A 72,089-nucleotide genomic window follows, 5' to 3' on the forward strand; every position below is an offset into this window, starting at 1 on the left:
TCTTACTTTTCTGCAAAACTAGAAAAGATTAGGGGGTTGAAAAAAATCTATATGAACATTAGCTCAGACACTTCATAAAGGCACATGAATAGGTAAAGTCTTTTGTCAGCCTTCTCTCTGATGTAAACTTGATTCACCTTTCTTAATAGAAAGCTTCACAGATCTACTACCAGAAGATGATGACAAGAACGGTGCTCCCAAATAGGAAAATTATGTATGTCTATACTTTATAGATAGCACTCACAAGTGATATAAACAACAACAACAACAAAAACTATAAATACTGAAAACAACATATTTGGTTGCAGAGCAAAAAGGGTTTGTAAAAAGTCCAAAGGGTCTGAAGAACAACAAACATATTATCTATTTGATAATTTTCAAACAAGCTACTCAAAAACACCATTGTATTTATAGTATCTTTGCTGCTTATCCCCAAGCCTTTGATTCAGTTTCATATTCATGGTTTATTCAAACTCCATATACATACATACATCATACATACATACATATATGCAACAAACACACACACAAACATGTGTATATACTTACATACATGGTACCTTTATATACAAACAGCACATACAGGTAAATAGGTAGGTAGGTAGATAGATGGATAGATATAGGCAGACAGATAGAGAAAGGGAGAGAGGGAGAGAGAGAGAGAAAGAGAGAGAGAGAGAGATTGAAAGATAGAGATAGTAGAGTAAGAAAGCTAGAGTTTTTGATGTCCTCACAGAAAACCATTCCTGATTTATAGCACAACACCCCCAAAATGTCAAATACAATCAATATAAAATGTGACAGTTCTCAGGGAGATTGTTAAAGCCCATTATTATTCTGTGTTGTTTTAGATATACTATTGTCTCTTTTAAATAGAACTGTGACTTTCAAATTAAAGAGAGGTGAGCCAAAAAAAAAAAAAACTTACTAATAACTTGAAGCAAATGGAAATGAAAAGTATAAAATTCAAGAAGTATAGCATGTGCCAAGGAAAGTAAAAGACTGATGGATTCATGCTTGAATACCCAAGTCACACTGAAACAATAATTATCAACTGTACCTACAAATACCTTTATCTCCTCTGGGAAAAACACATCAAGCATAAAGCTATCAAAGAGGTCATATTTAAATATGCTAAGAGACTTAATGGCAACCTTAAATAAAAGCTGAACACATTTAAAAGAATTTACACATTCAATTCCAGCAACATTTAGTCTTAATTACACTTGCAAAATTATAAAATGAACCATAACAGCTTTATAAAATAATCTAACAAAAACCCATGCAATAAAAATGTAAGGCCCATCTCCCTAAGGTAACTATAGAAAGGTTAACAATACCTTCCCATAAAAGAGGAAGAGGAGTAATAGATATTCCTAGAACACATGATAATCAGAGCAAAAATCTATAGCAATTCTTAGGGAACAAACAGACATCACTATTGCTCAATAAAGGTCACCTTTAAGAATCATATGGCTATATATTCATTTGGCAAGGAAGTGGTGGAAACCATGCTACATCTCATAGCAGGATACAAAAAATTAATACCTACTCAATACCTAGATAGAAAGAATCATCATCAAAATTATACACCAGAAGCTCACCATTCTTCAGCAACTAATAGATGACAAATCTAGTAATGATATATAGAATAAAAACTTATATTCTTTATTGTTTCAAAAGAAATAGACTATAGTGGAAATGCAGCATCATCACAGTCAAAACTTGCCCACAATGACCTGAATATAATCTGACTTGTCAATATGTGGCCTGAAAAATTTAAGAATATTTTTAACAGATGTTACTATTTCAAATGCTATTGAGCTACCCTATATGCAATAAAATAAATTTCAAATTATAAAAACCTAGCAGAAGAAATCCAAGCCATGTGGGAGTAGGATGAAATCCATATCATCCCTTTTGTTCTGTCTGATACTGTAATGATCTCCAAGATACTTTCAGTGAGTTTCCTAAGATGAAGTTACATACCAATAATTTTATTCAATTCCAAAATTCAATCTTTTTGGCTACAATATTACATCAGACATTAAGTACAAGAGCATAGAGTCATATATTTAAAGTTGGAAGCATCCTCCATGACCATTTGGTCCAACCTCTTTATTTTACAGATGAGGAAGGTAGATTTAGTGACTTATCAAAGGTCATATAATAAAGCGTCGGAGGAAGAATTTGAACCTTGTGTCTCTGATTCCACACAAGAGAACAATGTTAGGATAGCGAATATATGTTAGGATCATTTCTATTTCAATTCCATTGAATATAAAATTGATGATGATGATGATGATGACGACGATGATGACAACGATGATGATGATGATGATGATGATGATGATGATGATGATGATGATGATGATGATGATGATGATGATGATGGAGATGACAAATAACAGTAGCTGAGATTTGGGTAACCCTTTAAGTTATAGAAGGTATCAGGTTGACTGTGTCATTTGATCTCCACAATAACCCTATGAGCAAGTAATATAGGCAATGCTGATTCAATTTCAGAAATGAGGAAATGGAAGCTCATAGTCAATAAATAACTTGCCCAATACCACACAGTTAGTAAATACTGAAAGCATAATTTGAATTTAGCTCACTTCTGATTCCAAGCTCAACATTCAAAAGTTATCAAGTCATCCCACTTCATAATATCTTTCACATCTATCTCCTCCTTTTCATTCACCCTGCGACCATGATATTTCAAGTTCTCATTACCTTTGCCCTTCATTTCTGAAATTGTTAGATGAATTCTTGAGTTTTGGCTTTTCTTATTCCAATACATGGAACAAGACAAGGCTGATTTTCCTAATACCTAAGTTTGACTACATCACCCCATAATTTGAAACTATTAACTGATCCCTCATTGCTTAATAAATAAAGTCCAGCCACAGGAGTCAATGTGGTATACTGAAAAGAGGGTTAGCTCCCTATGTGGGGTCAAATTCCATCTTTGATATAAACTGCCTATGTGAACTTGAGCAATTCACTTAGCCTCTTAAAGTCTCTACTTCTTAACATGTAAATGAGGGCACAGGACTAGAAAGTTTTTGAAATTCCTTTCAGCTCTATATTCTTGACTTGACATTCAAATCTTTCTACACCTCAAATACAATCTATTTCAGTCATATTGTCCTAGTCTCTATCTTTCCACAAATATTAAATGACACTATTTGCTATTTCCCAAATATACCCATTCCTGGCTCAGCTCTGCTTATTCCAATCCATCCTCCATTCAGATGCCAAAGTGATTTTCCTAAAGCACAGGTCCAACCAAGTCACACACACACACACACACACACACACACACACACACACACACACACTCAATAAGCACCAGTTGCTCTCTATCATCCCTGAGACAAAGTAGAAAGTCCTCTGTCTGGCATTCAAAGACCTTCATAACCTACCACCCTGACCATGAACATTTCTAATCTCCTCAAACCTTACTCCTTGTCACATCTAGTGATGCTGATCCCTTCCCTATACCCCAAACAAGACTCCATCCCAGATTCAGGCATTTGTTCTGGTTGTCCCCATGGCTGAAATATTCTCCTTCCTCACCTCCACCTACTGGCTTCCCTGGCTTCCTTTAAGTACCAGCTTACATCTTATCTTCTTGGGAATCTTTTCCCAATTCCTCAGTTCTAAAAGAGTTTCCTCTTTTAATTATTTCCTACTATGACCTTGTTTGTGCATATCTGTTTGCTTTTTGTCTCCTCCATTGGATCATGAGTTCCTTGAGGGCAGAAACTGTCTTTTGCCTCTCTTTGTATCCCCATGGTTTAGTATAATTCTTGGCACACAGTAGATGTTTACAACTGTGTTAACTGAATGACTTTTGCCTCTGGCCTCTACTTTATGAAGCACCTATTTCTGTGTCAATTTTTATGTATTATAATTCAACTTATTCTTCAAGTTCTGCTTCAAGTAGCAGCTCCTCGATGAAGATTTTTTTAGGTAAGAGCTTAAGAATAAGAATGTTTTAAGATTTACAAAGTCCTTACATGTTATCTCCTGTAATCTTTTCTTTGCTCTCAATTTCTAACCATTTCTTCTCTGAGGCCTTAGTTCACTTAGTACTAGAGCTGAATGATCCCAGCACATTTCATCCATCTTCACTTCTCATATTCTGTTTTATATTCATGTACACTTACATGGCTTATCTCTATGGGCAAATTGTAAGGTTACTAGATCAAGGACCATGTATTATTCACTTCTGTATCCCCCTCAGGAACTAGCACAATGCCATACCAAATAAATATTTTTTAAATTAATGAATAAAAGAATTTATTTTAGAGTGCTAGAGAACTATAAGATACATTGCTAACTAGAAATAAAATGGCAGCCCTATATACAAAACTATCTTGTTTTTCTGGGTTGAAATTCAAGTTAAACCATAATTTTATTGAAGCTACATATATCCAATCTATGCACATATACTAGTGCTTTAGAAATAGAACTGGAACTACATGAAACACTATTGAAATTATTTTTCAAATTTAAACTTTTCCAGTTCACTAAATGTAAAGAGCATCTATTCAGCCACTCAGTTACCCTCCAATAAACCTGGAGTGAGGAGTATATGGTGGACTGAGTACTAAGAGGCAGCAAATAAAGAAGCAAGAGGCATTTAAATGTAGACGCAAGAAGCAACACCAAACTCAGTCCAGTAATAGCTTTTTCATAGTGCGTGACAGTGGAAACTGTCTTATATATGAAGTCTACCGGGAATTAATATGGCCTGGTATGGTCTTAAGATATTAGAAAATCAGGATACTGGGCTCTCTTCTTCTGTTCATTAAACAGGCAAATAACCTCACTGATCCCTGCCTTAGTTGCCTTCTTAAGTTAATGAATAAACTTACATTTCCTCTACCTGCCTGATAAAGAAGTGATGGGATTTAATTGGATTTTTGAACTCCATATTGAAAAAGAGTAGCAAAAAGATTTCACTAAATCATAAAAAAAAAAAAAAAAATGATTCTAACTATTCTCTGGCTCCATGACAAAAATTTCAAATATAATAAGGATTAAAGGAATTTTTGCCTACGTCTTTTTATATCTTATTTCTATCCCTTGTGATCTAACTTCCTGAGTTAAAAGAATTTCTTTTGAACATTCAGTACTATTTACTACAAATGGTCTTTATTGGAGACAGTATTCAACCAGGGGCAGAATGAAAGCTCTCCTCCAGTGTGTTTGGGCAGTTTTACCAAGATGTCAAGGTCAAGAGGACAGGCTTGGAGATGAATTGTGCATGAGCTATTTAAGGACCAATTCAGTCAAATTGAGAAAGGCTCATCACCAGAAAACTGACCAGCATTAGATTATCTGAGTTTAGGTTTTTTGTTTGTTTGTGTCTTTAGTTGGTTTTGTTTGGTTGTTTTGTTGTCAGAGCAGCTTGCAAGGATATTCTACTAAGATGTAGAAGACAGAGAAAATAAGCATTAGTAAAATCACAGATTTTTTGAAGAATTTGTCTAAAATATAACAACTGAAATATTCCCAGTACTTACATTTCCATTCTTCTGTTCTTTAGTCCCATAAAACTTAACCTTCTATACAATTCAGATAAACCAAAAACAAAAACAAAGGTTTCTCATTTAGCTTTGATCCATAAAGCCATTCTAGCTTTAAATACACTAAGTCTCATTCTTCACTCTTTTAAAAAGAACTAGGTCATCAAGAATTCAAAGTTAAAAGAACCAATAAATCATCAAAAGATATGAATAAAATAGTTCCTTTTATTTTTTTATTTTTAATTTATGGAATAAAGCTTTTCCATAGCATAGTATAATAAAAGAGATGATTGCACATGAAACTGACAATCTATCGTATACGTGTATATGTGTGTATATAGCTTTCTAATCTTTTTAGATATATAATAAAGTTATGATATAAATTTATTTTGTTTCCTTTTTTCCTTTTTTTCTTCCCTCCTCCCACCCTGCCCTAGAGAGATGGCTACCCTTAGACACAAATAGGTGTATATATGTATATGTATATGAGTGTGTATGTGTTATACATATACCATATATACAACATATATACATACACATATGTATACACACATACATATATACATACATACATACAGCCAAAATGACTTTGTTACTCAAAAGCTGTTCTTAAAACAATATTTCTGTTACTATATGTAGTGCTCTCTTGATTCTGCTCACTTCATCCTTCATTATTTTGTGCAAGTCTTTCCAGGTCTTTTTAAGATCATTGAGCTCATAATTGCATATATCACAGTAGGATAACATCACAACTATACACCAAGATTCGTTCAGCCTTTCTTCATCATACACAACTCAACCCCAATCTTTCTTTCAAACTACCTTAGTAATGAAGACAGTTTTAAGAATGCCAATAGCATTTTCATATATATAATAAGTAAACAGTTTGACCTTAATGAGTGCTTTGTAATTAATCTTCAAAGTTTTCCTTATATATCTTCTGGATCTTTTATATACAATATAGTTTATATACAATGATAAACATAATAAGCAGTTCTTAAAACAAAAATAAAATCTCAAACCATCAACAAGATTCCTCTAAATCACTATCCACAAGAGAAATGCAAATGAAAATGTTTGAGATTTCATTTTTTGATTGGAAAAGAAAACAAAAGATAGAAATTAGAAATAAAAATAAAAGATATATAATCAATGCTGGAATGACTGCAGGAAGAAAAGAACATTAATATACTTTTTATAGGGCTGGGAATTGATCCAATCATTCTAGAAAACAGTTTGAAATTATTTTGAGAAAAGTCACCAAGCTGTTTGTGTATTTCAATTCAGAATTCCACTTAATGGGAATATTCCCCACAGAAGTCAAAGACAAAAAAAGCAAAGTCTCATATAATAATACATACATACATATATATATATATATATATATATATATATATATATATATATATATATATATATATATATATACACGCACACACACATAACCTTACTACCACTTTGTGGTGGTAAAAAAATAAAAACTAGAAACTGAATGACTGCTCATCAACTAGGGAATGTTAGAGGAAAACAATACCTTGTAATTGTATGGTAAGGAATAACAAAAATGAGGATTTCAAAGAAATATGGGAAAACTCATGTGAATGGAAAGAAAATAATCAGAACCAGGAAAATAATACTTATAATGAATTTCATAATGTAAATTTTTAAAAGTACAAAATAAAGCCAAATGCTATGAAATTATGATAATCAATCTTGGTCATGAAAAAGGATAGATAAGAAAATGGGAATGGACTTCTCTCCTGTCCTTGCATAAATAGAAGACTACGGGAGAACAACATTACCTATACAGTTAGATGGGGTTGATTTGCCAGGTTTTTTGTTTGTTTGTTTTATTCAGATTTTGTTTGACTCTTTTTTAAGACATTTTAGTAAATGTATGAGGCTGGACTTGAATTTAGGTCTTCCTGACTCCAAGCCCAAGGTTCTACATGCATTTCACCACCTAGCTGAACCTGGATATTTGCCACTTAATACTTGTATAACTGTGGACAAGTCACACCTCTCTAGATTGCAGTTGCCTCGTTTGTAAAATGAAGAGATTCGGATAAGAATATCTCTAAGGTCCCTTTCTAGCTCCAAAGGGGTCTACAGAGGCTGCTGGGTGACACTATAGATAAGGTGGTAGACCTGGAGACTGGAAAACCTGAGATCTCATCCAGCCTTGGATACTTACTTGCTGGGCAAGTCACTTAACTTCTGCCTCCCTTCCTCTAAATTTGAAGTGGAAAAGAGGCAACATATTATAGAGAAAACTGACTTTGCAGTCAAAGGACCTGAATTGGAATCTGGACTCTATTACTTGCCACCTGTATGATTGGGCAATGTATGTGAACAATTTTCTTACACCAGCTTTGCTTTCTTTGTTTTAAATTGAGTGAGATAGGACTAGATGACTGCCAACTTCCTTTCCATTTCTATTTCTATGATCCTAAGTTCCTATAACCTTTGACTCAAATCAAGTCAATAAACATTAATTAAGTACGTATAGTATGCCAAGAACTATATTAAGCTCTAGGGATACCAAAAAATCAAAGTTCCTGCAAAAATCAGTTCCTGCTTTCTAATAACTCATAAGATAATAGGGGAGACAACATGCCAATGAATGTACAAACAAGATATGTATATATACAGGATAAATTGAAGATAATCACAGGAGGAAGGCATTAGTATTAATAGGAACCAGGAAAGGTTTTTTGCAGCAATTCCATACTTAATGTAGCAATTACTTCCTTTTTTAGCAGCTTAGCTAATTCCCATCTCCTAGGGCCTCTAATTTCCCTAAAGAAAACTTGCCTCTTTCCACTTCTTTTACCACATAAAATCTTCTGCTCTCTTCTGCACAACTCCAAGCACATAGTTGCAGATTGCCTCACTTACAAACTACCAAAGAGAAAAAAAACTGCAAGCTGAATGGGCAACATACCCTACCAACCTTCAAATGACCAGAAGTATGGCTGAGGTCCATGTATGCCACATCAGAAACCTGAAGCCAATTTGTTCAGGGTCAAAGACATGGAACAAACCATAGATAGCAGAGATAATGATACAGATTGGTTGCCTAAGCATCCTTCTTGGTGCATTTAATCATATCTTCACTAAGGATCAGATCCTGTTTGTAAGAATAACTCCTATTATATAAAGAATAAGGTCTTTAATATTAGAATCCACAGAGAATGTTACTATCCCATTTGATATTCCAACAAACAAGAATTTAATCACCAAAAAATCATGATTCTAACTTTTATACTCATTTTCTCCATAAAGTCAAACCTTTCTACTTCCCACGACTTCAAGGGCTCTTTATTAATAGTGACTATCAGGCCTTATTCCTGGAAGCTTGCCCATGCCTCATAATAGATAAATGACGATCACTTCACCTGCTAAAGAAATGAACAGTGTCTTTAAGATAGAAAATGATATAAAAAACTTCTACCATCAGTGTGCACTGGGCCATCATTCTGCCTCAAAAATAAGGTACAAATAAGAGCAAAATGCTCTCCCATGGCCTACAGAGAGGAGAAGTTTACAATAATATATAGTCCTTTCAAGAAAACCATGACAAAAGCTAGGAATTCAAGTGACATTTCTTTTTCTTTTCACAATAATAATATCTAACATTTATAGTGTTTTAAAATGTGCAACATACTTTACAAATGTTATCTCATATTATCTTAACAACCGTGGAAGGTAAATGTTATTATTATGTCCATTTTATAGATGAGGAAACTGAAATAGAGTGGTCAAATGACATACCCAGTCACATAGCTAGTATGTGTCTGAAGCTGGATTTGAATCCAGGTCTTCCTGACTCCAAATCTACCACTCTATTCACTAGAATACCTGGATGCTTCAGCTTTCACTAAAGAGTGAACTCAGACCCTAGAGAAATATGTCTTCATTCTCCAGGAAAACTGGAGCACAAATCATGTCTCTAAAATATACTTACTGTGTGATCTTGGGCAAGTTACAAACTTGCAGCTCTCTAAGTCAGCACAAACTCCAAATCCGCAATCAATTGAATAAAATATATTTGGGGAATTTTGACAAAATAGATAAAAACACAATATAAATAATGTCAGTTTGTCGTCAATATGTGACCTGCAGGGATTTTTTTTTCTATTTGAGACTGATACGACTTCTCGAGGCAACTCTGTGATTCTGTGTTTCCAAGAAGGTATGACCTGAATTGGAAGGACTTCATATACTAATAAAATCATAGTCCTTACCCCTATTGCCCCCAAACTGTATAGTTAGCTGTAGTAATGTGCCTTGTAGTTTAATTTCTGTTGCATGATAGTTATAGAAATGAAATCATTTCCTCTGACCTTTAGTGTTCACCCCAATTGCTTTCCAAGGGGACCTACATGGACACATGCATTTATTACTGATCTGCTTTCAGATTCAGAAATTAAAACATAGAAATAAGCATGAGAACTTATCAGAGTTATCTCAGAAAGAAGAAGTACTTATTTTAATTCAGTCATTAACCAAGGATAATCCTTAGTTTCAATCCAGGAAGAAATCACAAATAAGAGATGTTAATATTTTTTTTTCAAATTTAATTTACTTTTGTTACATTTTAAGTTCCAAACTGTCTCCCTCCCTCGCTCCCCATCCCACAATAGAAAAGGTCACCATGTCTCAGCAGTCATTCTAAACCAGATTGTGAGTAACCAATGGGCCTTAAATTTGTTGATGAGGGGGTCTTCTATCCCAAGAAGTTGAAGACAACTGGTGGAATAAGCAGATGTAAACATTATTTTATTTCAATGGACCATGAAGATAGTGGAAACATGTGCTGTGGAACACTTCAAAGAAGCCAAGATCATCCACTGCATCTCACGCCATTGTTCGTCATCTTGACTTTTGTCTTATCACTAGGCTCCAATGATTCTGGAAGAGAAAGTAAGACTGAAGACTTTGTGCAACTCAGGCTCACTTAAATCAGTTAATGTGGGGAGCCCAAAACAGAATAATCTGATTCTTAACGGACTTTACATTCCAATAGCAAGCTTTAGAGCAGGCCTGCACAAAATACCACCCTCATGATGTCATTTTGATCCTCCTCAAGCAAAAATGACAACATATACCTATATGTGTGTACTGACATGCATGGGTATGTATGAATGCCAATATAATAATGCACACATATATATTTAACAGCCAGGTAATGTGGTGGATAGAGTGCTAAACCTGGAGTTAGGAAGACCTGAGTCTGAATCTGGTCTCAGATACTTACTAGCTGTGTGACCCTGAGCAAGTCACTTAACCCATGCCTGCTACATCATCCTCATCCATAAAATAGACATGTAGTACTTCATTCTCATGATTGTAATGGTAAAATTAGATAATATTTGTAAAATGTTTCACAAACTTCAAAGTGCTACATATATGCTTGTTATTATTATTTTCACATGTATATATATGTATATATATATATATACATACACACACTGAGAGAAAAATGGAGATATTTTCAAAATAAACTGCATTTGGGTATAATTATTTCTCAATGGGAAAGTTCATTTAAAATTACGTTCCTTGAAACAAAGAAAGCTTTACTTCATTACTAGTTTATACTTTCCCCCCAAAGTGTATTTAGACATCAACGTTTTGGAGTGGGATTACTCAAAACATACTTTTAGACAGAGGGTCCTTCTTGATTCTGAGCAATATGTAAGTAATGGACACCAACTTATTTTCAATTAGATGATGATAAATCTTTAGATTACTTGATTAGCGTCCTCAGTGTTCCATAAGATTCTGGTATCTCTCCCTGCTTTAGTCATAGAACCAGAAAGCAACACAACATTGAATCTCACAGCATTTCTACCCATGCTACCAGTGAAAAGGGTTTGCAAATTTTGGATCCATGTAAGGAAAAACTTAAAGGGTTAACTATTACAGCTGTACTAACAGAATGAATGGACTATCTCTGGAGCCTGTGGGTTTCTCATCCATGGAGATGTTTAAGCAAAGGCTGCTTAAATATCATTTACAGTGGATGTCATTAAGGAAATTTCTGGGCAGATATTTGTTGAACTATAGAACCTCTGGATTCCCTTCCAACTGTGAAATTCTGTTGTGGTATGAATATTAAGTATAGAATTGAGGCTTTTGCACCATAGTTTTAGAACTAGAAGCTATCTTAAACATTATATAGTTCAACCTCTTCCTTTATATTTTCAATTTTTTATTGATTTATATATATGGATGCACGTGTGTGTCCCAATCCCATCTCACCCACCTGGTTACTTATATCCCCTAGTAACAAAGCAGGAAATAATCAAATACAAACAAATAAAAAAAGTTAAGAAAAGTCATCAACTCCATCTGATTATGTGTACTATGTTGCACATATATAAATTCCCTACCTCTCCAATAAATGTAGGAAAATACATTTTTCATTTCTTCTCCTACACCAATAATAGTTAAGGTAAGTGCACATCATTCAGTTTCATTTTATTTTTGCAATGCTTTGTATTCCAAGCCACTCATTTTACAGATGAATAGAGGCCAGGAGAAGTGAAACAATGTATCCAAGGACCTCCATGTTGAAAGTAGTAGAGACAACATTCAACCCAAGTCTACTAACTCCAAAACAACTTTTCTTCCCACTACAACACTTCCTTAGAATTCTGTGGGTAATTCTTTTGGAGGAGGCAAAATGTCAGTTATCTGAATATTTTCACCAACTTTGTGGCTAGAGATACCTGGATAAGTGCTGTAATCTTCCTATTTATCTTATATGTTTAATATACATAACAGTAATTGTGATACCATTTTGAAAAAATGACTGTTAATATGCATTTCAGTTGTCACTTTGGATAACAAATTTTAATGTTTATCCATTTCCGTGACTCAGAGAAAAGCATTTTCTATTTTGATTTATTTATTTATTTGAATATATATGATGATCGAGTGCATGAAAAAAATCAATTTACCACTTTCCTCATTCTAACTAAATGTTTCTACCATGTTACTTGCCCTGTCCTAACAGCTTTCAAACAACCTATGTCTTGAAACTCAGAAACATTGACACTGCTGCTGATGTTTGTGAGCATGGGTATATTGTGAATGAATCAAAAATAACAATGTTAAGCACTGGCAACATTTGTAAATAGAACATTCACCATTATTTAATATTAATTTAAAATATTAAAGGTAAATCTGCAGCAAATGTCCTTATAGTATCACTAACATGAAGCAGTTCTCAAAAGGCAAGAAAAATGTTAGTGGGGACAGAATCTCACTATCAATATTAAAAAAGTGACAGTATAAGAAACCCATAATGCATTTTGTTGAAGTCAGTATGATTTGCATGTCTTCCTTTCTTTAGTGCAAATGAGATTTATTCTCACAAATTTACCACAATTTATTTATTCATCTATTTGTTTGTTTGTTTTTGGTTTCCAACATTCACTTTTATAAGATTTTGAGTTCTAAATTTTCTCCCCTCCTTTCCCTTCCTCCTCTTCAAAATCACCTGCAATCTGGTAGCGGCTATACAAGTACAATCATATTGAAGGCATTTCCACATTAGTTATGTTATAAAGAACAATCAGAAGTGAAGGAAAAAAATAACAGAGAGAGAGAGAATAGTGTGCTTTGATCTGTATTCAGACTTCATAGTTCTTTCTCTGGATGTGTATAGCATTTTCCATCATGTGTCTTGTCTTAGATCATGTATTGCAGAGAAGAGCTAAGTCTAACAAAGTCAGTTATTGAACAATGTTGCTATTACATTGTACATTATTTTCCAGATTCTGTTCATTTCACTCAGTATCAGTTCATGTAAATCTTTCTAGGTTTTCCTGAAATCCAGCTGCTCATCATTTCTTATGGAACAACTGTATTCCATTAAAAAGCCTATATCTAATTGTGTATATGACATTTTACTCTACTGAAACAGGGGTTGTTTCTTTCAATATCTGTTTTTCAGAACCAAGATTTGTCTTAGCAATTAATTTGAGTTCAGTTGCCTCACTTGGGTTGTTTGGTCATGGGACAGTGGACAGAGCTCAGAACTTGGGAGTCAGGAAACCCTGAGTTTGAATCTGGTCTCAGGCACTTAATAGCTTTGTGACTCTGCACAAATCACTTAATGCTGTTTGCCTCAGTTTCTTCCCTGATAAAATGAGATAGAGAAGGAAATGGCAAACCACCCCAGTATCTTTGCCAAAAAAACCCCAAATGGAGTCATGGAGATGGAGCACATGGCTGAACAATAACAACTGTTTTATAATATCTATAATTTTAGGTATTATTATTATTGTGTATTATTATCTCATAATTAGACTCAATGGGCATTACCTCCTTCTAAGTGAATTCCTGAAAAGCCAAGCCTAAAAAGATCAAGGTCTCTCATTGCATCCTGGGCCACCTCCAGTCATCCTGAAGAATATCTGGTCACTGGACACAGATGGCTCAGGAGGAGAAAATGAGATTGGTGATCTTGCACAGCCCTCCTTCACTCAAAACAAAGTCAAGTGCAAAACGTGTCATCATTTCTCTGATGTCACAGTCTTCTTCAAAAACGAAGGACAAACACAGACATATACCACAACTTATTCAACAATTCATCAAATGATGTATATCCCCTCAATTTCCAATTATTGGCCAGGACAAAAAGAGCTGCTATAAATATTTTTGTACATATAGGTCTTTTTCCCATTTTTTTATGATCTCTTTGGGATACAGACCTAGCAGTGCTATTGTTTGTCAAAGGAGATGCAAGGTTTGATTGCCCTTTGGACATAGTTCTAAATTGCTCTCCAGAATAATTTACCACAATTCTAATCTCTTTTTTGAGGGATTCTTAAGAAATTACATTTTAAATGGTCACAACACATTAACATAACATTTTAGCTACAAACAAAATCATTTATATAATTTTAATATTTAAATAAAAGTTAATGCAATATTCAGTACATTTGCTCTCCAAGTATCTACAGGAAGAATAATATCCCAGTCTCTATTAAAGACTTTCATGTATTACCTATAGCAGCCCCTAATTATTTCCGTACCATCAGAATCTATTTGGATTCAAGTTTGATTCTAATTACTCCTCTGATTTCTCATTCTCTAAATCTCTTCTCTATGACCAATACTATGTCTGTAAAAGTAGAGAGATAAATTAACAAACAAAATGAATTGATAAGGTAATTTACTCAAAATACAAAACCCAGTACTCAAATAGGAAATGATCTGTGGTCACATCATTTCAGATGTTCCCTCCAATGGCATAGATGGCCATTCTGTGTAACTCTTGTCCATGTCTTGTTCGTGTAATAGTTCACTGGAGAGGCTCCACTGAATATGATGGGGGCCTTCCTCTGACTGGATACCTGTCATCCTTCATCCTTGCTGCATTACCCAGTCATGTTATCTTCCTGTCATATACATCACTGATGACATCTTTTATTCCTATTCTTCCTCAAAGTTCTGCATTCATTATATATTTAGCCTACTTCCATCCATCATGTACTCTCCATTGCCCTGAAAATGATATTCATTTTAAATATTTCAGATACTGTCTCATTCTTTATCTAGCAGCTGTACAATAACAGTAATGGAATATTGATATAAAAAAAGATGTGCCTATTTTTGCCTAAGAAGTTTGGTGTCATTAAAAACGCTCTGTAATTTGTTAAAGAAGGCAGTTCAGATACTATCTTGCTCCTCTTTAATTCTGGGCCAGATTCATTGTCCATTTTAGCTTTCTATCACACATGCTTATACACGCATATACATTTGTATATGTGTATACACACATATAGATATATAGATATACACATGCACAAAATATATAGCATACATTGTGTATGAAGTTTATATCTATGTGCATGTGTATGTGTACTTATATTCATGTGTGTTTATATTTATATATGCATATACATAGATAGATGGGCAATAGGTTGTCTGTCCCATTGCATGTCATGGTCTAGTCCATAAGTATTCTTGACCTTTTCCATAAGAATGCTCTAGTCAAGTTCTGTAGTGGCTTAAATCTCTTCGGGAAGGTTCAACAGTGACCCAGAGATTCATGCAAAAAACATATAGCATCCCCACACAGGAGCATCTGGAGGACCTTGTCATTCATGGAAAATATCTGTTGAAGATAGATTTTATAGAGGATCTCCTATATCAAAATGCAAATACCTTTGGAGAGGATACATCTCCTTGATTTTTTGTCCCCATATATTTACCATCAAGAGTTATTTAACAGATAATTTCTGTTGTTACATCTTTCAAGGAAACTTGAACGAGCTGATATATACATGAAAGCTACCTTATTGAAAAAACAGTTGTTAAGATGGTGTTTTACTCTACCAGATCAAATTCTTTTATTTTTCCTTTTACCATTCTTTGACTCTTTTAGTAAATAGTGACTCTTGTTTTTACATTTCCCAAAGTACCACCTATCACCTCTCCTTCACCCTCTTCCTCCTCATTTCCTTCCTTTCTCCCCTTTTCAGAGAGCCTCATCTAATAGCAGATAGTTCAGCAAAATTAACTAATAACTTTAAAAAGTCCAAAATTATTTGTAATTTATGAACCCATTATTCTGTCTCCTCAAGTTCAATACCTGCAAAAGGAGAAGAAGGAACACTTTGTTGTCATTGTTCTCATTCTTCCCATACCTATTGCTGTACTCATTGTGGCTTTGTGTATTGTTTTCCTGGTTCTGCTTACTACACCTTGCATTCATGCATATGTTTTCTCCTGGCCTCTCAAATCTTTACATTAATAATTTCTCAAACTGAAATCATATCACTTTTATTCATGTATTATATTTAGTTTAAATATTCCCCATCAATGTGTATATACTTTCTTTTCAAATCTTTGTTACTATAAAAAGAGGACTACTATATATATATGGATATAGATATAGATATAGATATATAGATATAGATATGGATATAGATATAAAGGGGACTTATTTACCAGATGACATGCAGTTGAAAGGACAAAATATAGAGCTTTTCTGACTGTGTGGGCATGTGTGTGTTTGTGGGGTTGGGGATTACCCATTTGCTACACACAGATATGCCTCAAAACCCGGAATGCCTCTAGGCTCTAGAATTGTCTCTGACATTTATTGATCATAAGTCTCTGGGCAAGTCACTTAATCTCTTAGTGCTTCAAGGAAATTTCTAAGTCTATAAGTCACAGAAATGATCTAAATAGGTAGAGGTAATATTCACTTTCAGGAGTTTCCTATACTAATGAGATCATAGGTCCATTTCATATCAGAATGAATGTGTGTGCACATATCTATGTATGCATACATACATATATTTTCAAAATAAATATGTATATACACATATATGAATATGTATATATGTGTACGCACATACATATATATATACACAAACAGACTTTTGGGACACTACATGCACACACATATAGTACACACATGTACATGTATACATATGTGTGTTATAGTACAAATCAATATCAAATTTGGTACATAATGAAATAGGGTGGATTAGAAGAGTGAACTCAATTACCTTCAGGAAATCAAAAAGTTCTTTCGATGACCCAAAGATTCTCTCAAAAACAAAGACGTGTCTTTCAACATCCCCTTTCTACCTGTGCTGTTCTATGACTATGAAACATGAAACACAGTACTCTAAGAAAAATTGAAAGGAAGTATCATGCTGATAGCAACAGAGAGGCAAATGTTGTTGAGCAGACTGCAACATAAAGAAAGAAGGTAATTTGATGAGGAAAAAAGAGCAAAGAATGGCATAATGGATGTAAGATAAAAAAACCATGTTGCATGGTGGGGGCAAGGCATAATTTGAAGACAGCTTAAGTGCTCCAATGGTATCCCCTACAATGTATGGAAAAAGAAAAGGAGACAACAAATATATTAGATGGCTCTTCATATGGCAAAACTATGTGAAAATATGGAAAACAGTCACAAAGAATAGATAGGCAAGTTATCGTTCAATCATTTTACTCAATTCTGACTCTTTGTGACGCCATTTGGGTTTTTCTTGTCAAAGAAGCTGAAGTGGTTTGCCATTTCCTTCTCCAGCTCATTTTACAGGTGAGGGACTTAAGCAAGCAGGGTTAAATGACTTGCCTAGAGTCACATAGCTAATAAATACCTAAGGTCAGATTTGAATTCAGGAAGATCAGTCTTTCTGAATTCAGACCCACTACTATATTCCCTGCATCACTTAGCTGACCTTGGAATGGATGCATGAATTGTAATCTTTATTACTGAAAGAAAGTTTGGCTTAATGAAATCACTGTTACACTCAGGTAATTTAGTACTCTGCAGAGCACTATCCAGTCAAAAGTAAAAAGTTCCTACTTATGCCGAACCACACCACAGAAATACTGAATATCTTTTAAGATAATTTCCAATTCAATCCAATACAAGAAGCAATTTTTAAATACCTTCTATGTGCAAGGTATTTTGTCATGCACTAGGGTTATACATAAAATATATGTATAACATTATGAATTACATATATTGTATTATATGATATAGTTGTACATATGTATATATATACACACATACATGCATGTACATATATATGATATTTTGTCATATTTTGATCTTCTGTGGAGAACAGAAGAAAAAAATCCAGAAGTTATAATATTGACGTCTGGTTCTTTACTTTATCATATTGAGTATTTCTGCTTTCATAGTTACAGCTATAGAGTAAGAGAGGGTCACAGCTTTGTATAATTAGATCTTTCAGAAGCTTCTGCTTTCCTAAAAATTATGAGTCAGCATAACAAGCAATAAACTAAACTGGAGGGAGAAAATAGTCAAAATCTAAATAGGCTTGGTATTTACACTGCAAAGATGAGCTCTGGTTCTTTTTGCTGATCTGTTACTTTAAGGTCTATGTTTAATTTGCTACATGGATAAAAGCCATAAGCCCTGAGGTTGTTTAATTTAAGAAAAGATTGATGAAATCTTAAAATACATTTTCTCTGATATTTTTTCTGGATCTTCATTTTCATTGATCTGCAAGGGTTTCCACAGAGTAATTGTTTTCAGAAATCATAGAAACATATATTTAGAAATGGAAGAGATCCTACAAGATATCTAGTCTGGCTCCCTTATTTTCATGGAAGAAACTGAGGCATAGAGAAATCAAGTGACTTGCTCAAGGTTACATAAACTAGTCAGTGCCTAAGACATAATATAAACTCAGGTCTTCTCTGTTAATTCACATACTTGAAGTCTCATTATAAATTGTCTGTCTTCATTCATCTGCCATTCAAAGAAACACTAGTAAAATAAAAGCTGAACTCAAGATACTAGAATTTTATTCCTTGTGATAGATAATAAAACCTGAACATTTCATCCTAAAGAATAGGAATTTTGATATAATTTCCTTTCAATTCCAAGAGTTTTCTGTATATATAAAATGATTGCTTAAAAATAGACCTAAACCAGGGAAACTGGGCATAGACCAATGCCTGACACTGTATATCAGATTAGAGTCCAAATGCATACTTGATCTATGTATAAAAACTGATACTATAAACAAACTAGGGGAGCAAGGAATAGTTTATTTGCCAAATTTATGGAGAATGAAGGAATTTATGACCAAACAAGAGAGAAAAGTATGAAATGCAAAATGGAAAATTTTGATTACATTAAATTGAAAAGTTTTTGCACACACAAAGCCAATGCAACCAAGATTTGGAGGGAAGCAGAAAACTGGCAAAGAATTTTTACAACTAGTGTCTATGATAAAGGCCTCTTTTTTAAAATATATAAAAAACTGAGTCAAATTTACAAGAATATAAGTTATTCCTCAATTGATAAATGGTCAAAGGATATGAACAGGCAGTTTTCAGAGGAAGAAATTGAAGCTATCCATAGTCATATGAAAAAATGCCCTAAATCACTATTGATTAGAGAGATACAAATCAGTACAGCTCTGAGGTACCACATCACAAGTATCAAATTGGCTAACATGACAAACAGAAACACGACAAATGTTGGAGAAGTAGGAAAGTTGGAATGCTAATTCACTGTTGGTGGAGCTGTGAGCTGACCCAGCCATTCTGGAGAGCAATTTGGAACTATGCCCAAAGGACTATAAAATTGTTCATACCCTTTGACCCAGCAATACTACTTCTAGGGCTGTATCCCAAAGAGATGATGAAAATGGGAAAAGGACTCGCATATACAAAAATAATTAGAGCAGCTCTTTTTGTGGTGACCAAGTACTAGAAATCAAGGAGATGCCCATTAATTGGGGAATGGCTGAACAAGTCGTGGTATTGGAATGTAATGGAATATTATTGTGCAATAAGAAATGATGAAAAGGTGGACTTCAGAAAAACCTGAAAAGACTTATGTGAGCTGATGCTGAGTGATGAGCACAAACAGGAGAACATTATACATAGTAAGAGCCCCAGTGTGTGAGGACTGTGTTTGATAGACTTAGCCTTTCAGAGCAACGAAAGGACCTAAAACATTTCCAAAGGGCTCATGATGCAAAATGCCATCCACATGCAGAGAAAGAACTATGGAGTCAGAATTCAGAATGAAATAGACTATTTTCTCCTTTGTTATGTTTTGTTTTTCTCATTCATTTTAATTCTTTCATACAACATGACCAATGTGAAAATGTGTTTAATAGGAATTCATGTACAGAACTCATATAAGATTACATGCTATCTTGGGGAGGGAGAAGGGTGGGAGGAGAGAATTTGGAACTTATGGAAGTGATTATTGAAAACAGAAAACAAATAAGTTAATAAATTTGGAAAAAAAGACCTAAACCTTATGAAATTATTCTATTCAATCCATCTGCTTTTAGTTCATTTGCTTACTTCCTTGGGGCCATTTATCAATTGTACAGTGTCTGGGACTACAGTATTTTAGTCTAAATTTATTAGTCCCTTTATCCTTGAGGATAAAAGAGTTTGTTATAAAATATATATGGATCTTTTTTATCTTTTTTTGTGTTCGTTGTCCACTTTTCAGTTTCATCCTTAAGCGCCCTTTGAGTGACTTAGTTTAATTAGATCACTAGTCAATATTTCAGCTGATTTACATAGTTTAAACATCCTTAGGAACTAGGAGTGATCAGTGTTAATGTCTAGTCCATTATCAGTCGCATAATTTTCATTATTAAAAACTACCTTAGACATTTGAAGTTTCTAAAATTGAATGCCATATCTTTTTCTCACTTTTATTCTTCTAGCTTTATATGAATTTTCATCTTTGCCTTAACAAGTTGGAGCCTGTCAGTTCACAGATTGTTGGTTCAGAACTGACTCCAGCATCAGTAATAAATCTTTTCCTATTTCCAATGATATAATTAATTTCATCTATTATGTCATTTGGCATTCCCACAATCTCTTCCAGTTCTTTTCTCAAACAAAATATTCCTCATAATTCTTGTTCTTGAAGCACGTTTTCCAATCTATCTTACTCTGTCCTCTCCTATATCCATGTTTGCACTGAAATCGCTGTGACAAAGCATATGTTCACTCATTTTGGAGGACTTAATCACATTTTTCAGATAATTACTCTAGTGTCTGGTTTTGTTGTTTTTGTTTTTCTCTATTTGCCAAAAAAATGTTGATGAATATATACTGTTGCTATTTCCATCTTTATTTGTTTGTTTTGTGTTGGGTTTTGGCAAATACTCATTATGAATGCATCAATCCGAGTTAACCAGGTGTCCAATGAAATTCTGATTCTTGTTGCCTTTTCACCCACCATAAATTCAACTGACAAAGTCTTCACTTTCCCCTATAAAGAAAGCCTATGAACAGGCTGTTACTTCCTAAATAAGAATTTTCAAAATGCTAATAAGGCATGTATTCTAACCTCTACCCTATTATAATTTAATAGAAGTCAATGGGGCAGGGGATGTTTTATTGATTTGTTCATGAGAGACTTCTTATAACAAATAAAAATAGTTGAGTAAAACTAAAAATAAAGTGACTTTATCTGAAAGTATTTGCAACATTTCACATCTATAGAATTCATCTCTCTACTTCTAAAAATTAATAGAAACCTATTTTCTCTCCATCTCACCCCCACTCAATAAAATGAAAAGAAAAACAAATCTCTTGTTACAGATTCAAGCAAAACAAATTCCTTCAAAGGCTGTATTTTAAAATGTCTCATTTTGTATCACAAATCTGTCATGTCTCTGTAATCCATCCATAGCATGCTTCATCATCAGTCCTCAAAAAAATAAGTCATCATTGAATTGATCATAGTTCTTCAGCTGCCAATGTTGTTTCTACACTGCTGAAATTTATTTTTTCTAGTTCTACTCATTTCATTCTTCATTAATTTAACAAAGTCCTCAAAAGAGTTAATTTTTATAATATTGATGTTATTGTGTAATTTTTTCTTTTGGCTCTATTTCACTCTAAATCAGTTCAAATGTCTTTCCATATCTTTGTGAAATTATCATTTTTCTTATACAACAATAGCATTCTGTGATATTAATACCATACAACTTATTAGTTCTTGAAGAATTTCTTCATTTATGGGGCTTTTTTCCCACTACAAGGAGGTGCTATAAATATTTTTGTTACAAAAAGGACATTTTCTTCTTTGTTGATGTCTTTTGGGCACAAGCTGAGTAATAGTGAACCTGGATCAAAGAGCATGCATTCTCTAGTAACTTTCTGTGTATAATTCCACATTGCTCTACAGAATGGTTGTATCCATTCACAGGTCCACAAAAAGAAAAAAAACACAAGTCCATCTATGTGGCTTTTTCCCTCATGATTCCTCCAAAATGTGCCATTCTTGTTTTGTTATCTTTACCACTCTAAGGAATCTCAGAATTGCTTTAATTTTTATTTCTCTAATTAGTAGTGATCTGTACCATTTTTAAATTTGTCTATAGAAAGTTTTAATATTCTTTTACCACTTATCAATTGAGGAATGGATCTTTTTTTTAATTTAAATTAGTTTCTTCTATAAGTGGCAAATGAGACCTTTATCAAAATAACTTGTGGCACAGATTCCCCCCCACCCACCCAAGTAAGATGTTTCCCTTTAAATATTAGCTTTACTAGATTTGTTTGTACAAAAAGATCGATCAAGTTATCCATTTTTGTGATCCTTTCTGTTTCTTTTCTGGTCATGACTTTTTCTCTTATTCATTGGTATGAAAGGTAATTTTTTCATGTTTCTCCAATTTGTTTATTTTGTGATATTTTTTGTAAATTTTTATTACTTATTTTAAACTTAAACACAAAACAAGAAAAGAAAAAAATCATTGCCATGTACACAGCGAACAAAAGAGAGGATTCTGTATAAAACAATAAATTTCCATTTCCAGAATGCCTATATAACACATGCTACACCTTGCTTTCAAAGCTTCCCAGCTTTTTTTTCCTTCCTTGTTGGTCACTGTTATGCACTTTTCATTTCATTTTCCTCTACCTCCCCTCCCTCACCTCCCACCCTAGAGAAAGCTACAATTAAGTGTGGATGCACACATACACATATACACACATATATATATATATGCATATATAGGTATAGACAGATATCTATCTATGAACACATGCACACACACATATATATACATATACACTCATACACATGTACATAAAAACCATTATTTCCACTTGTCATTTTTTTCTCTTCCTTCATAAGTCCAAGTCTTCCCATATTTTTCTGAGTCAGCCAGCTCATCATTTCCTACACCACAGCAATATCTTATGCCTGGGTTAAGAATAAATAGTAACAAGCTTTCGTCTGTATGCAAAATAACTTGTTCATAGCTTTGTTGATCTAGTTGTTGATCTAATTGTTGATCTAGTCAATTTAGCCATAATAGAAATTGATGGGGATAGATTTAACTAATCAATACAAGATTGGCCTCACAGGTCAAAACATCCAGCTTTTCCTGTGGTCAGTTGGATAGCTGCATACACACATATACATACATACATACATACATACATACATACATACATACATACATAGACACACATTCTAAATCTGGTGATTTTCTTTATTTTGTCAGGAAAATAAAATAACTTCTTTTCTTGTATTTTCAACCTTTATGCAATATTTTTCAGTTGTAATTCAACAACTCTGACAATAAAACACCAGCAAAGTAGCCCAGTTCTTAAACATTAATTGGCTTCTGTTCAAAGTTGGGGAGAAATATTTTTTTTAAAAAAATCTGGTGACACAACAAATCTCTTCACACCGCAACAAACCAGCAGCTACATAAAATACATCAATTACAAGGGCTTGCTAATGGAATACCACTAGATCCTGTTTCATTTATGGGCCATATGGCAATAGATTTATTTTATGTTATACCAGAAAAAAAATGTTATGGAAGAAAAATTAGATTGACATTTTATTTCATTCTAGCAATAAACTCCTTTTGACTATGAGCTAATTATTCATGAAATATAATGCGTATGATGATGTATGCCCCTGAAATTAGGTGTTCCCCAAGATGGAATTAAAAAGACGTTTCAATTCTAACATTCATATGAGTATAACTTCATCCACTGGCTTTGTCCTATACAGCTTCTGGAAGATGACAACTCTATGGTGGACTGTTTAGGGGCCTCAGGGTCAGCTTTAATTCCAAACTTCATCTTCAATTATCTATGTAATCACTAGCAAACCATTAAATTGCTCAGTGACAGACCCATACCCATGGGATCAAAATGGAGCTAAGGGATCCTTGAAAAAGAGTAGGATGACAAGGCACCACACAGCCAGCTACTTGCTTCATTGATTCTGTTCCATAGGGGTCCATGCCATAGACGGTGGGAAGGTTGTGACACCTAGTGGCTGTTTTCTCACAAATAGTTTAGTAGAGGGTACAATCTACATTTTTCTACCTGCTGCCAACAATAAAAAAAAAATATTGGTCATTAAATACTATGTCAATACAGAAATGACCCAAGTCCCAGGTAAGAGTAATTCCAAAATAGTTCTTAATTTCAGGTGTCAAAACCTTTGCAACTGAACACCTTTTGGAATGAGTATTTTGAGAAAGACTCAATAAACTTTTTAACTTCCCAAGTTCTGTTTGTCTGATTTTCACATGATCACTTAAATATTTCATTTCAAACACATGAAAAGGTCAAGTCCCTGAAATTCCAAAGATTTTTATCTCTAGTGGTATTAGAAAATGAGAGAAGTAAAAAAAGAAGAAAAAAGAATATGGAGACATTATAGTGTCATTCTGTCCTGAGCAGAAACAAAAGATTAAAAGAGAGTCATGTTAGCACTTTCCCAATTGTAGAGAGAGAGAGAGAGAGTTCACAAAGTAAGATTTTCAGTACTAATCTTTAATTTATGCTAAGACTGTAATCTCAAATGTGCAATTTTAAGTGCTGTGGTAGCCAGAGAAGTGATTATATAAAAATAGTACCTTTTATTCAGTGTACCTGCTTTTGGCATATCTTTAAGTCACACCTGCTCAGTTTATGGATAAAAATAAGCTTTTACTCATCTTTGTATTACATAGTTGAAAAAGTTATGGGAGAGCAAGCTAGATTTTCTTGCAATGTCAGTGAATTGAGGACCAAATTCTAGCTTCAAATTCTGATTATGTCATTATGTAAGAGGTAAAGTGAAGACTTATTTTTAAGGTTCAAGTTGTAGCTTGTAGAACTAGTAGTGAGGGAAAATACACATGCAAACTCACATATTACTCTTTTTCTTTTAATTGCTAAGGTCATCTGATATGGAGAACCGGAAAAAGATATAGGTGTTAATCTCCAAAACCAAATAAGAAATCAAATGTCTTAATTAGTTATTCCCGCAAATGAGTATATTTCAGAATGGAAATTTTTGGATGTAAGAGAAGATCTACCTATTATTTATCTATCGTATTGCTCCTTGGTGAGTTTTATAAAAGATGATAAGAAACAGAACCACAGGAAGGTTGGTAGAATATGTAATAGCTTACATGAAGAAAGCTCTCTATTAGCATATTGATCCTGACAAGAGAATAGTGTATACACTTTGTGGTCGGTGTTAAAACACTTGGGAAGAGAACTTTTAGCCATGCACATGTCAAATCTCTTATTGAAGTTTATCTCTACCAGAGTGGAAACCACCACAGGTTTCTGATGAAAAGTCAAGATTTCAAACACTTTCTCATAACTACTTTCTAATGGACTCTGCATGACTGTTGGCTCTAAATTCTGTTTTTATCCAAATCTTAAGGGATGTGTAATGGCTAGGAAGAAAGATGATGCCTGAAATGGGCCACAGGAAACCAGAATTCTGTTCTTTCTGTACTTGTAACAGATAAACACAAAATTGTTTCATTTTGAAATCATAATACATGCCCCAGATCTGTGAACTCAGTACTATTTAACATTTTCTAAAATCATGATGCCTGTATTCATTGGATTGAGTTTAAATAGAATTTTATGGAAGGTCACATAACCCTTCAGTTTTGTACTTCCTAGATTCATACTCTTGGGGGGCCCTTCCTTTAATAGATCCTAAAAAATGTAAGAGCCATGAAAATGGCTAATATATTCATGTTCTTTACAGATTAGGAGCAAAATTAACCTTGCAGATAGGACAGAAATAGAGATAACTTGATTTTAAAGTGGTCATTGATATTCTAATCCCTATTCAGTCCATCTGAGGGAGGGGGAGGAAGAGGTAGGGATAGGAAAGGCAGCAAGGCTAGAGAGAGAGACAGAGACAGATAGAGAGAGAGAGAGAAACAGAGGCAGAGAACAAACAAATCTTTCTCTTTTTTTGCCTACACTGATTTATGGAGATCCACAAATGAAGTAAAATTCAAAAGAATTTGGCATGAGTATCTGAATAATGTTCAGGGTTAAATGTTTTCCCCACCACAAGATTTGAATCTAGTTACTGCCTAAAGACGTAAAGCAAATCAATGTCACCAAGAGCTCTTACTTTCAAATACCAATAAACATTTATAATGAGTCATCCTTTTTCCTGGATGTAGAACTTCAGGTGCATCATTAAGCATGATGAATTTAGATGGACCAATTAACATCTTAGAATCTTCTTGTAGCCATTGCAGAAAGGAAATATTAATTCCTTTCTCATATTTCTGGGATTAAATTTAAAGTACTGGATCATCTTCATCTCACAGGGATAGGGATGGGATCTGCCTAAGAGATTTCTTCAGTGAGAAAGCTCCCTCTGCTAATGTGAATTGGCACACCACTTCTGTAACTTCTAGTCTTAAAAAGTTGCCAAGAGCAAAGAGAGGTTAAGTAAATTGTGCAAGGTCATACAGCTTTTCTGTGTCAGAGAGAAGCTCAAATACTGAGAATCCACTGAATTTTCTCCTATTGACAAATAATAATTAAAATCTACCCTAGACGATGTCAACCCTTGTGCCTCTACGGCATTAATTGGATTAATTGGTAGATCTACCCAGCTGTATTTTTGAATGGACAGAATAGTGACAGTCCTTTAGTAGAATCTAATTGTGACTCACTAAGGTACTCCTTCATCTTCTAAAGTCTCTAGATAAAATTGAATGCTACTTTTTATTTGCAAAATCCAGAACCACAGAGTAACAGATTGCATTAACTAACCAAAACTGCCTAGTCTTTGAATGATAGAATCTAAATCTTCTTTATCCAAATATCCTTAATGATGAAATCCTTAGTCATGAGATATTCACCAATTGCTCTGAAGAATCTTCAGTCATAAACATCTTGGTAAAATATTTGGCAGAATTGTTCTATACCTAAAAGAACTCTATGCACCAAAGATTGTATGTGTCATCCCCACAGGTGAGGCTTGGTATATTGTCCATTTATGAGACATTCTTTTTTTTTTATTTCCCTTGAATACCTAATTTTACCATTAAGCATGATTAAATTGAATAGATCAATTAACCTTCTAAAAACTTGCAGTCATTGTAGAAAAAAATTAATACTAGTTTTCTTTTTTATATCTCTTTCATCAAAATGTCTGAGGGCACACCCAGGAAACAAAGGCATTGATTGCTACATAAAGACTCATATGACCATTATGTTACTTGCTGCTCTAAGTCCTAGAACCTTACTCCCCTGATTAGTAAGGATATCAATAATTTCCTCTGGGATTACCTTTTATTTACATTACATACATCTTTTATGTACAATTTTTTGTATATTATCTCCCAAATTAGAATGTAAGCTTCTTGAGGGCAGGGAGTATGCTTTTGGTTTTCTCCCCTCCCTCATATAGTGCTTAGCATAGTGTCTGACACATAGTCAGTGCTTACTAAATTCATGCTGACTATCAGATCATTGGAAGACAAGATAATATTGTACAAAGGAGTTGGATTAGGTCAGTGCTTGATTGAATTCAGGGGTTTCCCTATTCAACCCAATAAGGTAGTATAAAAAGGTTTTCTAAACAATCTAATAGGAGTGTAAAAACAGCTTGATAACATTATAAGGCATTGGCTATTCGATAAATGCACCTAGGACTATTGCAATAGCCTCCTAGTTGTGCCCTCTGCCTCAAGTACTTCTCAACTCCAATACATTCCACTTAGCTGCCAAAATGATCGTTCTAAGGCATGGTTCTCATTCTGTCACTCCCCTACTCAATAATGGTCAGTGGCTCCCTACTATTTACATACACCTCTATTTAGCAAGTAAAAATTTTCATAACCAGGGCTTTTCCTCCCCTCTCCAGTCTTCTTAGTGTTTCTTTTCCTTCATGAACAATACAATCCAGCCATATTGCCCTACACAAAAGATATCTCTATGACCTGCATGCACCTCACCTCTGCTTCTTAGAATTCCTGGCTTTCTTCAAGATTCAGCTCAATTATTACCTCTCACAAGAGACCTTTCCTGGTTTCCCCAGCTACTAGAATCTTTTCTTCTAAGGTTCATTTCCATCTATTCTCTACGTATCTTGTATGTACCAATTTATTTATGTTGTCTCTCCATTAGAATATATGCTTCCTGATACAGTTATAATTTAGTGGAGTATATAATACAACACCTATCATGTAGTATTTAATAAATGTTTGCTGATTGATTTTTTAAACCCTTAGCTTCATTGATTAAAGAGAGAAAAACAAACACTAAAACTAAAATTGTAGGAGTAAAATTCACCCAAAAATAGAGATTAAATAGATAAATTTGTCAGCAACTACTATAACCAAACATATGCCTACACAACTTCAAGCTTAAATGAAATGTATAGACACCTATAGAAATATAAACCAGCCCAATGAGCAAAACTAGAAATAGAAACAGAAAACCTAAATACTTGGAGAGATATAATCTTTGTAGTTAAGTCACATCTAAATAGTTGAATAAAGCTGCTATATAAATACAATTATGATTTAGAACTATGCCAATTCAGTTACTAAGAAGATTCATAAAATTAGTTAAATAATAACAAAATACTTATGGAGGAGTGAAAAACCAAGAATAACAAAGGAATTTTTTAAGTAATAAAGAAGGGCATTTATAATCACAATATTTTGAATTATACTACAAAAAAATATGAGTAATTATGAAAACCATCTGGTATTGGATTTTAAAAATTAATATATTTACTTTGCCTATATATTGTATTAACTCATCTATGTTTATAGTGTCCCAATTCACTCTTACCACCTACCCTCCAGTAAATATACTGTTGTTGAAAGTGAACTGTTTCATTTTCATCTTTGAATACTTAGCACAATATTTGGCATATTGTAAACATAAATAAGTGTATGGAATGAGGGAGGGATGGAAGGAGGGAGGGAGGAAGCAAGAAATGGAAAGAAGGAAGAAGGAAGGAAGGAAGGAAGGAAGGAAGGAAGGAAGGAAGGAAGGAAGGAAGGAAGGAAGGAAGGAGAAAGAAAAAGACAGAAGCAAATTCATACAATAGTCTAATATTGGAAAAGCCAGGAACACAAACAATTTGGGAAATGACTTTATTCAACTGTTGTGAAATAGTGATAGCTAATCTAGCTTTCTCTCCATCCCTCACACAAGACCATTCCTTTCCTACGTTATTCCCTTTGCACTGGCTATCTCCCATGTCTGGAATGTGTTTCCTGCTCACTTCTGCCTCATAAATCCCTCTCTTCATTCACAACATGCTCATGCAATATCTTATACATAAAGCCTTTCCTGATCCTATCAACTCTTAATGCTGTCCATTTCAAACTCTCTTGTATTTAACTACTTCATATGAATTTGTATTTATTCTCTAAGTTCTAATGTTGGAGTATTTTTAACAACCATGTACAAACAAGGGAACTCTAAAAGCTTCATACTCAAGGGAAACATTCCTAAAAATTGTCTGCTCTAGAACATTTTAATCACATAAATATATAAGGTGGTAGAGAGAGGTACATCGTTTGAAAAGTAAACGTTAATTGCCAAAGTGACAGGAACTCTGAAAACCTAATATAATGTCCCAGCTAGTGTTTCATCCAGTATAAATTTTCATTGAGTGAATAAAGCAATTTTCCCCTGTGAAGAGAAAACACAAGTCATACCTCTCCTCCACATAACTCGTTATATCAGTAAAAGGCAAAGTCTAGGTTTGCTCTTCCATGTCATGGACAAAGGCAATGATCTTTGGCAGCTCTTGGGCTCTTGCCCCTTAAGGTGCACTTGATTTCCTTTTCTTTAGCTTTAGTGAGTTTATTTTGGATAAAAAGTTCTGAGTTAAGTTGCAATCATTCTGAAGCCACAGTTAAGAAAAATTCTATACACCTAGACAAAAATTGGGTTCTCTGCCTATTCTCACATTTATACCTATCTCTAGTTAACCCTTGGCTTCTTTGTAGTCGAGGAAAAATTCAGTTTTTTGGAAATATTGGATAACATAAGTAGATTACATTATGGTGTTTGTAGGTGAATAAATAGACATCAGGAAGGGAAGTTGAGGACAGAACCAAGAATGCTTTAGTACAGCCTGTATATTTTTCTCCACATTGACCATAGTGCCAAGGACAATCTTGAACAACTCTCTACTCTGCCAAAATTCAGTCCTCCTTCTGTTCCATTCCTGCTCTAACTTTTCAAATACTCATGATTAAAATTTCTTTTTCCCTAATTCTAAGACAGCATCTCCCTTTAATACAAAATGCTGAAGATGTCCAAACTCACTCAGTGGCCTTGATTTTTTTCAAGGAGGTGTACAAGCCCTGTCAAAATTTTGATTGTTTGATTCAATCAAAAAAAGTATTTGCATTTAGTCAAGGCACCAGAGACAAATGGGATTGTTTTGACCTCTACATTCATCTACCTCAAATCTAATCCCTTTCTCATCTTAAAAAAATCTATCCTGAACACTGCCAAATTATTTCTAAGATATTATTTTCAATTCTCTGATCAAAACTCTTTCATCCCTTCCAGCACCTACAGTATGAATTCCAAAATTTTCATCTTGGCCTTCCTGATCCTCTTTACTGTGTCCCTAATATGACCATACCAATCTTAACTCTCATTGTTCCTTTCTGTGAATGTCCCACTTCAGGCAAAAGTTCTTTTAATAATAAGTAGTAGTGTTTAAATAGTGCTTTAAGTTTCACATTTTGATCCTCACAACCCTAGGTAATATCCATTGTAAGGTAGGTCCTATTATTACCCACATTTTAGAGATGAACTTGATATTGAGAGAGGTCATTTACCCAGGGCCACATAGAGAGTAAATGTCAGAGACAGAATTCAAACTCAGGTCTTCCTAACTCCACAACCAGCATTCTATTCAAAAAAAAAAAACAAAAACGCTTGGATACCAGGAACTAATATCATTGCATGCTTTATACTTTTTGGCTTTTGCATCTTGGTTTATGATTTTCTCAAGCCCTGGCAGGTCCATTTAACATTGCCCCTAAGTTAAGCCTTCTCCATCCTCTGAGTGGTTATTACACTTATTAACACCACCACTCATGTGATACTTAACATGCTGCCTTGGATTATATGATATATTCTCATGTATTTGTCTTTTTCTTCCCGACTAGATAATAAACCAGCATGTTGTCTTGACTGTGGTATTTTTTATCAGCTATTGATAATAAGAACAGTCAACATTTACATAAATTTAAGAATCACAAAATTTTCTTCACAATAACCCTATAAAATAGTATTCATTTTGCTTCCTCCCAGTTTACTCTTGAGAAAACTCAAGGTTAGACAGGTGACAGAACCTGGCCAGTTAGTAAGCCTTAGAGCCAGAGCTCCAATCCTGATCTTTTGATTGTAAGAGCAGTGTTCCTTATGCTGTAACAGCCTCAAATACTTTCTATGATAATCCAGCACTAAGGGGATGGAAACATTTTATCAGACACCATAGGATAGGGGAAATATTGAAAAGTGACAATCTTTGCCCTTGAGGGGCAAAAATCTTGTTTAGCAAGATAAATATATAGCCAAAACCACTATTTCTGCAGTCATCAACAAATGCCTGTCACAGACAGGAAAATGATCACAGAACAAAGAAACAGATTTGATAGAAACTAGGTCACATCTAAAAACCGCTGACCTTGGCCAAATAAGGACTTTAACAAAGCATAGAAATGTAGGAGCTTGCATCTTCAAGCTACTAATGGTCATATCATCAGATCTACTAGCATTCTTACCAGGATCATGGCATTGTGGGGTCTAGAAAATACTAATAAAAAGAAAGAACAGAGGAAGAAACTTTGATGGGATAATTAGACCTGTAACTAGGCCAGTGTTGAACCTTTTGCTTCAGGGATCTGAAGGTTGGGAGGTAGGGTGTTATGCCTCTTAACTATCTTGGAGGTGCTTCTTTCCCCATCCCAGAACAAGGCATCCCAAGGGACATAGATCACTGCATTCTTGTCATTTGAGGCACTATCATGTTGCTCCATTTGATCCAACTCTCCTTTTTCACAGATCCCTAATCACAAATGACACAGTCTTATGACAGTATTCACATTTTTCTCTAGTCCTGGCTGGACTTTTTTTAAAACAACTTGACCACTATCTTGATATAACTGAACCTAGGATAAAATTGTCCTCTAAATTGTCACTTCTGCATTCTCATAATTACATTACTTTTGCCCCAGGTAAAAAATATGCTTTTAGTCATAGAACCCATGCACACAGAGTTCCAAGGCCCTCTATAGCAGAGAAAAATCAGATCTGTGATTTTCCATGCTAACAAAGAAGTTGGAGCAATAAATATAAAAGAGGAGATAGAAGCTAAATATGACAAGAAAAAATACTGCCTGCCTAGTGGAGTTTAAGTTACCTGACTAATTACTTGGGTGCTGCTGGATAACCAGGCAATCTATGCCCTCTGGAAAGAAGCCCATCCCATGTCAGAGGTAGTTGATATGAAAGGGATAGAAACATAAATAAAGGCATAGACACCAGTGGAGAGGCAGTGTCACAAATGCCTGGAAAATGAACCCTTACACATTCACACTGCTGTAATGGTAATGTAAATGGGAAAATCTTCCCTATTCATTAATAGGTCCATGTGGCCTGCTTAGACCATATGGAAGCCTAAGTCACGTGTGGGAGAAGCTTGCTGAATGGGTGGAACGGGAAGGGCAGAGCAGAACTGGGAGGAAGTTGGCCAGTCTAGTCAGAGCTAGGAAGGACACAGGCAAGTACAGCTTAGGTTCTTGAATGTTTATTTATGGGAAGGTCGCAATAGGGATGGAGGCTTGGAAATGGCTTTGTCCTCTGGGGTGATAACATGTATTGACTTCTTGGCTACTATGCCAGATTTAGCTTTCCAATTTGGGGATTTGGCTTTCTGGTGTCTCAATAAATGTTTTTCTTCTGCCTTTTATAGAGTCTGTTACAATGTGCAATTGAGAACTACACCAGCATATCCATATTCATCTTCAGTTCTGTGAATATTGCCTTGGTGATACAACTGCCCTAGAAAATACATCAACAGAATCTGATTTAATGTGTTTTACTAGTGAAACACTTAGGCAAAAGAAAAGGTATCCTTGCCTGATACTCATTAAGATGAAGGAAAAAATGAACTGAAATTCTAAGCTTTGGGCCTGCCTAGCACTCAGATATGGAAGTAGGGCCCAAATGAGAATCATAAACTAAGGGACTGTCCACTAGGTGCATCAATGATAACTTCTTTTTATTCATTTCCAAAAGCCAGATGAACTAACTTTATGCAAGCATTACTTATAAGAACTTTAACTAAAATACAGCAAGTTAAGCAATGAAGTACTGCAGCTAACCTAAGCAGAATGGGGCTACAAGCAATTGATCTGATTGGAAAATCTATGCTAATCCTTTTTCATAAGCTACAGAATGGAACTGGAGAAAGTCATGAAACTGTCCTAAGAAGTTCCAGTACAAATTGATATTATGTTATCACATGATTACATCTGGGCCCTAACTGCAGCAAGGTAATCCTTTTAGACCTTTCTAATTAATTTGTTCTCTTATTCACCCCATAGCTATCCTAAACCTTTTCTTCCCTCCCAAAACAGTTTCTCTTTCTCCACCCTCTCAGATGAAAATCTCAACTCATACTTCACTGAAAATATTTTCATGTCACCTAAATGCCTTCTGTCATTATCTCGTCCTTCAATTTAGTCTTTCCTGGAGACAGCCCTTCTTCTAACCAACACAAACTTTCTACATGAACCTTTGATCCCATTCCCTTCCATCCTTCCTTCAGGAGATCACCCACATAATCAGCCCCACTTTCTATCCTCAGTCTCTCCTTGTTACTAACTCCTTCCCCACTGCCTAAAAGCACACTCATGTATCCTCCATTCTTAAAAAACAAAAACAAAAACAAAAATCTCCATGATCTGACGATCCCTAGGGATCGTCAGATCATGGAGATTTTTGTTTTTGTTTTTTACATGCTAGTAGCAATTTTTCTATGCTTCCTCCTTTCTTTGCTAAACTCATTGAAAAAGTCTTCTTTTTAAGTTACTTCTTTTTTAAGTACTTCTACTTCCTGTCCTTTTACCCAGTTGTCAACCCTTTGAATTCTGACATTCAATCTCATCATCCAAATGAAGCCACTCTCTCCAGTTACCTTAATTGTCAAATCTTATGGCCTTTGTTCAGTCCTCACCTTTCTTGCCCTTTCCATCATCTCTGGCATGTCAGGCATCCGCTCTTCCTTGATACTCCCCTTAAATTCTCATAACACCATTCTCTCTTAGTTCTACTCCTGTCTATGTGAATACTCCTCAGTATCTTTTACTGGTTTTTCCTCTAGATCATGCCCACTAATCACAAATGTCCTTTAAGACTCTGTCCTGGGCCCATTTCTATTTTTCCTCTATGCTATTTCATTTAGTGATCTCATCATCAATCATGTGTCTCAATTATAATCTCTATACAGATCATTCCTTGATCTATATATCTAGACCTAATCTGTCTCCCAAACTACAACCCAACATTACTAAATGTCTTTTATACATGTCAAACTAGATTTCCCATAGGCATATCAAACTCAAGACATCCAAAATAGAACTTGTTACATTCCTCCCCCCTAACCTTCACCTCTCTCAAACTTCTCTATTGTCAAGGGTATCATCAGTCACCCAGTTTCACAACCAATGATTCATTCTCAATTCTTTACTCTTATCCAACATACATATCCAATCTATTGTTAAATCTTCTTTTTTTCTGTTCTCACAGCATCATTCATATATTTCCCCTTCTCTCCATTTTTACCTAAATGACAAATTTACCTAAATCCTAAATCAGGCCTCCATCATCTCTCACCCAGGCTATTGAAACAGAACCTGGCTCAGGTCCCCTCCATTACAATCTAGCTTCCACTCAACTGACAAAATTTATTTTCCTAAAGCATATATATGGCCATGTCTTTTGTCTCTGTCTCTCAATGTTCCTCCTCCTATGTGTCTGTGTGACTGTCTCTCCTCTTCTCTCTCTCTCTCTCTCTCTCTCTCTCTCTCTCTCTCTCTCTCTCTCTCTCTCTCTCTCTCTCTCTCTCTTCCTCACACACACACACACACACACACACACACACTTACCTACATACATACATATACATATATATATATACATACATACACTGTCTCTGATTAATCTCTAGTGACTTTTTAATACCCTAAGGATTAAATATAAAGTGGTTTGTCTGGTTTTTAAATCCCTTCATAACCTGGTCCCTTCCTACCTTTCTATTTCTATTCTGTTCTATCTATTAGAATATTATATTCTATTTATATCATTTCTATTTACACAACAATTAACCACCACATGGACATACTGACTTTATATATGACACTCAATTTCCCAGTTCTGTGTGCTTTTACTTGCTATTTTTTGTCTTCCACAACTATAATGTTCTCCATTCTCATATCTGACTCCTGGCTTCCCTGACTTCAAGATTCAGCTCCAATTTCACCCTCTTCAGGGGTACTTTCCAGGTCCCCCCAATACTAGTCCCTTTTCTCTGAGATTACATTCCCTTTACAATATATTTATCTCACACATACATAGTTATTTACCTGTTTCTCTGATGTTCTAATTCATTTCTCCTAGTTCTGACCTCTGAGACAAAATAGAACATCTAACACCTCTTCCATATGACTACCCTTGAAAATACTTTAAAACAGCAATTATATGCCCTCCTTAATATTCTCTTCTCTAGGTTAAATATTCCCAATTCCCTCTACTTGTTCTCATAGGGCATGATTCAAGCATCTTGACTATCCGGGGCACAACTCCCCCAAAATCCAACTCATCAATATCCTTAAAAAGAGATGCCTAACATTCAACAACACTCTCCAGATGTATCTGGCCAGGGCTGAGTACAGTTTGACAAACACTTTCTTAGTTCTGGACACTATGATTTTCACAGTGAAACTTCAAATCAATAAGCTATTTTGCCAGTCCTAACTGACTCTTGTATCATACTGAGTTTATAATTCATGAGAACTGCCAGCTCTTTCCCAAACTGTTATCTGGTCATGCCTCCATAATTTTGAAACCACTTGGTTGATTTTTCTTAATTCAGGGTTAATACTGTACATTTATCCAGATTAAATTTTACCTAATTTAATTCAGTCCAACATTCTACCCTGTGGAGATTTTTTATGGATTGATTCTGTCATCCAAAATATGAACTCTTTATCCTATCTTTCTGTTATCTTTAGATTTAATAATCATGGCATATATGTCTTGATTTACCTCATTGATAAAACATGTTAAACACCATAGATCCCTGAAGTCCTCTACTAGCAAACTCCTTCCAACTTAACACGGAACTAGCGATGTCTACTTTTTGGATCTAGCCACTCACCCAGTTTGAAAACCACCTGACTTTCCTACTTGTTTAGCCTCCTGTAAGGTTAATGGGGGGGAGGGGGGAAGAGTTTAAGATCTTCCCCATTCATTAACAGGCCTCAGACATGTTTTATTAATTTCTAATGAGGCATAAGGGCTATGCCCTCCAGTCCTAAAAAGAGTATATGTACTCTGAAGTGAGGTTTTGCTTTGGGGCTTATTTTTTGGAAGAAGGTTCATGTGATGAGATGAGACTCTGGATAGCCATTTTAAGAACCCCCCAGCTTTGAAAATTCAGATGTTGGTGCTTCTCTCTCTGATAATGATGTATCTATTGTCTGTGGTCAGACAGTTGGAAGAACTGTCTGTTGGTCTTTCTATTTGTAATTTCTGCTTGTCATTTCGATTGTATTATTTCTGAAGTTCAGCGTGCTGACTTTTTCCCCTGAACTATATGTGCTTGATTAAAATAGATTGTTGACCCCCTCAAAAACTGCTTTCCTTTTAGAAAAACAGATCTAAGAACCTGTACAGCAGGGCCTCCTGTGTATGCCAGAGTCCTTGCTATTACACCCCCATTTTGACATCTAGTCCTCAAAAATAGAATGAAACTTTTTAAAATATTTTCCTTCTGTCTACATAAGTTAAATTTATAATATTTCTCTGATCTAAGTCTAGTAACTGTCAAAAAAGGAAATATGATTGGTCTTTTATGATCTGTTCTTAATGAAATCACGTTGGCCCGTTGTGATTACAGTCTTTCCTAGATTTTTCACTAATTATTGCTTTAACGTTATGTATTTACAAATTGTATTCTAGAATTTTTGCCAGGAATCAAAGTCAAGCTCACTGACCTATAGTTTATAGGCTCTTCCCTTTTTTGAAAATCAGGACATTTGACCTTCTCTAATCCCAGAGTATGTTTCATGTTCAGTACTATTTTTCAAAAATCACTGCCAGTGACTTTTTCAAAGTGACCTTTGCAAAAGTCTGAAATTGCAAAAATGCAAATCAAAGAGAGTGCAGAAAACATAAACGATAAGGAACAATCTGCCTGCAGTTCTTCTTGGTCTTACGACTTAGATTAACAAAGGGCAGGTAGGTGCCCTCATATTAATTCATACTATTTTTTTCTTAACCCATCCATCCTAACAAACAGTCCTAACCTTCCACTTTTTCCTATTAAAACTTTTTTCTTAAAAATGAATATCCTTTTGTTGTCCTCAGTCTTTCTCATCAGACTACATTCATTCTGAATTTTTAGTATTTAGAAGGCTATTTTCATTGAACCATGCCATGCTTTTCGTACTAATTCTTTTACTAGATGTACTAGGTAAATTAGTACACCTTTACTTCTAACCTATGAACACGTCTCCTTAACCTCTTCAGTGATTAGTGAGATCCCCGTACGTCTACTCCAATCTCTTTATGCAACTTTCCTTTTTCCTCCTCGGTGGAATTGTTTATCTTCAGAATTTGATCTTTTAGTGTTTTCCACCCCTCTTCTGCTGATTTTCTGTAGAATTTTGTGGAATGAGATCCTATCTATCCTACCTCTAAAACTTTTGAAGTCAACTCTTCTAGAATTCAAAATCTGTAATCAACTCTTCTTCACTTTCTTCCCTCTGTCGTAAACTAAGATGAAACATTTATTTCCCCTGTTTCTTTTGAGATCACCACCATTCTTTGAGTCAGTCATTTGTAACCTTTCAATAATCCTGCTTCTCACTCTTACTCGTCTTTCATAGTCAGTCAGTTGCCAAAAATTGTCGTTTCTATCTCCATAGTATCTTTCACTTTCATTTCTTACTTTACATCTCATACCCAATTTCAGACCCTTATCACCTCTTCCTTCATCTCTTCTAACAGTCTCCTAATTGCTCTTAAGTCTCTCCTCACCACAACCTAACCTTCATGCAGTAACCAAGGTAATTTTCCTAAAGCACTGGTCTGTCTGTCAGTCCCCTACTCAATTAACTATAGGGCTCCCTGTTACCTCAGAAATCGAATATATACCTCCAGAATATAACCTTAATTCAGTGAAAAAACAGGTGCTTGATGATCAAAACCTTTTATAACTTGAGCTGGACATAGATTTCCATCCTTTAGCTCTATAATACATTCTACAATGCAGATAAACTGGGCTTCTTTTTTTTCTTTTCATAAATTGCACTCTGTCTTCCTTTCCTGTCCATTCCCCTATGCCTGAAATTCATCACTTCTTCTATTCTTTGAAAGAGGAAATGATCATCATAACAAACAAAAATTATTAACTGTTCTGCTTGTTCCAGAAAGCAACCTTCAAGAGATGTTCAGATAATTGAAATACTCTATATCTCCTTTTTACAACCCACCTCTGTATCAGACTTGTGGTCCATTTAGTAAAGTCTTGTATTTCCTTTTTCTGTCCAAGTTTTCTAAAATATAGTCTGATGCCAGCATCACTTCCCTATGAGTTCTGTTGATCTTCACCTAAATATTTTCCACCATGCTTCCTTGATTTCTCCATATAAGTCCATCTTTTTAGTATATCAATGCTGTACTGCATTTTGTGTGCGTATGTGTATGTGTGAGTGTGCGTGTGGATGGATGGATGAATGGATAGATGGATATCCCATTTCTTTTAAATAAGCTGTAATCTTAAAGAGTCATGTTCCAAATACGTGTCTTATCTCCCAAAATTTCACTCATAATTATGAGGTTGATTTGCTTGCTTGCATTAAGATCTCTCTATATTACTTGTTAGCTATATTTTTTGCCTTTATGTATTTACATATTGAACCATAGGCTTTATTATGAAATTATTTCCTGTATTTTGTCTTCTATGTATATTTCTTACTCAGTTGTTATATATCTTCCTACTTTGTAGGTGCTCTCAGCTTTCTAGATTAGTGGACAAACATACAGTTTCTTCCCTTCCCCTTTCTTATCAATGTAAGGCCTTTTTGCTCAGATTTTCAAGATAATCAGACAAACATGCTATAACCAACATTTAATTAGATATACTCTACTTGTCCAAGGGTTTTTCACTTCTCTGTTTTAGTCCATGGTTCAGAAATTCAAATCTTCCTTTTAGATAATATTGTTTCAATCAACTATTAACATCCCAAATATGCCCTTATTTTCTGAAGTCCAGTAGGATACAATGAGAATATTTTACCCAAAATTTCTACCTTTTACAATGCTTTCCATATTCCCTTTGGCAGTACCATTTGTGCTCATGTGAATCACAATTAGGAAGTCACAGTCATCTCATTTACAACTCTTGGGAGTTTCTCCATCACACCCTTGATACAGGACCTGGGAAGACAACAGACATCTCTGTGTTTGCATTCCAACTATAGCACTTAGTAACTGAGTGTGCATGGGAAAACCAAGATTCTTAATTTCTCAGAATCTCAATTTACTTATGTGAAAGATCAGGATGAAAACACTTCCACTTCCTGCTTCACTGTATTGTTTTGAGGGAAATCACTCTTTAAATCTTAATGCTCTCTACTCATGTGAATTATTCAATTCGACATCAATTTAGTTTGTTAAAACATCAGAGTTGACATTTAAATTTGGTTTTGAATGGCTTTCAGATATTTCCTTAGTTTCCTTCAAGGGTCAATTCAGGTGCCAAACTCTATGGGAAGCTTTGGCTATTCCCCCAGGTGCTAGTTTCTTTTCTTCCTCAAATTGTTATTTATTTTGTTATCTGTTTATATGAAACCTCCAGTACAATATGAAGTCTACTTGGGCAAAAAAAAAACAACTCTTGCTTTTGTTTGTTTGTATCTTTCAAGGCTAGTGTAATACCTCGAATAATAAAATGATTTTTAATTGAACTGGGAGATGAAAAGTATTAGGCTGGGTCTGGTCAGATCAGGCAGGTACCTCAAGTTCAGAATACGAATAAAAATAAAACATCTATGGTCAATCTCACCAAAAGAGTGTTTATCTCAGGGGAAGTACATTCATTCAGAATATAGTCTTGCCTCGGATGGACAAAGCTTGCCCTTGTTGGCATTGGTCATGTTGCTGGTCTATGCAGCCCCTCATGTCCTAGTAATTTTGGTATTCAGGCAAATAGCAAACTATATCAATAGTTCTTCAGTCCACTGAGCTTCTAAATGCTGAGAATAATGTCAGTCCATTTTAAGGAAAAAGTACCTTAACCTGAATAGGGCTGAATTTTATAATACTGCTCTGACTACATCCAAACTTTTGGTGGTAAGGTCCTAAAGATTTTTTAGATGACTTTGCACTACTTAAATGGTTTTAGGATTGTATCTGGACAATCTTGACCTTGAAGATGCAAGAAGACTGATATAGCAAACACCAGAGGTGAAAAAGAAAAACTAAAGCAAAATGAAACAAGAACAAACCAAACAAACAAAAAACAAGCAATGCAATAGCCTTTGATGGAATGACCAAAAATGAAAGACAGACAAAAGCCCACATTTTAACAGTCTTGTCCTTGAGGTGTCTGGTGCCAAATCTTTGTAGTTCATTGTGACTCTCCTGATATAAACAGACATTGAGAAGAAGTATCAGTACCAGCAACGTCAAGACAAAGCAAAGATGATGACACTTCCTTCATAGGATCTGATTCTAACTCTCATCACAGTCATGTTAAAATGACTAAGAGATCATTTTCCTCTTGCATGTTGCATAGTTCAGTACCAGAAAACATATTAAATATCTACTCATAGCATGATTCAATTTGTGTTTCTTGGCCAACCAGTCAGGACTCCTCACTCCTTGGGAAACCCATGAGGGATACAAAATCTTTGCTCCTTTAAAGAGTTTTGTGGAACTACATCCCTTTTCTCCATGAAACTTGTGTAGACAGTGTCCCTTCCCCTCTCTCAGCAAAAGAGTCAGCTACTTTTCAACAGTGCCCCTCTTTTTTCTCTAAGTCCACCCTAGGGCTGATGTTTTCTAATGACCTCCAGATATAGAGCTGGTAGAAACAAATACAAGATGTTCTGTTTGGCATTCGAAATCCTTCCTAATCTAATCCTGTCTTATCTTTCCAGTCTTCTTACACCTTATTTTCTCATGTGTACTCTTCATTGCAGTAACATCGGCCTCCAGGTCATCCCATGAACAAGAAACTCCATCTCTCAGGTCTGGGCATTATGGTTGGCTGTCCCCAATGCCTGAGATGCTCTTCCTCCTCCACACCACACACTAACCTCCCAGGTTTCTTTCAAGTCTCAACTGAAGTCCCTTCTTTTTTTTTGGAAGCCTTCCCCAGTCCCTCTTAATTCTGGTGCCTTTCTTCTGTTGATTACTTTCCATTTATCCTGTATAATGCTTGCTTTGTATATATTTGTTTGAATGTTATCTTCCCAATTAGATCTTAAGAAGGACTTACTTTTTTGCTTCTTTTTTGTAATCCCAGCACTTTCCACAGTGCTGTCACAATAAATATTGATTCATTGCAACTTTCAAGGAGTTCTCAGAAAAGACAGGGAAGATTCCATGACTATAATTCTTCAAGAGAAGTCAGCTGGGCTGGGGGTAAGGATTGAGGAGAGCTAAATAATGAAATTCTGATGACACAAAAGGAAACCACTCCAGTGAGGAAGGAAAATGGCATTTGCCTAAAGAAGTCATTCTGCATACCCAGGGAATTGCCAAGAAATTCAGGTTTTAACAAGGAATGTAAGAGTTGAAAATATCCCCAAATAAAGGAAAATGTAAGAATTATGGGTGTGGTATAGTCTGTTAAAAGTGAGTGAGGAAACTGAGGCTGGAAAGAGAAGCCAAGGACAGCAAAAAAGAGTGACAAGGGAAAGAGAGGAGGTTAGCTATTTGAGGAGAAAAAGAACAAAGGAGGAATAGAAGCTTTTTGTTGGGTGGATGGTACAATGATAACTGACAACAAAGAAAAAATAGACCTGATCAATACTTATTTACAATGGAAATTACAGAACAAAATAAATAAGTGAGCTGATGGTCAAGGTAACTGACGAAATAGTAAGAACCCATCTAGTTGTCTTTGATGAATTAAAGCCATGTGGCCCAGGTGAAACACACTCTCAGGTCCTGACGGAACAGCAAATGTTGCTGAACCATCACCAATGGTATTTGAAAGCTCATGCTAAGAAAGTTCAGAATAATGATTAAGAATATTTCTATCATTCAGTAAGGCCTTCCTGAGCTGCTATGATAAAGGTGCTTTGATTGATATTTTTAAACTACCTATGCTTTGCTATGGTTTTTCCTTTCTCCCTAGCAGGTATCAGTTGTTGTTTTTCCTGCTGTCAGTGTATATATACCTATCCTGTAGTTCCACGTCCTGAATTTGCTTCTTCTTTAAAATACACCGACTTAATAAATTCACCAAAAAAAAATACTTGAGCATATATTTAGAACAACTTTCAAAGAGTCATTGTTCATGTTAGGAATCAAAATACTCATTTAATTGACAAGATTTAAGAAAAAAATTAACCATGACTCTCTCCACTCCTCTCTAATCTCAAAATGAAATCTTCCAACTTTATATTTCTCCCACTCTGGTTCATTCTTTGTTTCCGTCATCAGATTCTACTTCTACAAAAACAGTTTTAGATTGCCTTAGAATATGTTAGAGCAACACAGTAGGGGTTATCCTTGGCTTCCTTTGCATGTCATAAAATGGCTTCCTGAAGTGCTCTTATCAGTCTGATCTACAGCTATATTTTTCACTATGCCTGATGACAAGGTTCCTCCATGGGTTCCAGTTCTATTACCATGTCCTGGATATGCCACAAAGGGGTTCAAGTTTATAACACTTCAGAAGATTTAATCTATCCTTCAACTATTTCCTGACATGGCTCATGGAACATAGGCAGTATGTAAGGAGTTATGACATAATCTTGAGCTAAAGTATCAACTGGTCTAGTCTTTCATTTGTTAAAACAGAAGATAAAAGTACACATAATTTTCCTCCCCTCTGCCTCTTGTTGGTATCATAATACACTTAGCTAATCCGTTTCTGACTTTAACCATGATCTGGTTTAACTTGGGAAGCCAGAGGCAGTAAATCACATTTGCATTGGTGACATCAATTTCATAAACTTCTTTGAATGTCAAGAACTCAAAAAGTAAATAAATGAATAAATAAATAAATAAATAAATAAATAAATAAATAAATGGATAGATAGATAGATAGATAGATAGATAGATAGATAGATAGATAGATAGATAGATAGATAAATAAATAGATAAATGAGCAAGCCTGCTGCTGCTACCTCCCTTCTTAACAAATGTTCCAGTGACCAAAAGCTTATCATCTGGACTGAAGCAGCAGTCATTAAGAAAAAGATAGAAAGATGTGAAGCTGGAAAAAGTGGTTTCTTAAACTGTTAGATGTTCCATAGTCTTAAAGTGTTGTCTCCTTTCTGAGAAGCAAGGATAGTGCCATCATAAGAAAATGTCATATAGGAAGTATTTGCGCCAGTGCAATTTGTTACGAACACTCATATTTCTGTCCCAGATTTGGATGCTTTTATCCTGGCAGTCAGCTGCAACAAGCTTCTCATCTCTACCTTATGGAGAAGTGGTTGAAATTATTTTTTTCCTTGAACTGGTTTAGGTTCATACACATTTTTGTGTCTTTTATGCTTGTCTACATTCCATTTTTGCACAATTCCATCATTTAAGCAAGTCAAAAATTCTTCCTTTATTTTGAGAAGCCAGTAGCCAGTATGAAGCATTGCCATGTGATTCTTGGTGTTGATCAGGTCCACAATACAATGGTTTCTTTTCACACATTCCATCACTAGGAAGCCATCTCTGTCCATTACTTTGGTCTGAGAATTTCTAAACATTGGAAAACTTACATCTCCTGTGATGCTTTACTGTAGTCACTTAATTTTGTGACAATCACAGAATTGAAAAGATTGGAAAGCTTGAAGGAAATCATCCATCCCTTCAAAATCTCAAAATTTAACATATGAACAAAATCTTCCTGTAGCCAACTGTACCTGAAGGGACAAGACCTAAGGCGGAAACTGTCTTACCACCATGTTTCAGAGGAATTTCATGATCATGAAAATCAGAAAGTTTCTTGACAGGGTTAATTTCATCTTGTACTTCATCTTCATCATCATCATCACTACCCAGGTATCCAAATAGGAATGGGAGACCTATGAGTTCCTTTATATCTTCAAATGTGTTTGGGTGATTCTATGTAGCAAAATTAGTTCTTCATCAAAGCTACTTTCACTTCTACCACTCTGTGTCACTGGAAGCTAATGTAGAAGGATAGTTGGGTCCAACTTGAGCCTGAGGATTGATTCATTGTCTTCACATTGCCTTCTTAATTCTCTCTCTTTCTGGCTTCTAAATCTTTTCTTCTTCTTTCCAAAGCTGTTTTTTGGGTTTGCTCAAACATATATTCAAAGCCAAATGTTCTGGTTTTCTTTTCTGGGCTGGTGAAGGTCCTGGTCATGGGACAGCTCCATAGATTCCATCACTGCTTCTTAGGCTTGTATGCCAGCTTCTGGCACAGGTATAGATGCACAGCCGAACACACTCATGTAGGCCAGAGCAGCCAGGCAGAAGCGTTGCCACTGACCAGAATATGGCACTGCTACCAAATTGAAGAGTGCTTGGCCAAGAGGAGAAGATCTATGGCTGCATTCACAACACCTCTCTGGATGGAATAGCTGCCCTGCTTCTGAAAGAAAACAAGCAGGCTAACTTCCAAGAATTATTCATAAAAAAAGAGGAGAAGGAAGAGAATTAGAACAACTCTGAGGGAATACCATAGTTCTATAACAACTATTTTGTTCACTCAGAAACTTTAAAAATTTTTTCTGGGTTTCCAAACATCTAAAAGATGCTTAAAATCTAATTACCTAAAAATGGAAGTATCATTATATCTCTATGCTTACCTGATTTATCAATTAATGCAGAGACAACAAATGATTCAGAATCTTATAATATTTCAGGGTAATTACTCTGAGAATTAATAATCATTGTCCTACTAAATCAGTGGGTATACACAGTAGAAGTTATTGGGTTGAATACATACTGATCTCAGAAAATGACTATAGAAATTACTTTTCAAAAAATCTCAAGTACCTATTTCTTATCTTATCAATAGTATAAAAATAAAATATATAGACTTTCATAGCTGTGCTCAAAGTTATACAATAACTCAGAAACCTAAAAAGAATTGAACCTCTGGGCTTTACATGCTCAGAATAGGTCCAGATCATTAGGCAATCCTTAAGAGCCATGAAAAAATAGACTGATTTCCTAGCAGACTTACCAAAATTCAAACTATTTCCCCCCAGCTATAACTTCTCTACAGAAACGCATCCTCCTGAATAGCAAGTAACATTTAAATTTAGAATATGAGAGAGCATCATCTCTAAAGAAAAGATACTGAATATTAATAATCTGGATAAATTGCCATAGATATTCTCAGGTTTCTGAATGAATAATCAAAGCCAAAAAAATTAACTGCTTTGGAGGAATAAAAGAGAAAGTGCAAAAAAATCTGGGAAGGGAATTTTCTTTAGTTCATGACAGGGAATCTCCTCTTTGGGTAATTAAAGCTATACCTGCCCTATGTGAATTCCCTCCAGTATTTGTACACTAAGCAAACATGTTAGATCATTATGGCAGACATCATAGGTGCAACTCCTTTCTTTCTACAAAATTTCTGAGAGGTCATTCATCAATTTCTTGATTCTCTCTAGTAGGAATAAGTTCCTAAAGGGTAGGGATTATTTTACTTTTTTCTTTATATGTCCCCAGTACATAGCACAGTAGTGCCTACCATATCATGATAAATTCTTCTTTGTTGATTATCTTCTGTAATGATGTATTATTGTATTTGTCAAACACAGACCTGGTATCTAATTTTTCATTCAGGTCTTTAAGTTAGAAATTCAGAAGTGCTAAATTATAAATATTATTTATATGATAAATCATCATAATGTAAAATATATCCAAAAAATCAAAGGCTAAAAGGAGACATAAATCAACCAATTAGTAAGCCTTGATTAAACACCTACTATGTACCAACTGATATATAAAGCACAAGGAACAGAAAGACAAAAAATTTTAAAAAAGCATGGTCTCTGCTCTCAATACTCTTACAGTATTCTAGGGCCTATATTTTCTTAGCTCATTGATGATCAGAACATACCACATACACAATAAAAAACCAAAAGCTGCAATTGAGGCAGAATGTGAGGTGAAGCATTAAGTGGACAATGAAGTAATATAAAAAATTTTAAAGCAAGTTTCTCAGATAAAGACTTATTTTCTCAAATGTTTAGAGAACTGAATCAAATTTATATGACTACAAGCCATTCCCCAATTGATTAATGGTCAAAGGATGTGAGCAGGCAGTTTTCAGATGAAGAAATCAAAGCTATCTATAGGCATATGAAGAAGTGCTCTAAATCACTATGAACTAGGTAAATTGGAAATAAAACAACTGTGGTACCACCTCACACTTATCAGATTGGATAATGTGATATAAAAGAAAAATGATAAATAGTGGAGCAGGTGTGGAAAATTTGGGGCACATACACTATTGTGGATTTATAAACTGATGTAATCATTCTGGGTAGCAATTTGTATCTATAACCCAAGGAGCTATAAAATTGTGCATACCCTTTAATCCAGCAATACCACTACTAGATATGTATCCAAAAGTAATTTCTTTTGGAAAAGAAAAAAGACCTATTTGTACAAAAATATGTATAACAGCTCTTTTTGGAAGCAAAGAATTAGAAATTGAGAGGATACCCATCAATTGGGAGATGACTGGATAAGTTGCAGTTTATGATTATGATGGAATACTATTGTGTAAAAGAAATGACAAGAGGGTGACCTATATGAATTGATGCAGAGTGAAATGATTATAACTAAGTGATCATTGAACACAATAACAGCGATGCTTTAATGATGATCAACTGTGAAAGACTTAGTTACTCTAATCAAGATAAGGATCCAAGAAAACTCCAAAAAACTATGATGAAAAATGCTATCTACTTCTAGAAAGATAACTGAAGAACTCTGAATGCAGATTGAAGTATATGTTTTCATTTTCTTTATTTTTCTTGTTTATTTGGGTGTGTTTTCTTTTGCAACATGGTTATTATAGAAATATGTTTTGCATGACTTCACATGTATAATTATTATATTGCTTGCCTTCTCAACGTGTGAAAGAGGGGTGGGAGGAAGAGAGAGAATTTGGAATTCAAAATTGCTAAAATAAATAAGAGAAGGGTAGGCGAGAAGACACTACCCCTTAATCAGTGAGTCCAGTTCCTTTTTTCTTTTCCTTAACCAATTTGTTTCCTTTTTAATTCTCCTTGAGCTAGAGAATGGCCAATCTGTTCAAATCAGAGAAGTGTATGAGCTTATTCTCCTTAAATGTTAGGGAGATCATCATTTGAGAATTCTTATTAATCTGTTGTGGCACAGTGGACAGAGTGCTGGAGTCAGGAAGAAATCATCTTTCTAAGTTCAAATCTGTCCTCAGCTGTTTGACCCAGAGGAAGTGATTTGACCCTGTTTGCCTCAGTTTATTCATCTGAAAAATGAGCTGGGGAAGGAAATGGTAAACCTCTCCAGTATCTTTTTGAGAAAAATCTCAAATGGGGTAACAAAGAGTCATACAGGACTAAAATACCTGAATAACACTGGTTATTCTTTGTTCTTCTGGGAAATCCAGTCTAAATCTTTAGGGAATTCATTTAGTTAGTTAGCAGTCCATCTAAGACTAATATAGAGAAATAAGAATCATAAAACATATCAAGTACCTACTTTGTGTCAGGTACTACACCAGGCATTCAGGATACAAAGACAAAAAAGAAAAGTAAGACCTAGGCTCTACTGTCTTGGAACTTACATTTTATTGGTGGAGATTTTACATGTATAATTGAATATATTCAGAATGTATATATATTATATGTATATATATATATATATATATGTATAGTTATGGAGGGAGTATTCTAGCATTTTGGGAGATCAGGAGAGGTAGCAGTTGACACTTGAGAGCTATATGTTGAAAGAAATGAAAGATTCTAAGACATAAAAAGGAGAGCATTTCAGTCATAGGAGATTGCTAATGCAGGGTCACAGAGACAGTAGACTGAGTATCCTCTATAAAGTACTGAGAGGCCAGTCTGGCGAGACCACAGAGTGCAAGATGGGGAGAGTAAACACATGGTGACATCAGAAAGATACTTTAGGTCTACGTTAGAATGGCCTTTAAAAGCTAAACTTATTTTATCCTAAAGATGCTAGGGAACCACTAAAGTTTATTGAGTAAGGCAGTGACATAATCAGATCTGCACTTAAGGAAAATCATTTCAGCCATTGTGTGGAGTATAAATTGGAAAGGGGAGAGTTGAGGCAGGAAGACCAATTAGAATGCCATAGCAGTAGTATAGACAAAGCTTTGAATTAAGGTGGTGGATATCTGGGCATCGGAAGGAGACAGAAACAAAAGATATTTAGAGGTAAAATGGCAAGATTTGGCATCTTAGCAGATACATGGGTATGGATCTAACAAATATTCATGGAATCATTTTAATGTATTTCATAGTGCTTATAAATGTGTACACTAGGATCAGACTGAGCAAATTCTATTTCATTCACAAAACGTGAACACATCCCTCCCACATCTACTAATGTATCTTGCAGCAACAGACAGTTTCAGAATATCCTCCCCAATACACATTGTCTTGAAAACCAAATACAGATGAATTGGACTGCTTTAAGATATAGCCATAAATGCTAGCTAAGCAGTTCCTGCATTGCAGGGAACCCAGGAAGAGATATTTTTGTTTGTTTTTGTCTTTCCTGCCTGAAATTTGTCCTTTTTTATCATTATCTTGATGGGTAAAGGACTTTGCCTTCTATTTTGTGGCCCCTGCTCTCTTCTAAGACCTAGATGCTATCAAATTTAACAGGAATCAGTTATTCAACTTCATTTAAAAATTCTTATAAATGTTGAATCCTTGATAACAACTATCTTCTTAAAGTTCTTTGTACTTTTACAGTGAGAAATTTCATAGAAAAGTAGAATATATGCATATACATACATATATACACATTAATTTAGAATGATTCAACTCTTGGAAGGTTTGCTGCATGTAATATTGAATGTGAAAGGCAAGAAGATCAGAGGTGCAGGATCAGTCTTCCAGTGGCCCTATCAATGTAATCTTTTTTAAAAAACTTCCTTCCTTCCCCTGCACCCCTATTTTCAAGGTAAAAACCAAAAGATGCTCTCAGGGATTGGGAGAGAACTAAAGTAAAGCTACAGTGACTCAGGTTCACATAGGTCTTTCTGGTTTGTTCCAGGAAAGCCTCTAAAATTGTTTTGCAGAATAATGTAGGTTGTCTGTCAAGAACTGACTGGAAATAAGGAATATTTTCTAATTCTAAGTCACATAGAAGCATGAGGCAAGGATGTGGATCATATGAGCAGAAGTAAGCAATTTTAAAAGAAAGATTTAAATAACTGACTCTTTTTTAAAACAGTTTAACCTTTGGAGCAAATATTGTTTCTGTAAACTAATGCACATCCATATCCTTATGTAGAAAAAACCTTGTTCCTAGATATGTAGCAGGCCTCCATTGAAGTGCTGAAACTTGGTATCCAGGTCTCAGCCTAAAAAGATGGAAGAACCAACTGCTTCTCTTCTGGGGAACAGGTAGTTCCTACACTATTGTGTACATCCTTCATACTGAGAACTATAACAAAAGCCCAATAGATAACAGCAATAAGAAAAACCCAACCAGAAGCACACTGGAGACATAACATACAGCAAAGCATAGCAGAAATTCAACAACCAGCCAAAGGGAATGGTATTGTAGTGCCAAGTGGGAAACGGACCTACAGAAGGCATAATGATGATATTTTAGAGAAGGAAACTAAGATAAAGATCGGTCAGTCAGAAAACACATATGAAATGCCTACTATATGTCAAGTAAAGCACTAAGTATAAAAGAAGAGGCCAATACAGTAACTGTCTTTAAGGAGCTGACAATCTAATAGGAGAGATAATATGCAACAAATATATACAAACAAGTTGTATACAGGAAAAACAGTAAATAATTAAAAGCAGGGAGGCATTAGAATTAGAGGTTGGGAAATCAAATGAGGTTTTTTGGGGGTTTGTTTTTGTTGGGTTTTATTGTTTTTATTGTTTTGTTTTGTTTTTGAGGATGAAGAGAAAAATGGACATGTTTGTAGGTGATGTGGAAGGAACCAATAGACTGGGAGAACCCAAAGATAAGTGACAGGGCAGGAATAACAGAAGGTGCAATCTGTTGGAGTGATCACTTGGGCAGGTACAAGGGTAGGCCTTGGGATTTAAGTGACTGACTAAAGTCACACATTAATTGTCTGAAATGGGAGTGGAATTCATGCCTTCAATACTCCAGATCTAGTGCCATTTTACTATGTTGTTTCAGATACGAAGTGTTAATTGTCCTACCACACGTGTCCTATCCAAATATATCCCTAACATTTTCATGATTCCTAAGCACAGTCATCCTTCCCAGTGATGGCATGAGTGTTTGTGACAGTGGACTCCATGTTTATGAGGGCCAATCAATGATGAATTACTTCTTTTCTTACTATGTCATCTTGTTAAATGTGTTTGCTTGGAACTGTTCCATGACTGATTTGTAAAAGTAGAACACTAAGAGGAAAACCTGCAGGGAACGTGTATAAATGGGACATGTGTGCCCCTCCCTATGTGTGCCCAGGTCACAAATATTCTCAATACAATGTGCTTTCTTTTACTAGTGACTCAGAGGATAAGATGAGTTTCTTGCTACTAAAAGCCACATCCTTGTCTCAAGCTTCTATTTGACTTTGGGTTGGAAAGCCCACTTTAACTCTATTCAGTTCCCAATAATTAATCCACATTATACCTCAAAACCATTTTGGGGACTTCTTTTGAACAAATCTCAAAGGGCTATGGGTATGCGGTTAAGGCATTGTGGCATTTTTCAGTTATTCCCTTCACCCACCTATCCCACAAATATTCTCTATTTTGCCTTGCATATGAAGAGGAGGCAAAAGTTAAAAGGAAAAAGAAATCTAGGTAGGGTCACTTTAGGAATCTTAGCAGGAGCTTCAAATTATTTTTTTTTAAATCCTCGTCTTTGAAGTGAGTGTAGCCAGCAACCAAACTTGAAGTCTTTGAACCAGCCACTTTCACTCACCAAAAAAAAGGGTAAAATTAAGGATTACTGATTTATTATAACAACAATATATTGTGATATATGGTAATGTGGTATGATATAACACAATATGATATAGCATAGTGTAGTAAAAGAGAATTATTTTTACTATAACTGACATTTGCATTGAGCTTTAAGGTTTGTAAAGTGCTTTACATAAATTTTCTGATTTACTCATTTTCAGTCATCTAGAGACTTATACCCGATCGTTTCTGCTTTCATCTTTTGATAGTACTCTTCAAAGGAAATAGGGGTGTTTTTCCCTCCCTTATGCCTTCTTATCTTCTTTCACCCTTCTGTCCACTTTCCATATCTTTACAATGCCCTTAGCTTTAAGAGCTACTAGTTCAACCCTGCCTTTGACGCTCATCTATTATCTTGCCCAGTCTTTTCCCTTGCCTAGTATTTCTTCCTTTTCTGCTAATTAACCAGTCTTTAGTCATGCCTGTCACCTTTCCCTTTTCCTGTCCCTCAGCTTTGTCAGTTACCATCCCTCACACTTTGAACAACCTCCCACATCCTATTCAAACTTCCCTTCTTTCTTCACATAAAGCCTATTTCAAACTGTTATCCTGCAAAAAAAAAAAAAAAAAGCCTACCTGCCAGGCAGATCAGTGAGAAGGCATTTGTGTGCCCTAGGCAAGCTTGGAAAATTGATGTAACTCCATTTGAAATTGGTGCCCTCTCTGTACTGTTTTCTATAGAAAGCTTTGAATCTTCACCATAACATTTACTATTTGGCTAATCCTAAAATAATTACTTATGTGCCATGTAAAACAGAATTTTCTCCAATTAAAAGTATGCACACTTACTTAAAATATAATTATAGTTATATCTGGAAAACATTTATATTTTAAAATCTGTGATATAAATATTTTTTATGTTTTATATGCAGTAATAATAAAAAGTCACTTTCATTATGCTCCCTGAATGTTCATCCTAAATGACTACCCAACTTATTTTCCCCTAGTCATAACTATGTACTTCTTGACCTAGATCCCTAGCCCAAGTTCCTTTGCTTGGTTTAGGCACATGAACAGTGCCTGCCGTGGTCTCATAACTCACCCCTGGGACTGGTTACACACTCTTATTTTATCCTACAATGTCCTTCTTCAAACTTTCACTGACCTCTAATGACTAGCCAGTTTGGACTTGTTCAGGAGATAGATGATCTAAAGAGAAGTCTATTCCCATCCCTTTGATCCTGCTTGTTCTCTGATTCCCGACCTATCTTTGGACCTCGGCCTCTGAATCCATCTCATGGATTGAAATTGTTGAACTCCATGATTCCAAATATAGTCTAAACTCATAATAGTTCCTAATAATGTAAAGGTCATCATATACTGTAATGTGAGTCTTTTGGTATCCAAAAAACAAGCCACTGAAAGCCTTAGTAAAGTGAAACTGGAAAAAAGAACACTCACTGAAGAAAAATAAATTTAAAGGAAATGCTCCACATTTGACCTTATTGTCCTTTCTAGAAAAGCACAAGCTTCAAGATGTCAAATCTCCTTTCAATATTTCAAGTCATGGGATCTCAGAGTTATAGGAAATTTCATAGATCAGGTTATCTAAGACACATCTAAATACCAAATCCCTCATATGTTAAATTCAGTTAACACTTAACTGAACTCATTCTGTATGAAAGACACTATGTTAGACCCTGGACATGCAAAGATAAAAATAAAATAGCCCTTACCCGTAATAAGCTTATATTATATGGGGTACAAATAGCACATACAGAGAGAAGTGAAGAAAAACAAAGTGTATGCAAAATGAATACAAAGTCATTTTGAGCAGCTAGTGAAGAGTGCATAGGCAATATCAGCAAAGACCCTTTGTCCAAGGTGCCACTCCACTTTGCATTTTCTGCTTTCAGCTCCAAGGAACGAGATCCCCCTGCCAAGTTACACTCCTCATTTCTAATGCCATCTTGCTGCCAACTCAAGCTTTAACTGACACTACCTCCCTTATCTTCCTCCCCCTTCTGATTGGAGGTTTGGAGAGTGGAGTACCAAACTCCTCCCAATGACTTTCTTTATAGAAGGCAGAACCTGGACTCTCAGTTCAATCCACTTTGCATCTGCTGCTCTGCTTGGTTTCGACTCCAAAGAACAAGATGTCACTATAGCAGATACCTGCCTACTCATATAATTCCCCTCCACTACCACTTTCCTGCCTTCTTTTGTGTGTTGTCCCCCCTCCCACTTTGGATTGTAAGCTCCTTGAGGGCAGGGACAGTCTTTATATTAATTGTTTCTCCAGCACTCAGTAGAGTTCCTGGCACATAGGAGATACTTAAGTATTTGTTGGATTGGATTGGACCTGAGCTGACCTTGAGAGTAGCTAGGGATATCAAGAGAAAGAGATGAGGAACGTGAGCATTCTGGGTATGGAGACAATATCCAAAAAGGCACAGAGGTTGAAGATAGAATGTTATGCAAGAGAAAGAGCATCCCTAACAACCAGAGACAGGAATAACACTTTTGTGGGCTCTCAAAATGAGAGGATTCTATGACATAGTTCAAATGGGATATATTTTTGCTTCATTGTACAGTATGCATGCCACCGGCATATAAGTACAAAGTTACAAAGGAAAAGGGAGTTAATATTTGGATTCAAGCAATAGCCTGACCATCTGATTTATGTCTATGGGTAGGAACTTTTAAACATTTACTGTGTCAGTGAAGCTTTTGGCAAACTAGAAAAACCTGTGAGCCTTCTTTTCAGAATAATGTTTCTAAATGATCAAATAAAATATATTGGATTATAAAGAAAATTAATTATATTGAAATAGAGTTATCACTTTAATGATTTCATAGGTCCTAGTTCAAGAGCCCCTGATCTGAGTTGAGTGGCCAAATGGCATTATGTGGTATATTAAGGTGCCATAATGGAGTTTAGATATAATGCACTAGTGATATTTTTTTGCAAAATAATGTTGGTTGAATCAATATTATATGAGAAATTCTTGGACAAAATTTTGGGGGGCTTTGTGGTATAAATTACATGCCATCAGGATCATAGGTAGAGAATTCAATGGAAAACAAGACCCAAAAAGCAGATATTGCCACTGACCTTCCACTTTTATTGTTTTACAAAAATTCTGTCTTCCTTCTCATTTGGTATCTTATCCCTGATTTACTTTGCTTTCCACCCTCAATCAAGGATCTCAAAAGTTTTAGGGATAACTAAAAGTCTTAACAAATTCCTCCTATGTCATCAGTTTCATTCCCTAACAGTTCAGCTCTACAGGTCATGAGGTTCAAATAATTGTGTCTGTATTCAACACTCAGTGTGCAACCAAAAATATTAGTTCTCCTAGGGTAATATATATGTGTAACATAAGAAGCAATATAATAGCATGAAAGGAAACATTGTTAATGTGGCTTCTACAGTTCCATGAAAATGTAACTAGATTCCTAGTAATGTGTGTCCAGAAGCTTTTCATTTAAAAAAAAGTTTCTGAAACATCTTCAACAAATGGCAATTAATTGTAACACATATAAGGATGCTATAATCATTATTAGTAATGGTCTTAACAAGGTGCAATCCTTCATATATGAAGACAATGACATGTCTGACATACAGAGATGAATATGCTTTCAATAATTTTCCCCAGTAGGTAATTCATTCAAATTCTCTAACTCATACCCCCTTTTTCCTACGTATAAACTTTGCTAAATAGGGAGCTAGTATTAATGGGAAGGTTCTGACCCTGGAATAGGCTTAAGTCAACTGGTTTGCAAAGGAAGCAGATTCATAACCCTGATCAATAAGACTGCATTCTAAGTAACTCAGCTAACTGACCATTAGCAATGATTTATTTCATTTCAAGACCACTCAGACATTTTCCCCCAAAACTTGTCAGTCACTAATATTAAGAAGTACAATTAATTTTTCCTTATCTGGGATTATTCCTTGGTGGAGGTCATGCCTTCAGTTTTAGAACTTTATGATTAAATTCCCTTAACAAAAACCTCCTTACCTCCTCCACTAGATAATCTCTTTCAAGATTTGCAAAGTCAAAGACAAGAAAATATTCATCAATTCACATTCATTGCAAATATGTTCTTTGATAATTACCTTAAGCTTGAAGTCATGGTAACTGTGTGCAATACAATTTAGGAAGAATCATTCCTCTTTAACTTTTATTGGAATGGATGAATAATTCCAAATTAATGAAAGTTGGAAACATAAACATTCCAAGTATTATTTGAAAACATGTTTGCTTTATTCCTGTGTTATTGTAAAAAGCTGGACTTGCATTTGTTTTGCCTGTAAAATTTCTGATTTCCTAAGCCCAAGATAGAAAGGAAAGGAAAGAAGAAGGGGAAGGTAAAGGGGAAGAGTTATATTATCCAAATGGAACTGGCTAATTGGGTCCCTAGTGGGGCAGCCCATACTACTTACAGGTTGTTGTTTGTCCTTCATTATCAAAGAGGACCTAATACTAGGAAGGTGATGCTATGACTTACAAGTGAGTGGGATTTAAATGAGGGAGTACAAGTACTGTACAAGTTCACCAGCCTCACTTTCTCCTCTGGAGTCTTCTGGGTCAAGAGTAAAGATATAATCAGGACAACTGGAGACATTTAGATCTAGAAGGAACCTGAGAGGCTACTGAGTCCACTGATGCTGTGAGATGTTAAGTGACTTGACCAGGATCACATAACTGGCAAATGTCTGAAAAAGGATTCAAACAGTGATCTTTACTCCAAATCTGTCTGCTGCAACAGGGAAAGAAGACAATAAGATGACTATTCTAAATGAAGCAAAAAGGTCCTGAGGTATACTATTAAGGGGGGGAAAATCACTATATGCTTTTTATAGGATCAAAGTCAGATTATAAAGGACCTTAAATGTTAGCCTAAGAAGCGTGAACTTGGTCCTTTAAGTAACCAGGAGCCATTACAAGAGCAAGTGTTCATGAGTAAATCAGTAGCATATTGAAATCATCTACAGCTATGCAGGATATTGGGAAGGGGAGAGAGTAAAACTAATAATATAACATTTAGAAAACTATTACATTTAGTGGGAATGATAAAGTCCTAGATTAGGGTGGCAGAAGAGAGAATGCAAATAAAGTGACAAATCTAAAGGCTTCTGTAAAGGAAGGAAGGATAATACTTGGTGATAGATTGGAACTACAGAAGGGGATGGTTAGAAGGGGGAAGTTGCCCATGCTTTAGTTTAAACCTCCACTTATGCCTCTCCACAAAAAAGTAATCTGATAGCAAGGGTCCTAAGGATTAGGGTTATTAACTACTCACTTCACTCTTCTCTGATTAATTCAGTCTTTTTCCAACTTTCCTCTTCTCCCTTTTCTCTTTCTCTATATCCTTCTCTTGGCTTGGACCAACTCTCTTCAATCTTTGACCCATGGCTACCCTACTAAATATCTGCTTAGACTCTCTAATTACCAACTCTCAACTCTCTGACCTCTAGTAGATAGGTAGATTTCTGATACAGAGGTTATTAAGGAAGGAATCCATGAGACAAGACAAATTTTCTTAACGTAATGAAAGTAAGCGAAGAAGAGGAAGCCTACACTGAACTTTGAGAGGGTCCATGCTAAAGGAAGAGGATTCAGAAACAGACCCTGAGAATAGAGATCTGAGATAAACTAGAATAGCTCAGTGGCATTAAGATAGAGAATGGACCTATGATTTAACCAATATGCAAACTCTCAAATATGGAAGCTACCAATACAAGTCAACAACAATTTAGAGAGTTGCATATGTCACTGAGAGGTTAATCAATGTATCCAGGGTCACATAATCATATATATCAAAGGCAGAGTGGCTAGAGAATAAAGTGCTGACATTGAAACCAGAAAGTCAGTGTCATATGGGAAGTGACTCAGAAAGAGAGATTGGCTAATGACAAAAAATAGCACGTAGAGTATAAATTCATAAAATTCATATTAAGTTTAAATCTCGTTAGTTTCAAGGAAATTATTATTTTTAAATATGTAGATAGTACAAAAGCAATTCCTTTTATTCATTTTCTGTGGATAATTCAAATATATATTAGTTGGTAATGCTTAACCACTACCTCTTCAGAAACTCACATTGTAAACACTGAAAGTTCCTTTTCTTCACTTTACACCAGCATTACCCTGCATAAAACTGCTCCTATCACCACCACCAATGTTCAAGTAAGGTAAAGATAAATTTACATTCATGAATTTTCATGCAAAATCTGAAGGAAATAATGAGTGGCACAATGGCGTGGATGATGGGGAGCTAGCTTCATATTCAGGAAGGTTTGGGTTGATATTCTTCCTCCAACATACCAGCTGTAAAATCCTGGCAAGGCATTTGACTACTCAGTGGCCCAGACAACTCTTCAAAACTATAAGTTACATATAAATACAGATCTGCATTGACAATGAGTTTTCATGCCTTATGTTCCCTGATACCATTATAAAATCACAAATCTGAAATCATCAAACATGTGAGTGCTTGCATACACACACACACACACACACACACATTAATGATTGAAAAACATTGGGATTTTATTTTAAGAAATTCAAAGAGATTTATAAGCATATGTTCACAAACAATTTTGTGTTTTGAAAATGGAAAACAATTACTCTTCTTTTACTGATGGAAGAAGAGCTAAATGACTAGTTTAAGACCAAGAAAAAGCCAAACTGATTGTATTATTTTCTAAGTATCTAATGCCTACGTATAAGAACCAGGATAGTCAAGATTCTCAAAACTGAAATGTCTCTTTCTAAGGAACTATGTCTTAACTGCGGCTATTAAACTGAAATCATAGTTTAAAAAAAAAACAACACAAAAAGAACACAAAACCAGAAACTGATTTTTAAAAAAATTTAAAACCTTCAATATTTGCACCAAATATAATCTCAGGAGTTGTGATTTCTAGATTCATATTCCCTACCAAGTAGCCACGTGTAGCCACTAGGCCCTTTGTAAATCCAATCTAATAAGAGTTTATTAAGAAATACACCATGCTAAGTATTGGAAACACAGATGAAAACTATATATGTCCTTATCTATCTCAAAAGACTATTAGCAGCAGTATCTAATATTTGTATAACACCTATAAGGTTTAGAAAACGCTTTCTGGTACAGTTGAAAATGTACTGGACTTGAAGTCAAAAACACCTACATTCAAATTCTACCTTAGACACTTACCAGCTCAGCTGTGTGATCCAGAGCAAGTAATTTAACTTCTCCTCTGAGCCTCTGTTTCCTCATCTCTAAAATGAGGAAGTTAGAATCGATAGCCTCTAATGTCCCTATAATTTCACTAATGTAGGGACATTCTCCTACCAAAGCAAGATAGGACCTAATCTTAAAAAATTGCTAGGGGTGGAGGGGAGTGTGCAGCAAGACAGAAGGGTGGATATTGAGAGACAGAGGTTAAGTTGCTTGTATTGTCTTGAACTTAGGTTTCCAAGACTCTAAAATTAAGTAGTAATTCATTCTGTCATATGAGGTACAGGATATAACTTTATGATTATGAATTATTATGGATTAAGTTCTGATATTTTGTGTTCTATGTGCTATTTAAATCCCTTCTCATTGAGCTATAACCTCATTTCATTCAATTATTTAATACAACTACCATCACTTAGCAACCTCATGGACTCATTACCCAGAAGACATATATCCCTTGAAGCTCACAATCTAATAAAAAAATTATCTAACACACTGAATATGTATAATAAAGAATAAATAATAATTATAATAACCAGAACACATAGCAACCAAATGACAGGTCCATGTAACTGGGGAAGCCAGAAGAAATTTTCTTCTGAAAAGTCTTAGCATTTAAACATTCATTAGACTCCTTTGCATGAATTTGAAGAGGAAGTGGGGAAAAGAAAATATCTTTCTCATAAAAGTTGATTTCAGATGCAAAAATAGGTGATGAGAGACATTTGACATTTAAGAGAGTCTTGTTCTGCCAGGAATGAGATTCCCCACAGGGTGATAGAACATCACAAAGGTTACACTCACCTCCGCCATGAGTTTGTGGATTTATCTTGAAAGGGTAACAAGAGGTGGGGGGTTAAGGGGGGAATTAAGAAAGCATATTTCTAGCTTGAATGACACAAAGAAAAATTGTTCATTTAAAAATTCAGCAGAAGGTTTTTGATACTTGGTTGCAGATTTCAGTAACTCCTTTGATCAGTCAAATATATCAGGAGTGCATAATGACACGAACTGAAGATATAGAGAAATGCTTTTTGCATTTGCAATTTCTCCGTCTTAAGAGGTTCCTGTTTTCAGAGTTCTTTATTACTGAGCTGAAAGAAATCCAGTAGCATGTGAAAATTCCCTTTTAAAAATTCATTCTCCTTATTTTTATAGATTTTTTTGCCCTCCTGTTATCAACCAAGATACTAATATTATTCATGTGCCTCAAGATAGATTGCTTGTATTTTGTGGACAATATCTGCTATTGCTTCTGGTTAAGCCTTCATGCAAAATCTTGCTTCTCTATAGAAGTGAAAACTCCTATTTCATGACAACAAAAGACTGTCTCTCAGCTGTCTTAAATTTGAATGGTCCTATTCATTTGATAAGAGAACTGAGGTATGAATTAGCCTGTTATCCAACCATTGCCACCCAGCAGCGCCTCCATGTTATTTAATTTACTTCTGTTTTCTTTAAACTTCCCAGAGAAGTAAGAGGAAAGGAGAAAAGAAATCAAATATTTATTGATACTGAAATTTTACGAAAAATAATAGAGCGGTTTCTATAAAGGCTCAAGGATGAGAAAGTTTTCTATATGAAAACAGGTGGGTTGTGTTGATGGCAGATAGGAATTTAAGTAGCAGGTAGCTTGGATGACAGTGACCTCTTTGCCACTTCCCTTTCACCATCAACCCTGTTAGAGATATTGGAGATGTTTTCAGAAAATGTCAAGGTTTGAAATCACAGTCCTGGGGTCTAGATAAGACACACTAGGCTATTGGACAGTAAAGCACATTTCCAGAGAAATGCCTACGTAAGTATAATTTTTTTCTGGAAAAAGTTTCAAGGATGTTATACTAAAATTTGTAGTTATTTGTAGTAATTTGAAGTTAGTGGCAGTGATGATTATGTCATACAATCATTATTTAATCCAGCCTGAGAAAAATTAAATAGAAACACTGCCTGTGCCATTGTTCTATCTCCCTCTCTCCCCCTTTCTGAAAATCTTTCCCTTTACTCTTTTTAAGGCCCTTTTTAAGAAACTGACATCCCCATTTCCATTAGCTGTCATGTTAGAAAGCAATCTGCTTAACCAATTCCCAGTAAGATATTAGTGTGTGGTAAGGGCAGCCAGATGACATAACAGATAGAAAAGTAAGCCTTGGGTCAGGAGCATCTGAGTTTGAAATCTGACACATTATTTTTGTGACCCTGGGCAAGTCATTTAACCTGTCTCAGCTTCCTTAACTGTAAAATGAAGAGTTTAACAGCACCTACATCCCAGAGATGGGATATTATTTTACAAATAATATTTGTAAAAAGCTTAGTACAGTGCATAGTGAGTGTTTTATTTCCTTTTAGCTACTCCTTCAGGAACATTTCCATTTACATTTTATATATAACTAAGGGGTTTCCAAACTTTTTAAATTCCCTATGATGGAGAACTCCCTCCATTTTGGCTCCTATGTCTTTTGACTCTCTGTAAGGGTAATAATACACCTATTCAGTGTTAAAGGAAGAAAAAAACATGCACACATATAAGAGATAAAATATACAATATTAAAGGAAGGAAAAAATTATGCACATACTTATAAGAGATAAAATAAGAAATTAAATTGTTTCTTAACCACTAATTTTAGACATCCTCTTTACCCCCTTAACAAGTTTCTTATACCTTTTCAGGGTTAGTGAAGTTAGGAATCCTTGCCTTAAGCCAAAGAAATGAATCCCAAATGGTGGAATTTTGATCATTGTGCAAGCTAGTAAATATATTTTGGAATGGGGTCTTTCTAGTATCCTTCAAATCATACCACCAACATACAGGAAAAATAAATCTACCATTAAAATCACCTAATAGTGCAACACTTAACAAGAACAATTTTGGGGAGAAGGCCTCCATACATGTGCTTTTTGTTCTGTACTTTCAATCGATTATCAACATTCCTTCATTCATTAGACATTCAATAGATATTTAATAGACAATTAATAATTTAATAATATAATTAATGGGCATAGAAAGATAAATTAGAAAACAATGGATGTTTTCCTGCAGAGTCTGACTTTGGCTTCCCCCATAAGGAAATGGCCAAGCCACACCAAGGAGCCCTAGGGTCATTGCTACTAGGGAACCTGGGCTAAGGAAGCTGGAAGGAGGTCATGGCATCCAGCAGTAACTGGTTGTCCCAGGTGAATGACATGCTGGTGATGGCATACGAGAGTTTAGTATTTGTGCTGCTGTTCACTTTGGTGAAGAGGCTATGAAGTCTCGAAGAGGTCCTCACATCCCTGTGAGGCACAATGCTCCCAAGAATCTGAAGAAGAGATTGATGTCCAATTATCCAAGGTCCAGGATGTAAAGTATGAACCCCAGCTTCTTGAAGAAGCTGATGCCAGTCTTTTGCAGCTGGAGACACCAGGAAATCAACATTGCTACAACTACCTGTACAGGATGAAATCATTAGATGTTGTTCATGCCTCTGAGATCCCATTCCATTCGGAAGGCCAGCATCCTTGTTCTCTGATGGGCAAGAACTTCAGCTCCTATCTGCTGGAGCTTCAAAAAACAAGGACCCCCTTCAAGGATAACCACAAAGCTCTTGTTGATGCCCTGCTAGATGGCTATGAGACAGCTAAATATGGAACTAGTGTCTTTGGCCAAACTGAATATCTACATTACCAGGAAGCACTGAGTGAATTGGCTGTCACATGAGTTGTCAAAGTCCATGGTGGGAGCTCCCAGTGGCAGCACCAGTTGGCAGCTGAGGATCTTATAGTCTCCTGAAGTTTTCTCTCCAACAACTGTCCAGGTCACCTATTTGCCTTCTAGCCAGAAGAATAAAAGAGCCAAGCCCTTCCTAGAGCTGAAGAGTTTTAAGGATCACAACACAGTAGAGAGCACCCTCTGACTGAATCTGGGGATAGCCATAGCCAACATGGCTCAGATAGGAGAATCTAGTCTCAGTATCCAGGGATTTTTCCAGGGCAAGAAAGACAGCACTAGACAGCATTGATATCATTATGCCCAGAATTCTTGAAATGTGTATCTGGAGATCCTTCCTTAGCTTATCCCTCTGGTCTATTGTAGAACTAAAGTTTCATGAGGCTCTCTTTCCCTCTCCAAAGCTTTTATATGGAGTTGAGTCCACATATTTTTCCTCTGTCCATGTCACTTCCTCCTTATCCCAACTTGTTTTCAATCATGATTGAAAAAATCAGTTTTATTCTAAATAGGTTAGTGTGGGTTGAGAAGGGGGCATTTATGATGTTAGAAATGGAAACCACAGAGCCCTATCTCACTCACTTGAATGGGGACTCTTGCCCACAGACATGTCATTTAAAGTTGGAGAGTGAGAAAGGCAGAGGGGCATTATGGTGTTGTACTTAAACCAAGCCCTGCTGAGATTTATGCTGTGTTTAGGGTAATGCCTTACCCTTATCTTCCCATACTATAGATCAAGATGTGACTGAGAGGAACTGTCAATGATACAGTCTTTAATTTTATATTCCCCCATTAAGTCACTGCAGTGGTCTGACTTTATAAACCAGTTACTTAATAAAAATAAAAATAAAAAAACAGCTGTAAAATAAAAAAAAAATACTAGAAGAAAAGACTGTTCCTAGGAGTTTTATGCATATTGGCACATATAAATTGAAAGTAATTATTAGCATGAGGTATGTATTGCTTTACAGAGTATTCACTTGGAAGGGGGAGAAGGAAGGATCTTGATGTTTCACGATCCTCCACTGTCCGGCAGTATAGGGGAACTATCCCAGGAGCATACAAACTACCCTAGGAGCATCCAAACAGAGATTTAAAGAGAGAAGGGACCTTAGAGAGCACCCAGAGTGGTTAAGTGATATTTCAAGGTCACACAGATAATCACAAGAGGTGGGACAGGAACTCAGGTCCTTGAAGGGTCTTTTTGCCCTTGCTCTACCCTTCTTTTTCCCTTAATCCCTGAAGAGGCAAGAGGTGAACTGTCTGGGGTCACACCACTAAATTCATCTGATTTTTGTTCCAGGCAAAATTTCCCAGCCCTGACTCTGGACAAATGATTAGCAAAATTGGCACAGAATGTCCCTTTATAAAAGGAAACAGACTGGCAGACTCTTATTTTTAAAGTCATGCAGTCTCATAGAAAAGTAAATCTAGGTATCTGTAATCTTCTTATCCTATTTTTAGTCTTGAGGTTCCTGAGAAATGCCTGCATTCTTTCATCGTGACAACACTGAAAATAATACACAGAGAGAAACTAGATTGCATTTTGTTCAGATACTGTGATTTTAAAATTAATTAAGTTAGATTTAGTATACACTAACTCCCTCAACCTTCAGTCTTCATATCACAGAATCCTGGGGATGTGAAAGGATTGCAGAATCATACTTAATGCAAATTGAACCAACATCTGAGAAACTCCTGATAATGAAATCTCCCCAAGCTAAAGGCAATGATTTAATCTGTACCAGATGTGTCTGCGTTTTCAATAAAAGGTGAACTACCTCTCAGGCTCCTTCTTTCAACTCCTTGTCCTTTCCGCTACCACATTTAGCTTCTTCTTAGTCTATTAGCATCCTAACCCTAGCCTTTGCTTTCATCTTTCCTCTGATGAATCTAGTACTCCATTCTATATTTCCTAAGTTGTTTGTTGTCTAATATTGAAAAGTTTTAAAAGTTTAATTTTTTTTAAAGTTTAAAAAATAAAACCTAAGATAACAGGATAAGTAGTGCCAGGGAGACCCTATGCAATGATATAATACAATAAACATTTATTAAGCACCTAGTGTATGACAATGTACTAATGATACAAATAAGAAGTATAGTCCCTGTCCTCAAGGGACTTACAATTTAATGGGGGAAGATAGAAAGACAATATACAAAAGGAAATTGAAAAGCAAGGGGAAGGAGGGAAAGGGTACCCAGTGCAAGGTAATGATGGTTGTGGAGTCAGAAACAAACAGAGCAGCTGATGGGAAATGATAAACTAAAGAGGTATTGGGGTTTCTAAGTCCTCTTTAAAGGGAGGCCTGGAGATTGAAGAAATATGTCACAAAGATCAGGCACTATGACAAGATGAGTTTTATACCAGGAAGGCAGAGCTGGTTCAATGTTAGGAAAACTATATGCATAATTGACAAATTGATAACAAAAGCAAGAAAAATCATGATTCTATCATTAGATGCAGAAAAAGCTTTTGACCAAATACAGCACCCATTCCTATTAAAAAACACCAGAAAGGGATAAGAACTCACTGTTTGACAAAAACTGCTGTGAAAAATGGATAAAAATGTGGTGTAAACTGGGCATGGATCAATACCTGATACCATACACCAGAATAAAATCCATATGAGTACACAATCTAAGCATAAAACTTGATACTATAAACAAATTAGAGGAGTAAGGAATAGTTTATGTGTCATATTTATGGAGAATGGTGGAACTGATGATTAAACACACAATAGAGAACATTATGAAATGCAAAATGGATAATTTTGATTACATTAAATTGAAAAGTTTTTGTACAAACAAAGTCAATGCAACCAAGATTAGGAGGGAAGCAGAAAATTGAGAAAGAATTTTTATATCTAGTGTCTATGATAAAGACCTCATTTCTAAAACATATCAAGAACTGAGTCAAATTTACAAGAATACAAGTCATTCCCCATTAGATAAATGATCAAAGGATATGAGCAGGCAGTTTTCAAAGGAAGAAATTAAAGATACCTATAGTCACATAAAAATGCTCTAAACCACTATTTATAGGACAGATGCAAATTAAAACAACTCTGAGGTACTACATGACATCCATCAGGTTGACTAACATGATAAAACAGGAAGATGATAAATGTTGCAGATGTGCGACAGTTGGAGCACTAATTCATTGTTGGTGGAGCTATAAGCTGATTCAACCATTCTGGAGAGCAATTTGGACCTATGCCCAAAGGGCTATAAAAATGTACATACCGTTTGACTCAGCAATACTGCTTCTAGGACTGTATCTCAAAGAGACCTTAAAAATGGGAAAAGGACCCACATGTACAAAAATATGTATAGCAGCTCTTTTTATGGTGACAAGAACTGGAAATTGAGGGGATGCCCATCAATTGGGGAATGGCTGAACAAGTTGTGGTATATGAATATAATGGAATACTATTGTACTATAAGAAATGATGAACAGGTGGACTTCAGAAAAACCTGGAAAGACTTATATGAACTGATACTGAATAAAATGAGCAGAACCAGGAGAACATTATACATAGTAACAGCCATAGTGTGTGAGAACTGTTTCTGGTAGACTTAGCCCTTCACAGCAATGCAAGATCTAAAACATTCCCAAAGGACTCTTGATGCAAAATGCCATCCACATTCAGAGAAGGAACTATGGAATTGGAATGCAGAATGAAGCAGACTATTTTCTCTTGTGTTATGTTTTGTTTTGGTTTAGTTTGGTTTGGTTTTTCCTAATGGTTTCTCCCATTCATTTCAATTATTCTATGAAATATGATTACTGTGAAAATGTGTTTAATAAGAATGTATATGTAGAATCCATATAAGATTGCATGCCATCTTGGAGAAGGAGGGGGAGAAAATTTAAAACTTACAAAAGTGATTGTTGAAAACTGAGAAGAAAAATTAATTTAAATAAAAATACTAGTAAGCAGAGGAATCAATGGAACCTTTCTTAAAATGATAAGTAGTATCTATCTAAAACCATCATCTATAATGCGGATAGACTTGAAACCTTCCCAGTGAAATAAGGGGTGAAGCAAAGATGCCTATTATCACCACTATTATTCAATATTGTACTACATCTGCTAGCTATAGCAATGACAAGAAAAAGAAATTGAAAGAATAACAATAGACAGTAAGAAAACACAAATAGCACTCTTTGCAGGTAAAATTAATGATATACTTAGAGAATCCTAGAGAATCAACTAAAAATTAGTGGAAAGATTGGGATACTAACATGCTCTCCTCGCTGATGCCCTGACCTATGATCTAACTGCTACTAATTGTTTATGCTATGAATTATCTAAGTTACAAATAAGGGATATCATCCATGGGGGAACCCCACTGTGGCAATGTACCATTGGATTTTTTAAAATGAATTTATTTTTCTAATAATTGTAACAAATTTAATAATCTTTTAATAATGTTAACATTTTGGAACTATGTCCAAAGGGCCATAAAACTGTGCTTATCTTTTGACCTAGTAGTACCACTCCTATCCCAAAAGATGAAGGAAAAGGACAAAGAACCAATCTATATAAAAGATATTTATAGCAGCTCTTTTTTGTGGTGCAAAGAAATTGAAATTGAGGGGATGTCCATCAATTGGGGAATAGCTGAACAAGTTGTGGCCTATGATTGTGCAGGCATATTAGTATGCTGTAAAAAATGACAAGGAGGGTAAGAAAAACCTGGAAAGTATTACATGAACTGATGCAAAGGGAAGTGAATGGAACAAGGAGAGCATTGTCCACAGTAAAAAAAAAAATTACATCAATGATCAAATGTGAAAGTCTTAGCTACTCTGATCAAGACAAGAATCAAGACAATTTCAAAGGATGCATGATGAAAAATGCTATCCACCTCCAGAGAGGAGATGATGAGCTCTAAATGCAGATTAAAGCTTGCTTTCTTCACTTTCTATGTTTTCTTCTTTTTTGTGTGTTTTCTTTCACAACATGGATAACATAGAAATGTTTTGCATGACTTCACATGTACAATCAATACGTTTATCTTCTGAATGGATTGGGAATGGCAAGAACATGGAGAGAATTTGGGACTCAATTTTTAAAAAAAAATATTAAGAATTTTTATGTAATTGGAAAATTGAAATAAATTTATAAAACATATTTTAAAAATTAAAGGGAGACTTTGAGAGGAGTTTTTGCTCTGCCCTCCAGCTCTTCAATCAGAAGGGCAGAGACAACTGAGGGCAGTGATGAGGTGTGAATACCACAGATGAAGCATATTGCATGATGATAAGGTAGCTTATCTTACTTCTAGTTCCCTTTCCCCAATCTTCTAGGACTTGTTCTAAAGGATTTGAAATTCCACTAAGTTTTAGGCAACTATTAGGTCAATCATATTCAGCCAGGAGATGAAATAAATACTTTACAACACACCTGAATGCCAGACTTATCAGATTAAGATCTTTCTAATGCTGAACACTAGCTCTCTAAACATTAGAAATCCATATTGCTGTAAAGGGAAGTTCAGTGACTCATTGAATGATCAAAAGGACAAACAATCAGATGTCCTCTTAGTAGCTTAGAAGTTTCGTTAAAGGGATGTGTCCTCACCAAGTATTGAAGGAGAAACATAGTGCTACGCACAAGGCATATAAACAACCTCTTGTTTTTGTCCAGGCTGCTTTCAGTGCTTCAAGTGAAAAAGAAAAGGAAAGAGGGTAGGGGGGAGGGGAAGGATTTGCACTAGTATAGGTCAACAATGAGCTGGAGAATACTCAGAGATGAACAGACTCCAAGGGTTTAGGGCACAGAATAGCAAGTTGTTCTGCTGGAGAATTATTTATCTCTCCTTCCCACAGTGCCCTCCAAACAACAACTCACTAGTATTCAAATACAGAAAGCACTTCTGTTACTCTCCCCAAGATTTGATACCACATGGGGTACCCTGCAGGCACTCCAAGTATAAAAGCTGAGAAGGCAACAAGAGCTATGTTCAGCTATAGGTATTTAACCTGAAAATGCAACTTGAAAATCAGTTCTTGTCTGACTGATCAGAGTGAAAAATTGAGTCATTTGCCCAAAGATAATTGTTGATTCAGACCTCCTTTTTCCTTTGTCATGTCAACAAGAATTTATTAAATAATTATTATGTGCCAGGCAGCATGCTAGGTACTAGAAAAACAAATGCAAGCAACAAGGAAGACAGTCCTGCTGGCAAGGAGCTTATATTCTAATGGATGAAGAGAAAACATAAAAGGAACCTGAAAGGTGGAATGGGTAGGAGGGTGCCAGCCTAGGTGATATGTTAGAGAAAGGAGCCTGGAGACTCAAGAGAGGAACCCAAAGAGGAATGAAAGTAACAGGGCTCACCTGGGCATTTTCCTTAAAATGGAGGTTCTGAGAGGAATTGATCAATCAGAGGCAGAGGAAACAGGGAAAAAGTGATCTTCCTCAGTGAGAAGATTGCTGGTCATGGTGGGAAAAGACGTCTGGAAAATCAGAAATGCAGCAAAGATAAGAATAAAGGAGTTCTAATTCAGGCAAAAGTTCATTTTCAAACTGAAATTATGTAAATTGCTTCTTGCCTCAGGATTCATACTATTAGACGTCATTCAGATGACTACAAGATCGTAGACTTGGAACTAGAAGCAATCTTATAAGTCATATAGTATAAACTCCCCCATTTTATGTATGAGAAAACTAAGTTTTGAAGAAATTAAATGACTTGCTTAAAGTGTCACAGGTAATAAGTAGAAGAGCACAGATTCAAACCTGGATTATAAACCTTGACAATATTTTCTTGGTTTCTTAAAGTGGGATGACTTGTCCGTACATGAAAACAAAACAAAACAAAACAGAAAGCACTAGAGGTGGGGGATAGTTACTAGGTTTGACCAGTCTCAGGAAGTTCTCATTCTAAATTCATGGTCTGGAAGAACAACAGACTTCTTGATTGGTTACATCAGTTCAACAAAATCCCTCTCAGATGAGTAATAACTACAATTTTTGTGCCCTTCAGTACACATGCTATTCATCTTGTTTTCCTCATATCACTACCATTTCCTTCACAATGGCACCCATAGATCCAAATCAAAATTCCTTGAAGCATAAGAAACTGCTTCTTCATGAGGTGATGTACCTTTCCCCCTTTGTAAGAAGAGTTGCATATCCATTATCCACTTCCTTTGCCATTACTGAGAAGTGTCATTCTACCTCTCAACCTTCTAGGTCAAGTAAAAATTTATCTCTGCAACAAACAAGGCATTAAATACCCTCCACAGAGGTGAATGAAGGTCAGAAAGAAAAGTCTTATACATCAAAAATATGCAGAGGAGTATTCTGTGGTACAAAATAACACCACTATCAAAGTGGGTGCTCACTAAATAGGATATGGTTGAAAAATATATTGTATCTTAATGAGTTACAATATAATTATTGTATAAGAAATGGCAAATATGAGTATTTCCAGAAGAGAGCAGAAGACTTTTTTTAAACTGGCAGTGATTACAAAAGACCTAAGAGAAAAATGTCCTTGATGACTATAATGATGTGAATGAAAGCAATAAAAAAGACATCAGATGTAAAAATATATGCAACATTAATTCAAAGAACTGGTGTTAAACATTTGCCTCCTTCTTGCAAAGAGGTTATGCACTAGAGGCATAAGTTTGTCATGCGCTGTCAAACACTCACTATGGTTCTATTTTGCCTGTTTTTCTGTGTTATAAGAGAGTGTTCTATGATGGGATGTGATAATTCTTTAAAAATAAAAAAGTCAATAGACATGAAAAAAGGCTTCACCTTTGTGCTTTCAGTTTTTTTCTTTTTATTTCCTACTTCATTCTCCTTGACATTCTCACAGTTAGAAACATGTTTTTTTTTTCTTTTCACATTTTCCACTGCTACCAGAAGCACAAACACAGCATACTCTTCATAAGTCACTGCAAAAATGTCCTCAGTTTCCAAACTTACTAGAAAACACTGCCTCAGGCTTTCACTTTCTTTTTAGTATCCCTTTTGGTCAAATAGTGGTTGTAGCAAACTGCTTCCCACTTTTGTCTGAGATACTGAAGGCTGAGGCACAGAGAGTCCCTAAGAGTGGGTTAATTCATTTTCTTTTTTCAGTTCAATGAGTTTTACTTTTCCTTCTACTCTTAAGCACAAGTACTCAATGCACTTACAAGAGCAAAAGAATGTTATAAAAATAAAAGAAAGAAAAATGGTCATAAATGATATCACATGTGCCTGTGGTTTGTCACTTATTTGCTGTTAAATAAAGTGATATCAAAGTTGCAATGGAATCAATCATCTTTTGTTTTTGTTATCCCTTCTGGACTTGCCTTTTTTAAAATATTGCTCAGGACTTTGTTACTATTCTATGCTGCATTTATTTACAAAATTGTAATAACTCTATATATTATACTTGTGTTTTTTTCTCATTCTCCATCACCTCACAGTCATCTCATTTTTCTTTGAATTTTTCATAATACATATTTCTAGAGTATAATAATATTAAATGACAATCATATAACTTATTCAAGCATGTCTTTATTATTGGTAGCATAGTTTGTTTCCAATTTCTGCTCTTACAAAAGGTGCTTGCTAAGTAGAGTGGATACTACCAGAGTTGGAGTCAGTTATACCTGAGTCCAAATCGTTTGTCATATAATTACTACCTTGTAACCTTCTGGAAGTCACTTGATTTCAACCTCAGTTTTAGCTCCTTTCTCATGAGTTTGTTGGCATGATCAAAAGTGATAAAGTATGTAAAATACTTTGTAATACTATATGTATTATATCATAGTATGTTATACTATTACAGCACTGTTATAACATTTCTTATCACATTACCTCATATATATTATTTCATGTTACATTATATTATATTATGCTGTTCTGTGTTACATATTGTAGAATTGTATATACATATGTAATTCCATTGGCCTACATTTTTATTTAATATCATGACTGAAATTCCTGATATCTTGAGACAGCATAATGATAATAGAAGTAATTCTACTCTCTATCCTCTTACTAAATCTGTTTCTCTATTTCTAATGTGTTTACTCTATCAAGGATTTTTCTTTTTATACAAAAATTTAATCCATTTATAATACATAGTGATATAAATAACAAACATCAATAGTGGTGATGAAAGTAGCAGTAGTAGTAGTAGTAGTAGTAGTAGTAGTAGTAGTAGTAGTAGTAGTAGTAGTAGTAGATGATGATATTTCTGCATAGTAGGTCTGTTTTTGTCAAA

At 35.2% G+C, this 72,089-nt stretch overlaps 2 pseudogenes; one reads left to right on the plus strand and one right to left on the minus strand.

The window, feature by feature from the left end:
• Positions 1-32,188: 32,188 nt before the first annotated feature.
• LOC140531920 (WD repeat-containing protein 70-like) lies at positions 32,189-45,171 on the minus strand (annotated as a pseudogene).
• A 17,119-nt stretch (positions 45,172-62,290) lies between these two features.
• LOC140531299 (protein C1orf43 homolog pseudogene) lies at positions 62,291-63,039 on the plus strand (annotated as a pseudogene).
• Positions 63,040-72,089: the final 9,050 nt, after the last annotated feature.

The sequence above is a fragment of the Notamacropus eugenii genome, chromosome 3 (genome assembly GCF_028372415.1).
Source record: "Notamacropus eugenii isolate mMacEug1 chromosome 3, mMacEug1.pri_v2, whole genome shotgun sequence".
Classification (NCBI taxonomy): domain Eukaryota; kingdom Metazoa; phylum Chordata; class Mammalia; order Diprotodontia; family Macropodidae; genus Notamacropus; species Notamacropus eugenii.